The 72,089-nt window shown below is 37.8% G+C and overlaps 1 long non-coding RNA gene and 1 pseudogene across 3 annotated transcripts; one reads left to right on the top strand and one right to left on the bottom strand.

Annotated features, from left to right (window-relative positions):
• Positions 1-5,821: 5,821 nt before the first annotated feature.
• Positions 5,822-11,758, bottom strand: LOC145823750 (BTB/POZ domain-containing protein At2g24240 pseudogene; annotated as a pseudogene).
• Positions 11,759-39,370: 27,612 nt separating this feature from the next.
• LOC114259561 (uncharacterized) lies at positions 39,371-44,397 on the top strand. 3 transcript variants are annotated; one of them, XR_003628336.2, is made up of 6 exons: positions 39,371-39,591; positions 41,645-41,675; positions 41,969-42,169; positions 42,462-42,554; positions 43,522-43,593; positions 44,106-44,397. It is a non-coding gene; the product is annotated as an uncharacterized LOC114259561 (long non-coding RNA). The 3 variants fall into 3 exon arrangements; XR_003628337.2 differs by having other exon boundaries at positions 39,381-39,591; positions 41,645-41,878; XR_003628338.2 differs by having other exon boundaries at positions 39,382-39,591; positions 41,972-42,169.
• The last annotated feature ends 27,692 nt before the right edge of the window (positions 44,398-72,089 follow it).

A 72,089-nucleotide genomic window follows, 5' to 3' on the forward strand; every position in this document is an offset into this window, starting at 1 on the left:
TATTTTGGCACACTATATTTAACATTGATTGCAACTAGATAGTGGATTACAATGTGACAATATCAACGTCGTGCTCCCAATAAATAAGGAATCCTAATACACGCTAGGGTGGGTCATTCTTTGTCTTCCAACTACCTAATCGATGAGCTACAGAACTTTCATGGATATTTATAGAAATTCTATAATTTTATTTATTTATTTTAATTTACAGTTTGATTATAATTTTAGCATATTTAGTTTCTTACTTTAGGGATTCTAATTACCAAATAATTTTATGATTTAGTTTCCCACTGTGAATTAGTGTTTCCAGCCTATAAATATTAGGTCTTTGCATTGCAATCGTTAACTTTGAATTATTGATATTGAGTATTGGATTGTGTCAATTTTTGTTTGGAAAAGTCTGGGAACCCAGATATATCCACCCAGAATTTTTTGATGGAGATTAAATTTGCATAGTGTAGTGTCTATGTGTAAAATAAATTTGAACCACAAAATAATAATTATAGATAATTTTTTATTAGTTAAGTTTGGGTTTGTAATATGGTTTTGTTAAGGATGTAGCCTTGTTCTTCTTTTTCCTTTGCTTCTCTCTCTTCTCTTTTCTTAAGGTGTTCTACATGATACGATAGGCCAACATTGTCTCATTCGTTAGGTTTCCATAATGTCATTGGTTAGGAGTGCCACGTGGACAATGCCACATGATACTCTAGGTTTATTGAATAATTACACCTATTATTTTGGCACTATATTTAAGTTTTGTTTAAAATGCAACAGTTTGCTCTCTTTAGTGTGATTCAATGAATTCTTCAATCTTTCGTTTGTTTTAATCATGTTCAAAATTTTGGTTCCGTTGTGTTTCTGTAGCTATTATCAGTTTTTCTTAACCTACTTATTTAGCAGTCCAACATCATTCATTTGATTTTAATATCTTGCAAAATATTTAACTAGAAATCTTACCCATCATGCCATTTTTATTTTAAAATTGTCCAACTCATTTGCAATTTTTCCAAAAAAAGAAAAGAAAAGAGGACACTACCTGTTAATTTTTCTTGAATAAAAGCTTACTAAACTGTCCATTTTTACCTATCATGCCATTTTTGTCCAAAACCTTGTCCACCAAGTACCCTATCTCCCTTATCATCCTTTAACTGAAATTGAAAATACATCTAGAGTTGTCTCAATCAATAAGCTTATGAGTTTCCTCATTAGAGAGTTTGCCAATTAATTTCAATACATCACAGGCCTCTGCAATAAGCTGCAACATGTCAACCCACATCCAATCCCATTGTGAACTATCTCCATAAAATTGCAGATCCACCTTTCCCAGTGTAACACAAAATGTCACTATAGTACAACCGATTTGAAACAACTGATACCATAACATAACTACTTTCTTTTCTTCAAATTTAAATATTTTACGTAAAACAATCTGATACACGCTAACTAATTGAATACAAAAGCAACTTGAGTAATTTGTTTACAAAAACAGTTCAAATTTCTCCTACTTGCATATAGGTCTTATTCCACACAAGGATGGCTATTTTCCCTCACCCCCACATCTCTTGCATGCGTTGCCCATTCAATTAATGAATATTACAGTGAGAATAGTTATATTTATACAAATCCAATATTGAACCTAACCATAACTACCTAACCTGACTCTAACTACTTAACCAAACTATAGTTAACCTCTAACAAACTAACAACTCAATTACAACTGGCTTTAGATTACACACGTGCCTGATACGGCTATGGCCTTGGCTGCAACTGCTGTAGCTTTGGCTGTTGTGACTTTAGCTTTAGCTTGTGACTATGGTAGCTCTATGAGCTGTGGCTGTGGTTGGGACTTATCATGCCAAGAAGAGGAAGAAGCTACTTTCTTATAATGTTGTGGCTCAAAATAATCAGTAAAAGAAAGAAGACAAACGGTGAGGAAAGAAAAAGGAAAATGAGATTTAGATCTAATAATCATTGGATGAGCATTTGATGGAATACAAGAAAGATCAATAGAAATATTAGAAATAGGAATATGAGAAGAAGGATCTGTGGACAGAAGAGGAACAAAAATAGGAGAAGAAATTTGAGGAGAGATAGAAATAGGAGAAGGAGCTGGAACATCAACAAGAGAAGGAGTTGGAGAAGAGTGTATTATAGGAGGAGCTGACTTATCAGTCCTTGAAGGAACTAGCTGAGCAGCAGAGTTAGTAGCAGTAGAAGAATGAGATGTAGAAGGAGTAAACCAGAAAAACTACCGTAAAGAAGCAGATGTTGCAGAAGAAGAAATCTGAGAAGAAGACTGAAAGGGGAAAGAAGACTCATCAAAAATCACATGTCTGGAAATGTAGACTTCTCCTGTGTGAGGATCCAGACACCTATAGCCTTTGATTGAAGGTTGATAACCAATGAAAACACATGAAATAAATCTTGGCTAGAGCTTATGAGTAGTGTATGGTTTGACCCAAGGATAGCACTTACACCCAAAGGATCTCAAGATCATATAATCTGGTTTGTTTTTTAACAACACCTCATAAGGAGTAAGATTATTGAGCTTGAGAGTAGGATGCCTATTGATCAAGTAGACAACAGTGGCAAGAGCATCAAACAAATAAATCAAAGGAAGAGAAGAATGATGCATGAGAGTAATAGTAGTTTCAATGAGATGCCTATGTTTCCTTTCTGCTACACCATTTTGAGAAGGTGTATGTGGCCAAGTTGACTGATGAGCAATGCCTTTGTGTTTGAGAAAAACTTGAATTTGTGTACTGAGATATTCACCCCCATTATCAATTCTGAGAATCTAGAGTGTAGTAGAGAATTGTGTCTAAACAAATGCTTTAAATTCAAGGAATTTAGTAAAAACTTCACTCTTATAATGAAGAGGAAAAAGCCAAGTAAACTTGCTAAAATCATCAATAAATAGCACATAGTACTTAAAGCCTGAAACAGAAAGAGCAAAGGGGCCCCAAACATCAGTATGGATGAGAGCTAAAGGTTTATTAACAGTAGAGTTAGACAAACTAACAACTCAATTACAACTGGCTTTAGATTACACACGTGCCTAATACGGCTGTGGCCTTGGCTACAACCACTGTAGCTTTGGCTGTTGTGACTTTAGGTTTAGCTTGTGACTCTGGTAGCTCTGTGAGCTGTGGCTGTGGCTGGGACTTATCATGCCCTCTCAAACTCAAGGGACTGGAAAGGACATTGAGTTGGCTTTAAAGATATTCAACTCAGCCACAGTCTGATGCCAACTGGTTTCTTGACTCTGGATCCACCGGTCATATGACACATGATCTAAGTAGTCTATCATTTTATCAGCCATACTATGGCCAGGATCAAGTTGCAGTTGGTGATGGCTCTACTCATTCCATTGCTCACATTGGTAAAGGCCTTCTTCCAACTCCTTCATTTCCTTTCCAACTTACAAGACTGCTTCATGTGCCCACACTATCTTCCAATTTACTCTTTGTTCACCCGTTGGCCATGGATAATCATTGCATTATTACTTTTGATGAGAGCTCTTTTTTTATTCAAGATAAGAGCACTAAGAAAATCCTATATAAAGGTTGATATTCAAATGGACTTTATCCATTCAGCTCATCCCCTTCTACTACAACTTCTCAAGATTCTTAAGCTTGTTTTTCCTGTTCCACAACTTTAGCTACACCAAATTGGCATTTTAGACTTGGTCACCCTTCCTCTAAGAAGTTTCATCACATTCTATCTCATCACCATTTAGGTTCTAAGTCTTTACTTTTGTCTAATAAAGGCTCCAGCTTGTGTGAACATTGCTGTTAAAGAAGTAGGGCAAGGGACAAGTTTTGCTTCCCTACCTTGTTCTAACCCATCCTTGCCTTGTTTGTATTTACTAAATAAATATATTTATATGTATATAATATATCTATGTGTGCAAATTATTATAAAAAATAAAAAATAAAAAAAAATGCAAAATTTTGAGTATTTTTCAATTTAAACCCCACTGATATTACTTCCGTGTTACAAGTTAGCCCTTCCGTCCATCTCCGTTTGATTGAACTAATGGAAATCTGGGAAAAATTTTCAGATTCAAACCCACATGTTCAAGCCCTTGTATCTCCCTCGTCGTAACTTCATTTCGCCTTATTTTTGTGTCGTTGGATTCACCTCATGGCCTAGATTTTATTTCACTTGTTCCACCTTTTTTTTGCATGTCGTTGGAGCTTCGAAAATTGGCCAAAAATAAGATTTTTCTGTTTTTTTTCCCCAGATTCAAACTCACATTGTATCTCCCTTATCGTAACTCCGTTTCGCCTCATTTTTGTGTCGTTAGATTCATCTTATGGCCTAGTTTTTATTCCACCCCTCATACGCCTTCTTCCATCTCTTTTTGCATGTTGTTGAAGCTCCAAAAATTAGCCAAAAATAAGTTTTTTTTTTCTTTTTTGTTCCCCAGATTTAAACCCACATGTTCAAACCTTTGTATTTCCCTTATCGTAACTTCGTTTTGTCTCATTTTCAAGTAATTGGATTCACCTCATGGCCTAGTTTTCATTCCACCTATCATACACCTTGTTCCACCTTTTTTACGTGCCGTGTAAGGCCAAAAAATTGGCCAAAATAAGATTTTTCTCTTCTTCTTCTTCTTTTTTTTTTTTGGGCCAAATTTCGAAACTCCGATGGCATGCAAAAAGAGATGGAACAAGGCGTATGAAGGATGTAATGAAAACTTGACTATGAGATGAATCCAACAATTGAAAAATGAGGCGAAACGAAGTTACAATGAGGGAGATACAAGGGATTGAACATGTGGGCTTGAATCGAAAAAAAAAGGGGAGAGAAAAATCTTATTTTTGGCCAACTTTCGGAGCTCCGACGATATGCAAAAAGAGGTGGAACAAGGCGTATGAGGGGTCCAGTGATGCGAAAATGAGGTGGAACAAAGTTATGATGAGGGAGATAGCTTGAACATGTGGGTTTGAATCTAAAAATTTTGTCCAGATTTTCATTAGTTCAATCAAACGGAGATGGATGGAGGAGGGGCTAAATTGCGACACAGAAGTAACATTAGGGTTTTAATTGTTACAATTGAAACCCTCGGGTTTAAAGTGGAAAACGCGTGAAATCCTAAGATTTGTTTTGTAAATTTCCCTATATATATTACTTAATTTTTTATAATATGATAAAATTAAAACTTGAAATATTTTACCTAGTATTCAATTGTACTCATTTATTTTTCATCTTACATATTAAGTTCTATTATTTATAAATCACTATCCATAACATATTACATTATCTATCATTTTTATTAATATTTTAGTTTTTAAATTATAAAATTAACTTGCCTCCACCCTACCGCCGCCATCAACCTGATTTCCATTTCAACATGTTGAGCCTGATCCATGTTTGTTGGGCTTCTTTTTTTAGAATTTCTTTGTATTAATTATGCGTTGTATTTAATATTCAAACACATAAATGTGTCAAAAAAAAAAAAAAAGCCATACAAATAATTCTACACAAAAACACATTTTAACTTGTTGTAAGCTTCATATGCAACTTCTTCTTCTACAAATTAAAAAAAAAACAAACTGAAAACCAGTTAGATCAAAATGAAAGACACCCAATTGCAAACTAGAACACCACTAAGGTATGTTTGAGAACCTACTTAAATTAGTCAAAATAAGTTACTAAAAATAGTCAGAAAAAAAAAACACATAAAGGTTCCTTCCCATTCTCTTTTGGTAAAAAATCAAAAATCATTCCTAAACATTTCAATTTTTTTTCACCTCGTATTATAGCAAGAAAACTAAAAGCATCACTTCCCAGACAACGCCTAAGAAAACAACTAGCAGATTGGCTTCTGTGGCGTCTCCCATATATCAAACACATTCTGCTCATAGTGAAGAGCAAAAAGCCTATCACCACCAACCGAAAAATCACAAATTCAACCTCCATTGCTTCTGCCAAGCCTGGATGTCAATACCCAATGTGGACCACAATACGCCCAAATACTATGATTCATAGACAAGAAGAGCTGCCCATTATGAAATGCCAATTTTGGGTAACATGGTTCCTTCATCTTGAACTCCACTGTGGAGTTGTTTAAGCACCACCTCACACTCATGTCAGTACTCCTCAAATCCAAGAACCCAAAATCCCCACATTCATTCACTAGGCATATAGAATTAGTCTCCTCCATAGCTATGGCATCTTTAAACTGCCACTGGGTTGTCGGATAATCATCTTCATCGTCTTCATTGTTTGGCCAATGAGACCAGACCTGGATCATGTTTTTAACTCTAAAATCTAACAAATTAATGAAAGAGGAGCTCTACTTCCTAGGTGACATAGTAGCAACCATAAAACAATTGGTACCATGTAACCATTGCAGCCTGTTTGCTTCACCAAGTGACCACTCATATTGGTCATCGTAGACTCAATCTACTTGCCAGTTAATTGATCCCAAACACCAATCCCATACTCATTGTTGTTCTCACCTTTACAACTAGAAAAAAATCTTGTAGTCTGAGTTAAAACTTAAAGCACCAGTAGTGTAGCTCTTCACTTGATGATCCTCATTAGTGACCTGAAACTTGTGCCTGAGCGCCCCTGTTGTTCTCACCTTTACAACGATGGTCTCTGAATCAACCCAACCAACGTTGTAAACTCTTTGGTAATCGAGATTGATTGGTGGGTGTCCTTCAAGCATCCAATCATTGACGTGTACTATACTATCATGCAGTACACATCAGCCACCGTCAGGACTGCTGCGGATGGCGGTGCCATCACCGGGTGCTTGGCCCGTCACGAAGTGTGAACATCAGAGTCTGTTGCCATCGAATTGGTCGCATTTGGCAGAGCGGACGTTGTCACGGAGGCTGTAGAACAAGGCTTCTTTGTCACACCCCAAACTTGCCCCTAAAATTTTGGGCATGACCAACCTGATAACGGTTTCAAAACTTGATAAATGTACATTATGGGGCTTGAACGGAAGCGATTATTGTCATGACCCGAACCCGCCCCCGTGGGTTAAGGACATAACCGGCCAGTAATCATGAGATTACCTACGGCCTCAAACCAAACCAAACGTATTTTAACAGAGTTAATAGGGGCCAAACGGAAGCAATTCAAAACTTTGTCCATAGAGCTGTGCTTACATGGCATCAAAACAAACCATACATATATATATTAATAACTCACAACTGAAATACAGTGCTGTAAAATTCTGTTCAGACAGGATCATTCAAAACTAAGTCAACCCATGGAACTATATACAGACACATACAAAACTTCGCCAACATGACAAAATATAAATACATAACAAAAGGGCGAAGATGGGTCTCGTGCATGAGACACGAGGGCTGACTTTCCAAAACCTATGTTGATCCACTTAGGCTTTACTGGGGCTCGGTCTGGACCTCTCTTGGCTCACCTACAAACACATGAATGAGCATGAGCGAAAGCCCAGTGAATAATACCAAGTAAGAGAAATGCATTGATACATTAAACAACAGACGACCTTGGGCCCCATTTCATTCATGTCAATTGGCCTTTGGCCTTTTCAAACTTTCATATCAAACTGGCTCTTAGGCCTGTATATCATACTGGCTCTTAGGCCTTTATATCAGACTGGCTCCTAGGCCCTTCAAACTTTCTGATCAAACTGGCTCATAGGCCTTTCAAACTTTCATATCAAACTGTCACATAGGCCTTTCAGACGTTCAGATCAAACTGGCTCATAGGACTTTCAAACTTTCATATCAAACTGGCGCATAGGCCTTTCAGACTTTCAGATCAAACTATGTCCACCATTCAAATTAATGAACCTTACAAAACTTACATAGAAGTAGCAATTGGACAATAACATATGTCAGATATTACTCACAGTGATCGGTTGATTGGTTCGTCCTGGAACTCGACCCTACACATGCCATGAACATAGAATGGTCACTAACAATTCAATCCGTTCAAAATTCACATTTTCCTCTTTAGGCTTCATTCTTATCTCTTTAATTGAATTACAATTCTCAACGTATGCCTAAGAGTGTTTAGAAGTGAAAGGGAACGGAAAACAGAACACAGAATGTATTTTCAAAATTTCAGAAAACAGGGTCCCCGCTCGAGCGGACCCTTAAGGCCTGCAAAAGTACTGGATGCATCAAAATTACGCTCGATCGCGAACTCTGGCACTCGAGCGGAAGGCCTCTCTACATTGCTCCACGCTCGAGCGTGAACTCCACCGCTCGAGCGGACACCATGTCTGCAAAAAGTGCTGGGAGCACGAAATTCACGCTCGAGCGGCGATTTCCCCGCTCGAGTGGTAATCAAACTTTCTGGAAATTCCAGAACTGTTCTTGGAGTTCAAATTCGATGTTCAAGGGTCTCAATTCATGATTTTTGGCTCAAACTTCATATATTTATGTACTAACATGGTACCAACACCAAATTACATCACAATGGAGATCAATTTCACAATTTAATCACATGCATGACTCAAACTAACTCAAACTCAACACCAACATGCTCAAATTCAAACAGTCAAGCCTTACACCCCCATTATTTGTACATGCATGTGGGAGATGCTCATCATTCACAACTTAATTGGTGAAGAGGTGATCAAAACATGAGTTTCATTTAAAATTGCACATGGATTATACATTTTTATGCTCAAACATGCAATTTCAAAGTACTTCCTCACATGCATGTGCATATAGACTACCAAATCAACAAAACCAACTTGATTTCATCATGAACAATTTATTTTATGTTCCTTATCAACATTCAACTTGAATTCACAAAGATTACAAGCTAAGATGCACAAATTCACTCACCTAGGAGCCTTAGTCCTCCCAAATTAAGGTTAATTCTTGAGTTAGAATTCAAAGCTCCCAAGCCTCAAGAGCAAACTTTGATTCTCCTACACTTTCCCTCTCTCTAGTTCGGTTCTCTCTATCTCTTGGAGTCAAAACCAGCCACAATGAGAATGAAAGAGGGATTAGAGTGTGTAGTGCCTTTTCCCATAAATTCCCACTAGCCATAATTTAATAATAAGAATAATTGGGCACTAATTCACCAATTTAATCGACTTAATCTGGTCCGAATAAACTTTTCAATTAAATTTCACCGTAGGCTCTAAAAATTATGCCAATCACAATGGCGCAATCAATTTCGGGTTCAGTGGCCGATGAGGCCTTCAATTTAATTTCCAAAGCAGATAGTCAAACAGATATTCCTACGGTGAACAGATAGAAATTCAAAACCACATATTTTCACACAATGTCACATAAAATTATATTAAACACATAATCATACTCAAACTATGGACCAATTAGCATACTACGGGACAGGCTTATCACAATTATTAACTTAAAATAATATCCATTGAGCTTAAGCCTATATGCTAGGATCATAAAACATTCGTCATATACTTCAACGCAAAAAGAGCATAACATAGGAAGTAGTTATACACATACAAATATACAACCCCATCCCCGCGACTGGGATACAACAAAAGCATTGATAGAGAAGGATGTATGCAACTAATAACATTTGACAAAAGGATGGTGGCCAAAGCTGTGGGTTGTGGAAAGAACTCCACAAAAATGCATAGGCTTCATCAAACTGCTTGGACCCGGTGGAATTGACAAACTGCAAGCGGCTAACACTGGACTACGACTGACCTTCGGGTTGATTACCTACAAAGACAGACATAATACGGAGTGAGCAAGGCTCAGTAAATAATAGTACGTAGCAAAATCTAATGAGTAAATTTGAATTACAACGTATAAGTGTAGGGGTCACATGTTTGATATTGTTCTATACATATTTCTAAAACGGCCTTGGGCCCAATGTTTACACAGAATGGCCTCAGGCTCAATATCATGCAGAACGACCTCAGGCCCAACATATCATACAGAACGGCCTTGGGCCCACATATCAACGGCTGTCTGAACATTGGAGGGTAAGTGGTACATCGACATGTAGATCACCTCCCTCGGCCATATGCCATGAATCATATTTAATTCAAATCACATTACAGTCGGTGAGACATTGGCATGCCTTTACCTTCCTCTTTTTTAGATTTGTCGACACTCGGTGGCTTATGACTGAACGGCCTCGGGCCCATCTTTAGCAAAGTAGAATAATCCCAGGTCCATAAGGATATCAATGTTCAATAATGTACATAAGTTTTCCAATTGTTCTTCACAAGCCAACATAGTTAACGTACGAATAGCAGAACGTTAATAATAACCATTAACGGTAATGAAACATGTTACTACACAGTGCTGTGGCGGAGCGTTAGTCCCCTCCTGTATGTGACCTACACACACACATAGCTTATAAATTAGTCATTTCCTCTTTTTAATCAATAGTCGGTTCGTTCACATCCATCAAATTACAAGCATTTTAAATACTTCAAATATACATTTTAGCAATCTTAGAGGGTTAAACAAAGAAAACGGAGCACGCAAAATTTTTCCACATGGGCCGCACGTGCAGGAAGACGGGCCGCACGTGCGCCCCGCACGTGCTTTTATTTCAGTAACCAAACTTCGAATTCCCCTGTTTTTCGCATCTGTGGCAATGAACCCCGCACATGTGGTCGGAACCCCTGTTTTGCACACTTCGAATCAAAGCAAGTTTTCTACTAGGTAAACACATTTTAAGGCACAAAATAGGGGAAAATAATTCCATATTATGGCTCAACATCACAATAACATAAATCATGAGTCCAATTAAGTTGACATCAACTTCAAATTCGCATACACAACTCAAGTCCTTTCAATTTGTATTTATATTTGCTATATCAACAATATGTTTGTATATCTATATGAATCCAACATGAAAAATCAAAGAATAGGATGTAATTCTTCTATACAACCCCAATTAATTCCAAGATAACCAAATGATAAGAGTTTCTGTCCAATTAAGCACTTATCACACACGTCTTCAATTACAAACCCTAGCTTGCATGAATAAGAAACAAATCCTTCCTGATGTCCAAGTGAGGGTTATTTTAGATGGATTGAACCTACCTTGAGCTTAAATCTCCACAACTCTTCTCAATTTGTCAATCTTTCCTTGTTGAACTTCTTCTCCCCTAGTTCTTCTTCTCTACACTTTCTCCTCCTCTCAAGAGATATTTTCTTATGTTAGACCAAGTGGCTAAGTGGGAACTTATGAGGGTTTTATAAAACTTGACCCAAATTAATCAATTTAATCATTCCGAATCAAATTTTCACAAAAACTCATATTATAATTTAAAAAACGTGTTGATCACAACTATAAGGTCAATTCCAGATTATTAAGCTTCTAAGGCTGTCAATTACTGATCCAAACATCGCAATTATAACATATATTTTTCATGATTGATAGATATAAATCCATAACCGTGTAATTCACACAATTAAGCTTAATTTCTCATGAAATTTCACATTAACCAGATAAATGCACATAATAAGAGACCGAAAGCATACCAGAAAACATATAGGAGAGTCGGGATATTACATTCTCAGTGAATGAGTTTTTCAAGGATGTTGGAGGAGATACAGAGCTCCCCTGTTCTGAAGAGGTCAAGGAGAACTGCAAAAGAATTTGGGTTCCGATCGATGAAATAATTGCCATCATCATTAGCATAATTATAGGTTTAGAGGTTCCAATTATTGTCGAACATTTTTCCGAAGAAGGAAGTGTGGCCGGCATTGGCGAGGGTGGAGGTGGTGGTTTCGAATATTTTGCCACCAATGTTGAATTTTACAAGTATGTTATTGTGAATTGCCATTGTTGAAACAACAAAAAAAATTGGGTAGACCCCGATGGGAATTCACATACTTCATTAAATTTATTTTTTGGTTTGTCCTATCGAATTCTTGTATCAAGCTTCAACACTTAGCTTCCCATATGGGATTCTAAATTATACTGACTTTTTGAATTCCTATTTCAAACACTTCATCTGTGTTTCCTTATACTCTTTCCCACCAAAAGCCTTGACAATTATTGGGGGATCATTACCCCATACTATACATTGACAAGTTATGGCATAAATTGAATTTCTTCTTGATTTCGGTAAAATAAAATAAAAATAAAAGGGTAAATTAGAAAATACAATTAGCAATGTGGAGGAAAAACAGAGGTTGATTTTGGTTTAGTTTTGGAATTGTGATTCTCTTTTTGGAGTTATGATTCGAGTGTGGAATTGTGAGTTAAGTTTTGAGTAATTGAAAATTTGTTTGGTTATGAGTTTTGAAAAAAAAAATTGAAAAGTGTTTTGAATTTTTTTTTTTAATTTTGAATTTTAAAAAGAGCTGATTGGGTTTACCCGATCGTCTGCCCTGACATCCTGTCGATCGTCTGACTAGTTGACCGGAATAGTACAAATTTTATTTTATTTTTATTTTTTTGGCAATTGCAACATGTTATTTGAAATATATATATATATATATGTATTTGTTTTAGATAGTTTTTAAATATAGAAATCGATTTTTTTAGGTTTTTTATAACAAGAATTTAACAATCTCATCACCAACCATCTTCAACACTATATCATCAAAAGAGTTTTGAGTTTTGAGTTATGTGTTTGGTTATGAGTTTTGAAATTAATTTTTGAATTGAATTTTGAGTAATTTTAAGTTATATATTTGGTTATGAATTTTGAAAAGTGATTTGAAAAGTTTGCCTTTGGAATCATGATTCCAAAGGCAAACCAAACGCAGCCAAAGTGTTTTTCCAAAATGGCTCAGAAATCAAGTTGCTCGAAATTGAGTTTTAGGCATACCAAGAGGAAGGTCTTGACTAGAGGAGTCCAAAAAAGAAAAATGAGCCCAAATGAGGACTGGGGTGGAGCTTACGCGCCCTTTGAAATTAGTGAGTGAGGACCACTCTCGGACACGTAGCACACACTCGTCTAGAGATTGAAGATGAACAATTTTCACCAAAGCCGAGATGTTTAAATATTATTTCAGGGATAATAAATACAAGGTGTACCTTTGGCTGAGTGGATGAGGTGTTATATTTGGTCAAGGGTTCAAAATCCCCCCCGTTGTGCCCTAAAAATTAATATTTTTTAGTGGAATATTACGTAGTGGTGCCGTTAAAATTAATATTTTTTAGTGGAATATTACGTAGTGGTGCCATTAAAATTAATATTTTTGAGTGGAGGATGACGCAGTGGTGGCGTCAGTGTTAACCCAGGTAGATGGTGGCTGACGGATGTATGGAATATTCCTTTGGTATAATCAAAATATTCCCTGAGATTTTGGAAATTGCAGAGACTCCCAAATTTTTAGAAAATTGTGGTGTGACCCAACTTTCGAGAAGTTTTTCAGTGAGGGCCCCAGAAGTCCAGCGAAGGTTGGTCCTAGCTAAACGAACCATTCCAGACGCAACCACGAGGTCAAAATTGAGAGATTTTGAAGGGTTTTTTTGAAGATTTTCAAAACATGGGAGTTTGTCATCTTGAATAGCCGGAGGAAAGTTATCGAATGTTATGGAACGCTGCAAATTCATTAAAGAGGTTAGAATAGGTAGATTCTGATCGGATTGGACAACTAGATGTAGATCAAGAGATAGATCATTGAAGATTAGGCTTGATCAAGTGACGGGTCGAGGGAGATCATGATTGGTCATGGGTGATTAGAGGATTGTAGATGATTATCTCAAGAGTCGTTCGGAAGATTTAGTTCAATTAGAGAGGAAGTCTACTTCATCGACAAACAGATGATTTGGCAACCAGTATAGGCTCAAGGAAATGTTGTGACAGTTGGAGATATTGTCAAACAGAATATGAGTAGTACTGGTAGTATGTAGATGTGTAGAACAATAGTTGCAGAGGAGCATACTAAATGCAGGAGCATAAATGCAGATGTGCAGCAGTGTAATAGTACGCTAGAGTGTCGTACATAGCCGCGAGAAGAGTATGCAACAACGAGTTGTTGAAAGTTCACTGGTAAAAACTCTGAGCAAAGAAGACAGAGGAAGTTGACCAAGCAAAGCGCATTGCTTGGAACACGAAGGGTGTTTTATTTTGTTCCAGTGTTGGCTGTGCAAGGTGATACATGGCAATGGGCATCCTAGGCAAGGGGTGCAGGGCATCCAATTAGGGAGTGCCAGATATCTTGGTTACGCAAGTTCAAGCATAATAGGTGAAACCATCCAAGAAAATGAAGCGTGCAAGAGATTTGTAGGAGATATGAGCAAAGGCTCTCTCTAAAAGAGAATTAGTGAGTGGTGTGAGTTGAATTGAGGATGTAAGATTTCCTCCTCCTCTTGTATCTATGTATTTTCTCTAGTGTATTATCTCTACCTGTAGGGGATGCAGGTGTCTTAGTAAGGAGATGCAAACTATACTGGATTTTGGGCGTGATAGGATTGGCAATAGTTTTTGATGCGGCTCACCTTACATGGGTTGAGGGAGTGATTTGTTGGATATCACCCAATGTGAGGGGTGATCTTCTTTCTCTTCTACTCTTGTAAAACCTAGTTGGAGATTGGATGAAGAAGTTAGTAATGACAGCACCAAATTCGGTAAAGTACGAAGCACACGAGTAGTTGTTAGAGGCATTAGATTTGGTATAACAAATTTGGAGTGATTTGCGAGATAGTGTCGGCTTGCATTCTTCTTCTTTGGTGTATAAATAGAGAAGTTGATTTCAATTGTTGCATTGCATTGAATCTCATCTTCATTATTTCTGGGCAGTATGCTCGTTTGTATTCTCAACTGTTGCATCGTATCATTTCTCATGTCGTATTTAGCCCCTGAACTACGCTAGTTTGATTCATTGCAAAGGGATACATAGGCAACTTTCGAGTTCAACCAATTTAATTTTATGTCTTGATTGTTTACCCAAGTCTTACGGCCTTGTCAAAATGGGTCGTCTTTGGGCTTTAACATTCACTCATGTCATTTCATGACTTCGAGCTTTGTCAAAGAGAGGCAACTGTAGACACCCAATTTTTGACTGCCCACAAGACTTGGGCACCTCAAGTTGATCACTCGATGATGAAAATTACGCTGTATAAATGTTCGATTTCCTTAGTAGGAAGCCTCGGTTTTGAGTCTCAGAAGCCTAAAACCTTGCACCGCCTTTGAGCCAAAACTCAATTTTTCTAAGCTTGACCACCCAAAAGCCTTTTGGCTAAAAGGTGGCCGACTAGCCAGAAATTAGTGGCCGACCGTCCCCCATCTGGCCGGTCGGCTAGGTTTCTCGGCTGGCAGATATTTTGCTGCTAACTGTCCCCCCATGTGCATGCACTGCACCAGCTGGCTCAATACAAATATTTCTGAGATAGCAACCAGTTCTTTTATATATAATTGACCTTCCCTTATGTTTTTAGGTTAGAAAAAATTCCAAAAGCTCAAATTTTTGAAAATATCTCTCTCTCTCTCTCTATATATATATATATATATATATCTTGCAACCGATATACACCTTACCTATACTCCCTAAATCAATTTTCTGAGGGCTCCTTGCTGAGGTTCTTGAGCTTAAATTTTAGCACTTGAGGGTGAGAATTTGTTGGTTTGTGAATCAAAGAGATGCCACTCTTTAAGAGAGCAGAAGCTGAGGCAACAACAGAAGTATTTTCTGCAGACCGAACAGTTCAGGTAGTAAAACAAAGGCGTTTCCGGGAGGACGTTCTCATTTTCACATGTGGTTCCTTAACCCCCGCTCGAGTTTAATTAATTTACATTAGCTCTTAGATTAATTGGTATATTGTAATTAATTAGTTTTCAAATTGTGATAACTAGTTATTTAGCTAAGTAATTTTGCATTGTAGCTAATTAGTTAGTTTAATCCTAATTTGTAATAATTAGTCAGTTTGATTAGGACATTCAATCAGACCCTCTTGCATGAGGGCAAAAATTGTAATATTGTATATGTCTTCCAACTCCCATTATTGCTTCATTTTATTTACTCGCTTATAATGGTAGCATCATATCTTTAATTTCATATCATTACCATGTGTAGATATCCATTTTTGCATGCATAATGTTTGGTTCATCATTCTAACAAACATTGTCATTTATTACTTCATTGAATACGTGCGCTACCGCATACTATCAAATTGATTCACATGACATGGTAAAAACCGAATCTATTAGTTGCATGTTGTATGTGTTGCATTAGTCATGTTTGTATTGATTAGGATCTTGCTTTTTTTCTAACCATTCCCTCTTTTGGCTTGCCTCGGTTAAGTACTAGGTAAGCATTTTCGCTTTAGCATATTGCATGCATGTGATTGTTGCCATATCAAACATGATTACCATGAGACTAAGTGCTTAATTGATATACCTATTTGAATGCCTGTGGATGAAGGCTAATTGTTTAAATTTAGATGATTTGATTAATTTAAATATGAGATCACTTTTTTAAGTGACACATATTCAAAACACTTTTTCAAACAAACATGAAATCAAAGCGTTCCAAATTTTGCAAATTAGTCTATACTTGTGTGCATCACCTAGTAAGATCATAATAATTGGAACAAGAACATATAATATAAATAAAAATCACATCATGATTAGTAGAGGCCGATCTTTGATTGAGTGAGTGGGGTGCTTAATTTCATGACCTTTCCCTCTCATACCTAAGTTCTCGAGTCAAGACACTTCGATGATGACGGATAAGTGGCCTTTCACATGAGTCATGGGTTTCCTAAGTTTCCCAAAAATATTTAGGTGGCGACTCTGTAATCTGGCAAAGAGGTCCATTTTTGGCATTTTTTGATTCAAAATCGATTTTCCAAAAGATTTCCTGAATTTGGACTCATTTGTGTTTATCTATTTCACATTGTACTTGTGAAATCAAATTCAGAACCATAGGAGTTTGAACCGTAGGGCTATCGTATCCGAGGAGACTAAAACCCTTCGAGGAGCACGAAAAGCAAGCTACAGTTTGATATGAATTTGAATTATGAGTCATTTTCACTTTGAAAATCTAAATCATGTTTCGAATTATATTGGACTTCATTCATAACCTCTTTATTTTGGTATTACTTATTGGGCTTTAGCTCACCCCTTTCCTTTATATATATGTAGGTGAGCGCATAGATGGCCAAGCTTAGAGTTGCTTTTAGGAGTCCACCTTTTTGAGAAGCCATTTGTGAAGTGCCTCCGTCATGGGGCGTTGTTTGAACTCGAGTGGAGTCAAGCTTTGTTGAACCCTTTTTGTCTAAGTCTTTGTTTTGTAAGATAATGGTTGTATGAATGTATGTATGTAAATTGAAGTTTAAGTTTTTGTTAATATTATGGGTTTTTGAATGTAATAGCGATATATATTCTAAAGTTTTTCATGTAAGCATAGCTCAATGGACTTGTCTTTTATTTGTCATTTGCTTCTGGTAAGCCCCGTTAATTATTAATTAATTTGTATTTGTCTTTCAGGCCATAGGTAATCTACGATTACTGGCTGATCATGACCTACACCTCTAGGAGCGAGTTCGAGTCGTGACACTAGCCTACCAGTAAATGTTGGTTTCTCAAATAGATATTTAATGGGATCTAGTCTTGAAACCAGAATTACCGAGTGAGCTAGCAGGTAGTGCCTCAACTTCTTGGTGGCCCATGCTAAAGGCTAGACAAGCCTTTTCTAAGGAAGTGTATCGGGTCTCGTACTCCAACATCTTATTACTCAAGTAATAAATGGCCTTTTTCACGTTTGCTTCTGACTCTTGTGCTATCATACATCCCATAGTTGTTTTTATTACTGACAAGTATAAGATCAATGGTTTCCCTAGCTCTAGTGGTGAAAGAACAGGTGGATTTTGAAGGTATTGCTTGATCCACTCCAAAGTGAACTGGCATCGATTATCCCAATAGAAATTCTTTTCTTTCTTCAAGAGACCGAATACAGGTTCACAAGTCAATGTTAAATTCGAGATAAATTGACTTATGAATTGCACTTTTCCTAGGAAGTCGTGCACATCATTTTCAGTCTTTGGTGGTTTCATCTCCAAAATGGCCTTGATTTTTGACAGATCCACCTCAATACCTCGCTGCATGATAAAAACCCCAACATTTTGCCTGTAGTTACCCTAAAGGTGCACTTCAATGGGTTCAATCTTAGCTTGTATTTCCTGATCCTCTCAAAGAACTTTTTTAATGCTATGTAATGTCCTTTCCGCTCCTTAGACTTGACAATCATGTTGTCCACGTATACCTCGACTTCCTTGTAGATCATGTGATGTAGTAGTGTGGTCGCCGCTCTCTGATATGTAGCCCCAACATTCTTTAGCCTAAACGACATAACTCTATAGCAGTATGTCTCCTATTGTGTGGTGAATGCAGTCTTCTCTTTGCCTTCCAGCACCATTAGAATCTAGCTGCAGCCTAAAAAATTATCCATGAACGATAACAATGTATGACCGTGAAATCCACCAACTCATCAATATGTGGCAATGGAAAATCATCCTTCAGACTATCTTTATTTAAATCTCTGAAATCAGCACAAACCTTGATTCTGCCATTCTTCTTCGGAACTGAAACAATGTTGGCCAACCATGTCGGGTACACTATGACGATAAAAAACCCGAGATTAATCTATTTAGTGACCTCTTCTTTGATTTTCAAAGCCCAATCTGGGCATATCTTTCTCAGTTTCTGTTAGGTCGAACCTCGGGATTGAGAGGGATCCTATGTTATATGATCTCAGGATCGATTCCAAGCATGTCTTCATAGGATCATGCAAAAACATCTTTGAAATCTTTTAACAAAGTGACTAAGCGCTCGCGTTCCTCTGAAGACAATGTGGAACCGATTTGGACCAACCAAGGATCTTCTCAACACCCACGTTAATTGGGATAATCTCATCCAACAGGGGTATAGCATGCCTCTCTTCCTCCTAGTTGATCAATTTTTGCAAAGCCCGAGAAATTTCTTCCTTTTTGTTTTCATCAAAATTTTCAAAATCATGATCAATGCAATAAACTACAAGTACACAAGAGTGAGTAAAATCTACTACATTCTCATTGACAATCTTCAACTCAATGGTTACAAAGGACTCAAAATAAAAAGAAAAAGAAAAAGAAAAAGAAGACCTCGACAAGACAGTGGTGCCCGGGTCATTATTCCTAGAAGCACCAGACTTCGACCTACTGAACTAACTCGAGTTTGACTCCGACCCTGCAGACTTAGTGGAATTAAACTCGGACTCACTATTTGACTCTGAACTAACAACAAAACTCTTTGCAAACTGCTAGTCAATGTGTTGGCCCTCATCCACATCAAGGATAAGGCTGGTACATTCAACAGGTAGTCCTCCCTCGATTACGAAAATCACTACACTATCCCTCAAGTTCATTTTCTCAGCTATGGTCCCATAGTCTATCAGAAAGTTAGCCAGTGTTATCTCAAGAGCTTCCTTTATGCTGCCGCTCAAATCACTATCTTGGTCTTGACCAATATCCATACCAGGGTCCACCCACTCCTCCTCACTGTTAGAAAGCTGGTGACTAAAGAAAATATTAAATATGGGATAAACGCCTCTTTGTCACATGATCAACCCAAGGTTCGGGGAAACCACAAAAAGGGATGTCATCTCCTTGGATAACAAAGTGCCCATTTAGTGTTCCTTGGATTGGCTTATAAACTAGCTCATACTATTTTCCCATCTCTCTTCGCCTTGACCCTGTCTCTTACTTCATCACTTTCTTCTTCCAATTTTTTACCGTAGGTTGATATCCTACCCCAAATGCATATGGATTATGGGTTACTTTCACTGCTTCATGAATGCCTTGCCTACCACTTCTTCCTAACCTCATTCCAGGAATGTGCCACAATTTGCTCATCAGATAGATAGATTGAATGCTGACATACCTCTTTTCTTCTTCAGCAATGATAGACTAGACTAGTTGTGCCTCTGCTAAAGTGAATCGTGAAAGAAAAACATCATCCTCTCCATGCCAAATCTCTAGTAAGGGTGTCATGACTTCCAGTTGAGAATTAATGGATAAACACCCAAAAACAATTGCAATTCCCATTTTGTCCAGATACTTCACTGATTGATGCATGGTAGACAACACTGTATTCATCTGATGTAACCAAGGTCTTCTCAATAACATATTGAAAGTTGCGGGAACGTCCATGACATGGAATTCAGCCTTAGGTTCAGATGAAGCCACCATTATCTTCATACTGATAGTACCCATAACCTCTCTGCTGGTGTTATCATATGCTCAGATTAATTGACTTGTAGGTGTAAAGTCTAACAGTTTCAACCCTATCGTGTAAATAGTACATGAGGGACACACGTTGATAACTGACCCAATATCTACAAGAACCACGGGAATCCATTTCTTCGTGCACTCAAGTGACACATACAAGGGCTTATTATGACTCGTCCCCTCTGGCGGCAATTCTTTATTTGAAAAAGTTAATACTGGAATTGTTTTCCCTGACATAATCATGGATATGAGTTGATTTGGCATACTGTCAACTAATAATTTTACCTTGTTCAAACTTGTCAACATTACTTGATGATGTTCATGAGAAGCCATGAGGAGTCCTTAGATCGAAATATCCGGTTGAATCTTCTTCAGCTACTTTAACATGAAGTCTTCTTCTACTTCTTTCTCTTTTCATCTTTTCTTGAAGGTTCTCTCTGATCTAGGTGTGGAGGATTAACGAAACACCCACTCCTAGTTAAGTGATTTATCTCCTCCGTATACAATGTATCATCAGGAGCATTCTTCCTTCTTCCTTCATCTATTTAAGCAAATTGCTGGTATATCTCCTCCACTCTCTTTTATCTACTAACAAGCAATTATTCTGCTCTGCTTGAATCATCCCCACATTATGATCCTCATTATTTGGCTAAAAGGGTGATTTTGATTAGATTTCTGTAAAAATTTCCCTTCTTCTTCTTCTGTGTCCCCATGCTCTGCTAGCTCTCTGTTTTTCCTCTTCCATTGGTGACCTAGTTCTTTTCTATTAGTGATGTTCTAGTATTTCTTTATTTTCTTCTTCAAAATCCTCTTCTTCATTACTCGTTTTGAAATCTTATTCATTACTCCTCAACTTTCCTTTTTCCCTTAGCATCTACTTCTAATTTATCTTCCCTTGTTTTCATCTCAATCTCCATATCCTCCTCTGTTACAGAATCTTCCTTGCTCCTTGTCCAACCATGGTTAGTCTTTGAGTTACTTAGATTCCACCCTCTTATTTTCACGTTCCCTATGTCTTGCTCCTCAAAGAATTGGAGATTGTCCAATTCTTCTTCTAAATTTGCTAAATCATCCAAATTTTGTTCTAGCCCTTCTTCTCTAATGGCATTAATACTGAATGAATCGGGTGATATGACTTTCGGCCTTGGTTGTCCAACAAGCACAACGTACTTGCTTGGGTCATATTCTTTTTTGGACAACTTTCCTTTCTCCATGACTGGTACTTCGAAGGCTTCTTTCTCTGGCTTTACTTATTTTTTCATTAAGGTTGGACTCTTCCCTTCTTTTACCACTGCTTCTCCTTTTTCCAGGCCTACTACTATAGGGTTTGGGTTTGGGTTGGGTTTAGGTGTGTCCATCATGCACAAATCAGTGCCATCTGGGATGAACACCTCAGGTTTAGGTAGGTAAGATTGAGTGATGCATATGTTGGGGTTGAAGATGGGTGGTAGTGTATGGATGAGGTTGAGATTTAAAAGGGGTGGCACTTGGTCATGGATGGACAATAGGTTGGTGGTGACATTGGGCTTTTCTGGTGGACCTATGGTTTTGTTGTTGATGAGATCTTGAATCTCATAACAAAGGCAAAAGCAACGATCAATGTCGTGACCGTATTGCTAGTAAAAGGTGAAATATTTGGCAGGTCATGTTTGGTTGGGTGAGGTTTGGGAAGAGGTCAAGGGTCAAGGGGCTTAAGATATCACTTTTCCATTTAGATTTTCATAGTTCGGGTTAGGTTCATATGGAAATGGTAGAAAGTTCTGTTCTGGGCTCAGGTGGAGTTGGTTGATTGTGGGTGGGCATTGGTGAAATGATGGTATTGGTAACAATGGTATTGACTTCTACAAGTCTAGCAGCTATGCTACTGGTAGCATTGGAGCTGCTAGTGAATGTTTTCTTTGTAGGCTCATTTCCTTCCATTATAATTCCCTGGTTCATTGCATCTTTGATTTAGACTCCAATCTCATGTGGATGTTTGAAATTGAAAAGGGGGAAAACTATTTCTTACCATGTAGTTTCCTTGCAACAGGTCAGAGTTAATCTTTTTCTGAAGGCTTGTATATTATCCTGGTTGCTTTTGTGCTCCATCTATTAACAAAGGCTACAAAATTTTCCTTACACTCTTTATGAGTTGCCTCCAATTCTTGGGTGATAATCTCTATTTATGTGTTGTATGAGTACTGAGCAATGAATGCTTCAACTATTTCCTCTCAATTTCATTTCACCTTATCTTCTAAGTTGGCGTACCAAGTAGCAGCAACTCCAGACATGGTTCTTGCAAACAAGGAAAGCTTCTGAGCTCGGATTAGTTCTATGGGTTTGAGAATGTCCAATAAGAGATGGATATGGATAATTAGATCTCCGGTTCCATCAAATCTATCTGTGTACAACATCTTGAACCTGTCCGGGAGTCTTACTATAGCCTTAATGTATCCATCTTCAATATCAGGGATATAATTAATTCCTTGTGATTTCTTGAACATTTTCTTGAGCTTGGCAATTTTTGACAGGGTTAGGTTAAGTTCATTCAGATCAAGGGGAAAAGGCCCTCCAATGGGGCGATGCTGGAGCCGTTGGAGGTTAGACATGGACTAGTTTTTTCTGTTGCTCAAACTTTTGAAAATCTTCGGCCGGCGGAGGTAGATCAGGAATCGGATGAGTGGATGGAATGGATCGGGCAATAGATGCCTCAAATGGATGATGTAATCCGATAATAGTTTTAGCTAGAGTAGCAACAATGTGGTTAAGAGCATCTACAGTCCATTGAAGAGCGGTCAATATCTTTACCAAGTCAACAAGGGTTTGTGCCATCACTGACTCTAAGAAAGTGGGTTGATTTAAACTGAGGGATAGGGAATGAGGATTCTGTACTGGTTATAATTGCTCGACTATTCTCTTTTTGACCATTGGTTCAAGTGACACTAACATTGGCTATCCAAATCATTAATCTTATAAAGCCTACCGATGCTAGTTCAAAGAACTTGGGGGATTTTTTCTTGGAAGCTATGATGACAATACTGCCTGGAAAAAAATAGAACGAAGAGCAAAAGGAAAAGAAAAACCTCAATCAGGCGGTACCTCCACTACTAAAAAAGGTACGTTTTGCTACAAACAATAATCAAGCGTCAATGTTCAAGAAGAGTGTCTCGGGGGCCTTATTAATCCATTAAACTTCAAATAAAACCAAATAACTATCTTCAAACAAAGCACAAAATATTATCTGAAAAACTCCATGCCAAGTGAAGATGTTCGATTAAAGAGGCCCAGCGAAAATCCCATTCTCCGCTGCACATTCCACTTCTTAATCTGTAGTAATTAATGCAACGAGAAAAAAAAAAAATTAGAACCTATAATGAGGTGCCTTTAATTTTAATTAGTTATACAATAATCAAAAAACAATCGTATACACCAAAATGGTTACAAAGCATAGATTTGTCATTATGATTTTTCATAACAAAAACCCTGACAAAAAAAAAAAAAAAAAAAAAAAAAAACAGAGGATGTTACGAAAATATTTGAGGCCAAAACATCTTAATACAAATACTCTGGATTGGGTGGTTAGAAACGCTTTTGGAAGTTCAAATTCACATTGAATTAATTGGATTTCACATGGTTACACCATGTTGAATGGGGTTAACGAGCCAGTCAGGTATGGTTTTTTGCATAACGATACTGAATCAGTTTCCAGAAAACACCCAAAATTTGTCATAACATGAGTTTATATATATGTTATGCTACAACATTAATTCAAGTCCTCTAAAGCTTAGAATTGGGTTCTCAGCTTCAGTTTAATGGAATGTTGTTTAGGTCAGATTTAAAAGATCTAGTGAAGTTTCAAAAAACCAAGCATTGACTAGCTTTCAAGTTTCTTTGGTCACCAAGTTTCCTAGTGTTCAAGCTAGATTCTAACATAATTGGCATTGTGTAAGAGTCATCTTGAATAAATTTAATGTTGAATGTATCAGAGCCTCAAGTATGATTTCCAAGGCATTTCCCTCTCATTGTTCTAGAGCCAAAAGTTTAAATTCCTAGGAACACTATACCAAGCCTAAGTATGAAATGAACTAAAAAAGTCTAGAATATGACATTCCTACATCATCAATGTAATGATTATTTGAATATAAAATTCAAATATCTGACTTTGATCCACATCCATGATAGACATTATCTTTTAACAGTTTAATTAGTAGTCTGCAGTCTTTGATGATACTAAAGCCTCTTTGCATAAAAATCGATACATAAGATTAAAATTTATTGCCTATATATAGCTTTGACATACAGATTTTAATCTGATGAAATCTAAGTTGATTAAGTTGGCAAGCAACATCATGCAAGAGAAGAGTTGGTGAATATGTCAATCCAAACCCTAGAAGTAGATTCAGATCATAAAATAAGAAAAAACAAAGAAAGAGGAGATTTGAGAGAGAAATGAGGAGAACGAAGAGATTACTAGATAAAGAAGTTAGGGGAGTTCATACCGTTGCAGGTCTCTTCTTCAGACGACCATGGCGATTTATAAAGCGAGAAACAGAGCCAAATCGAGAGAGGAATATCGAGAGCAAAATCGAGATAGATTTAGGAAATAAGAGTGAGAGGGGATAGGGCAAATTTTATACCATTTGGGTGTTTTTTTTTTGTTTTTTCTTTTTTAAGTTAAGAACACAACTGGGGGGTTATGTTAAATGAGATTTTGATATAAAAAGTGATTTTTTTGTGATGGCCAATCAATTAGTTGCAAAAAAATAGATGCAAAAAGTCATATTTCTAGTAGTGCTCGACCAAATCTTACCGTTCACACAAGATTACTGAAGAAAAACCCCTCACTATGGCAGAATCACTATACCCCACTGAAAACACTGCACTCAAACTCCACAACTGGCATGCCTGAACCATTGTTTTGAAGTCAAAAACCCTTGCATTGATCCAAGTATATAGCACATAACAGGCAAAGAGAACAAACACCCCTATGGTGAGTTCGAGTTACCATGTCCTAGTTTGGAATAAATCTGAGGTTTCTCTATTGAAACAAAGTCATCATAATATCTTGAAAATGGGAGAGTATCCTGTCCTAGGTTGGAAAGCACTATAGCTCACTATATACAATGGGTAGGATTGGTCAAAATGTATACCTTAGCAAGATTCATCGATATACCTCTCACACCTTTCATCGAGCAATGAAAGGAGGCTCAAGTGATACGTTGGGAATCTAGATCCAAGGGTTGTGTTCCCACTATGACAGAGCCCTTGACCAGTAAGCCGTCTAGGATATCAGGTAGTAAACACAAGGATTTAAAGCACACCAATGCAAATAAAATGCAATAAATATATATGCATAAATAAATCTCGTATTTTGAATTCTCGAGTCAAGTTCTCTTTGTATCTCCAACAGAGTCGCCAGAAATTATGGGATCTCTCGGACCCGGGGGTCTGAGCACGCTCAATAGTTAAAGCCATTGGTCTAGTTCCACTAGTGGAATGCAGAACAGAATGAGAGTCCAAATATGGAAAATCTATAGAAAATTCATTAATTGCAAGAAATGCCAATAATGGACTACATCACTAGATTCAAAGTCACCATTTAATCTTTTGGAAAAATTAGAAAACCCATGACTCGTGCCAAAGGCCACTGTCCATCGTAACCAAAGTATCTTGACTTAGGAACTTAGGTATGAGGAGAAAAGTCATGAATTGAGTACCTCTGCTCACCCAATAAAAGATCGGCCTCTACTAATTCTAGATATGAGATTTATTACCAATATATGCTCATGTTTTGATTATTAATGCTAAAAATTACTACGTGAAGCAAACAAGTATAGACTAGATCACTTACTTTGGAATGTTTTGATCTTATGCATTTTTAGAGAAAAGCTTGAAAATGTGCGACTCAAAGAAAAGATGAGTCCACATGCATGGAAACCAATATCATTCCAACTTAAGCGAAATAACCTCCATTCACCAGCATCCAAGGAGATATATCAATTAAGCATGTAGCCACATGGTAAAAGATGCTAGACATGATAAATAAATAAAAAAAACATAAACAGTCAGGATGCAAAGAAAAAAAAAACACTCACACCAAGCCAAGCAAACAAGCGTTAGGAAAACATGTATGATCCTAGATGCAAGGAAACTAATGCAAAACACACAAAATGCCACTAAAGACTTGGCTACTAAACATGACATATGAATCATCTGAAGACATGGGATAGTGCAGATAATCACATAAGAAGTAATGAAATGAGAGACAAAATGAGCCAAGTCTTGTGCATGAAAAATGGATGCAAAACATGGAAAATGATAAAGAAAACATGATGCAAAGATAGGAAAAGCTCCAAATAAAAGGGATAGAGAAGATATAAATGAATACACAAGCATTGTCACGCCCCACTTTTTATTACTCGGATAACATTACCATAACCATCATTATAGTCCAATTCCATCATCCATACAAATCAATAAATAAATGAAGTTCTCTCATTCATATATACAATAGATACAAAAATGAATTACATTTAAATAAAATGCCCGTGACCTTACATCATTTCATAAAAAGAAGGGTTTAACCCTTTTACAACTATGGCATTCCGCCAACATCAATAAGGCCCCATGGCCAACAATTAAAGATGATCATCGACTTCGAACCTCTTGCCAATGTACACCTAAAAAATTATTAACAACGTGGGATGAACATAAAAATCTAGTAGGGATCCCAACATGATCCTAAACAATAACAACATATAGATAGCTATGATCATGAATGCACCATGAAATACAATATAAATAATGTGACCGGTTAATATCCAAAATGTACCATATAAGTATATTTCCTCCAAAAACATCCATTTTAAACACCACAAGGTGTAAAACCATTCATTTTCTTTCCAATTATCTAGTTTAGTTTAACTACACTTCATCATGACACAACCTTCTCTATTTAACTTTCCAAGTTAATATAACAGAATTTCATTTCAAATTCCATTTTGAAAATACGATTCACGTACACTAGTCATACCCCAATCCCATATTCCATTCCCTTACACACATTCATTTATACTCCGAATACATCTACTGCCATCCCTGGCCTAAGGGCAAGAAACTCCCAAAACAATAAACAAAGGACATATATATATATATATATATCCAAAACATAAACAACTGAAAGTAATACATACTTTCGTTTGCACCAGCCTATATCATGAATAACAAAGAAACAACCACATAATACACCTAATGCTTTACTGGTCTCACCCGGACAAGAACACCCCACAGGTCACACTTTACCAGGCACAAACTAGAAGGGAGAGGAACCTATCTCAAGGCGTCGCGCTTTATCAGCCTCACTTAGAGAGAAACATAACTCAATTCACACTTTATCGGGCACAAACCGGATGGGAGATGAACCATATGCAAGGCATCATGCTTTATCGGCTGAACTGGAGAGAAATAGACCTCCTAAACAATATCATAAAATGCTCGATGGCATAACCAAAACACAAGTGTAATACATACATATAATTTATTCAACAACAATAATGGCATCCTCCATGAATGACCAAGGACAAAACCTCTAAACAGATAAATAAACAACTATCACAAATTAAATTCCGCAACTAGTTCCACAATTCCAAGTCATTAATGTTTTCAATGAAACCCTTTCTAACAACCATTTTCTCATTTCATTTCACAAAAGAGTTAAACTCATCGTTTTATTTTCAAAACCAAACTGGTTATTCCACACCCTCAACATTTCCAAACCATAGCCAAAACCCCTTTTTCTTTAACAAAATCCCAGTTTGTTATACATAACTACAATCAACTCAACACAACATTAATCAAAACGATCACAAGACCTAATTAAGTCTCATTTTAATAATGAAGCCATTAATTCAATTCCTTATCACATAACTTGATTATTACACAACTTTACCCCTTTCGGATTATTTAAGCCCTTAATCATAAATTAGGATTTTTTTCCCCACTCTCAACATAAATATGCTTAACTTCCTCCTAATTAACCAAAACACGTACAAATCATTCAATTCTAACTCCCAAAACTCAAACCCTAAACCTCTTTTTCATGATTTCAAACATCCATACAAATTTGATTTTAATGCAATAAAACCTATCACATTTCTTTCTATAGATGAGGAGACAACCCAAAAATCAGCGGCGACGAAACGACGATCCGCTCAAATTAAATGGAAGCCTTCATCGAGCTCTATGTTTTGGCATATGAAATTAGGGGGTAGAAAAATGGGTAAAAGTAGATAAAACCAAGCTTGAAAGCTTAAAAAGGCCAAAAATGGTGGAAATGGTGAGAGGATAGAGAAGAGTGACTCAAAAATGAGATATTTTTAGCTTTTGGCACCTTATATAGAAAAATAGACCGCGAGCACAAAGGAAAAGACCGCGGCCACAACTCAGACATCAACACAGTCGTGGGCATGACCAGAACACTACCTTCACAATCATGAGCCACCATCGTGGGCCATGCACCTTCGTCCCAGACCAACATGAAACTCCATTTGGTCACAGCCTGGCCGCGGCCCATCACGAGTGCGACCTACCCCTACCACATCGCAAGTGCGACCAAGCTCACCGAACAAACTTGGGTTGCTGCTCCCCAGCCAACTCAAAGCACACAACAGACCCAAACCACCCAGACAAGGCTAAAATCACTCGGACAAACTCGTGTCTCAACTGAAAAATAAAATGGGTTGGGTTTTCTGACATGGGCCAATACAAGAATCTATACTAAGAAGAAGGGAAATGACAATAATAAGGGAAGCTAATTACTAATAATGCTACCAAATAAAAACACGTAAGAAGCTACCAAACAATACTATATCATGGAAGGAACCAAGTGATAAAGAAAATGAAAATAAGCTAAACCCACCATTCTCACCACAGGAGAGATGAAATTATGGTCTTCCTTAATAATCAATGGATATGGAAAATTACATGATGACCAAGGAAACAAAACAAGAAAAGACAACTACCATACTCATCATGGAAAAAGGGATGAGATGATAGACTTCTTTGATCATTAAGGATATGGAAGATCAATGATGATTATAGAAGAAACAAATATGTAGTGCAAACAAACAATGAGTAAATCAAAGAAATGGGTCAGAATCTACATTGTCTTTCATGAAAAGAGTCAAATAGATGCTTTAATTCATGTTAGAATTGGATGAGAGTGTAGATTGCAAAGTCATTTTAGGTGGAAACCATGCTTGGTTTCCAAGAAATAGAGAGAAAACAAGAGAAAGTAGGAGAAAATAAAAGGAAATGAGATTGAAATACACTCTAATCCGTAATTTAAACCCATGGATCACATAGTTAATCCCACAAGACAATCCTAAAAGCTCATTAGAATGTAAGTAAGGATTCAATTATGAAAATATGAGAAAATTGGGGAGAAAGTGATGGAAAATGAAAGAAGATGAAAGAAAATGAAAGTAATCAAAACAATTATCAAAACAAACTATAAGGTAGGACTAGAACCCTCTATACAAGTCCAAAATTAATCTAAATTACCAAAGAAAATCAGAAAGTGGAGTGGTTTGGGAGGTGAGCAAATGAGAGAGAAAATGAAAGAAAACGAAAATTCAAGTAATCCAAGCAATCCTATGGAGGGGTGGCCAATCCCCTCCACTATCCACTAGGCCCAATCACATGATAATCAATATATAATCTCATAATTATAATGTTTAGCAAGAGAGAAAAGAAAAGAAAATGGGAGAGAAAGTGATGGAAAGTTGGTGGACTTACTTCAATTGAGGAAGATAAGCCTCTTGATTAGCAATCCTTTCCTGCAAGCACCCTTAAATCTTCTAAGCCTGATCTTCATTCTCCAACAACTTGAGCTTGAAATTTGAAGAATTGCAAGTGTTAGAGAATTTTTGGGTGTCTCTAGGCTTAATAAAAGTTCTTCTCCCTTTTTTCTCTTGAAGGAGAGGTGTTTATATAGAACTTGAGGTTGCTTGGTCTGCAATTCGCATGAGAATTGCAGAGGTGGAACCTCCACATGCGTGGGGAGACCATCTCCCTAAAACTGCTTTGTTTCTTGACAAACTTGTCCAACCAACCAGAACATGGCCGGCCGGGTATAAAAGTTGTACGGCTGGACTTGTTTTTGTATGGCTAAGGCAATTTTACAGGGAAAACAAGGTTTTTCAAAACGATTCTCCTCATTTCCACTCATTCCTACTATGTCCTTTATCGGTTACCGAAAGTCACAGCATTTTGAATTTGAAAGATGAACTCGAACATTATAAAAATGATTGGATTTACGCATGGCTAAAGAAAACATTTTGGAAAATGCTTTTTGAAGGTCTGGAAACATTTGTCTAAAATGGGTGAAAAGGTTGGGATTGACTTTTGGATAAAGCTCTTTGTTGAAGGGATCGAAGAATTTGCGCGTTTCGGTCTTTCATCATCAAGTGCTTAAGGAAAAGGAGCCAAAGTCTTAGGGCTAATCAAAATAGTGTGTCTACAAATGTATGATTGTATAAAAAGGGATTTCCACTAAAATCTTGGAAATGTTTTGTATAGATCTTGAGTATGGGGTGTTAGATTGTTGATTTTGAAAGAGATGATGTTGAAAACTCCCAATTTTCTTTAAGACCCTAGGTTTGAGATTTGTTTAAAAAAGGGCTTGCAACTTAATCAAAGTTCCATAGCGAAATTGAAATGGATTCTATGTTGAAACACTTGGGAATGTTGGAAACACATAAAGTTTGGATTTAGATTAAACTGTTGAGTTATAGAAAATTTGATAATTTTACTTATGTACTATATTGTTATGAATGATGAATTTTAGTTAAATAAAATATGAAGGAAATGATGGAATATGGAGGATAGTGATAAAGTTGAGATGATGTTGATGCTAATGATGATAATGGTAATGAGGATAGTGTTGTTTCGGTATGATGGTTGTGTTGTTATTTAATTTACGATGGAGTCAATATTTGGATTATAGATGGAGAATTATATGTAATTGTTGTAGAATGAAAATTGAGTTTATGCAAATTATAACATAGTGCACTCATGCATCACATTTCATCCTTTTGATTCAGGAACAAGTGCTAGATTATTAAAAGTGTGTTTTTTTTTGTTTTTTTTTTGTTTTTTGAAAATGCGGTGTGTGTATTAAGGTGCCCAATTGTCCTTCCATGCTCTGTGGCCGGTAAATGTGGCAATGGTGTTGAACATGTTATCGAAGTGCCCAATTGCCCTTTCGTGCTTAATGCCAATAAATGTGGGAGTGTGATTAGAAATGTTAATCGGTGTTCAATTGCCCCTCCATGCTTGGTGGCTGAAAAATGTGGAAGGATTTTGAAGGATAATAGGTGTCCAATTGCCCCTCCGTACTTGATGCTAATAAATGTAGAAATGATTTTTGAAAGATATAATAGATGAATAATTACTCTTTCGCGCTCAATGGCTGGTCAATGTGAGAGAAATTTTGAGACACACATTGTGGATTTTCTTTTGCCGCACAAAGGATTTCTAAGTATAGTTCAAGTGTTTTAGTCAACCATTGGGTTTGAAATCATACATCATGCATTGGGTTACAAAAGAATTAGTGATTTTTGTGCATGGCATGGCATTACATTGCATGAACATAATCATAAGAAATATCTATATATATTGTTAAGATTATTCCTACTGGGCATCAAAATTCACTCCATTTTTATGGGCTAGATATCCAAAATTCCAAGTGTTGCTGACATGCCTTTTTTCTGCTGATGAGTTGTGGAGATCTTATTGGGACACGAGAGCTCTTTTTAATGATTGCATGCTAATAGCTACCGAGCTTACTTATTTGAGATAGGATCTTATTTTATTTGTAATCAAGATGTTAGTCTTGAAACGTGCATGCCCTTTGGGCATTTTTGATGTATTTTCATTCTCTCTTTTCATATCATATGTACTGTAACACTGGTGAACTTGTGAAAAGAAGATCTAATAGTTTTATAAGATTTGTTGAAGTTATTTTTTTGTTATTCACATTTATATTATGAAATTGGATAACAACAATGGTTTGATAATTATAAAATGGGTTATAATTTTTTGGGGCATTACAAAACACTCTTTAACAATTATTTTCGTAATTTTTTTTTTAAATGAAAAGGTTATGTGATAATGAATTTTTTCAAACTTATTATTATTTTTATTAATGAAAACATAAAAACTAAAATTAACAAAAGTAAAGGCAATATCATAAAATATTTGAATGACACCAATCACAAAATTTCCTAGAGCCGCTACTGTGGCTATATGAAAATCCTGAGTTCGTTTGTTATTTATTTATTTATTAGAGTTATGACTCCTATAATATTAGAGTTATGCTAGTTGTTATAATCAAATTTACAAATGGTATAACTTGCAGGGTGTGTGCCATAGCATTACCCCTGTTTGGTTTTTGAATTTTTAAAAATTATTTTTGAGTTTTTTTATTTTTCATCTTTTGTTATTGTTAGTAAATTTTTTTATATTTTAATCAATTTTTAATGAACTTTTTTCATCGGCCCAATAATAAAAATGAGTTGTACAAAAAAAAATATTATTATCAAATATCACTAGACACATGAATAAATTATATTTTATTTTATTTAAATAGACAACAACTTTAAACTTAAATTATCTATTTTATTAAACAAAATGCGACTAGTTCATTTATTCACCAATATCCAATGAAGTTAAATTTTTGCATAAATGGTTTTTACCACAAGATTTACGATATTAATGATTTATCATCATTGTAAGCTCAAAACATGGTCCACAAATGAAGAGTGGTGAATGGAAAAGTATGGAGGATAGTGGTATGAAGATGAGCAATTTCCGTCTTATATCTTAGTTAATCTCCTTTTTCTTTTAGACTTACTTGAGAGTCCCATGAGACTCACCAAGTGTTTCGTTTCAATAATCTAAACTGCTTATTTTGTAGGGTCCTGGTGCATATCATTTATAGGGAAAAAAAAAGGTTAATTCAATAACTGTAACCTATTCATTTTATCGTGTCTGTATATAAAATTAAAAAAAAAAAATGAATGATAATTAAGTTTTGAGTAAATTACAAATACAACCCTTAGGTTTGTTTAAAATGCAATTTGCCCTCTATATTTTGAAAAATTACATTTCGCCTCTTAAAGTTTTCAAAACAAATGACCCATTTTATTAATAAATCATCAAGTAAATTAACAGTTTTTAATGATATTAGAAATTTATTTCAATTAATAATTAAGATAATTTTATCATTATATAGAAGAGTAGTTAGAAATTTTATTTTTCTAATTAATTTTGTTAAATAAACAATTCTGACAATGGGGTATTTGTATTTTTTTCAAACTACAAGGAGTAATATGTATTTTAAGTAAACTTCAAAGGGTGTACTTGTAATTTACCCTTAAGTTTTTCTAGGATTTTGATCTTCTCCATTACATGTTTATAATGGAGGGTTTTCCTTACATATCTAATGGCTATGAGCTAAGAATGCAAATTTCTAATTATTTTAAATTAAGGAAAGACCATTACATTTACCGTTAAATGATGTAATTGCATCTCTCCATTATAAGTATGCAATGGTAATGATCACAATTCGTTTCTCTATAGATGATATACACTCATACCTTACAAAACAAATAGTTTGAATCATTGAAACAGAACCCGTGATAAGCCCTATGGGCTCCATATATAATTTCTTTCAAGCTCAGATTTGAGTTTTAGAGAAATCTAACCCTTTTGATATAGGATGAGGCTTGTCTCGAGTCCGGTTTTGGACTGGATCGTACTGTTGGGCCTTCATAGGCCCACCATGGATCCACATCGATGATCTGAATCATCCACTGTGTAGGGCTCATTGAGTACTTCATCCCAGGAAAAAATTATGTTGATCTGATATCGATTTCTACTTGATTAGATCACATTTTTGTTAATAATTATTTTTTTTTGAAATTATACTAAATGTTGATAGAAATGTTTTATGATCAAATGGATATCGATATCCACTCAACGTGATTGTTTGTAGTGATGAAGTACTGAACGAGGCCTACACATTAAACGGTTCAGATTATCGATGCAGGTTTCATGGTAGACCCACGGGGCTCAATAGTATGGTTTAGTCCGATTACGAACTTGACACAATGTAAGGCCCTTGATCTTTGCAATATTTTCTTTAACCCTTACTTTTAAATTGTTTCTTTGTAGTCCCTCAATTTCTTAAATTAATTTTAACCTTAGAATCGAAAACATACGCCAACTGAAAATTCGCAAATCCTAAATTGAACCTGGGAACTCGGGAACCATTTCTAAGACCCTAATAATAATTAAATTAATTTTCTAAGTATATTTTCCACACAAAAACCCTAGGTTTCCTGTAATGTGCTTAAATAAATACAATACACCTATCTCATAACAACCAATAAATGGCAACGTAGATGACTTGATAAACTTTCATTAATTAGAGTTTGATATACAAAAGATGACACATGTGATATACATTCATAAACAGCACATCCTGAATCTACAGTATGTGTTACAAGATGGTGAAAAGAAATGAAAGCTAACCAGATAATCATATGCCCTAAAGGCTTGCAACTTTCCAAGTCAATACTCGGGTATATCAACAGTGACTCTTAAGCTCAATACATATGAAGCCCTAGGCTGGTACAAATTCAATACAAAATACAACACTAAGCCTTCAGCTCCACATTCCTCTCAAGCTAAGTCCTTAGTGGAGGCATATCACCAACAGCTGAAAATGGTTTCCCACATAGGGTGAGCCAAAGCTCGGTAGAAATACTACAACACAATGTATAAATATTAACAAAGCCATAAGGTTTTATGCATATGCAATACCAGTGCCAAAACATTTTACATTTCTTTCCAAAACCATGCCATGCCAAGTTTATATCATAATTCTCGAATCATGTCCTTACAATAGAAAACAAGAGGCATTCTTAAACCGGTATAACCTTTCACAAATATTTCTTCAGTGGGAAACCGTCAAACGACACCCATGTAAACATAGCCTATACAAGCGCTACTATTTTCATTTTACGGATATTTCGTCCACAGGAACTAGCACCCACGTATACGTGCATTTTTCGCGACTTTGACCCTAGACACACAGGCCAACTTATTTTGGTGATACACACCTCTTTCCAACGTTCACCCATTTTTGTCAAAATCATATACATTTTCAATGCATTAAATGAGCAACAATATTCAATGTACATGGATGAGAAATTAGTTTTAGTTCATCTAATTCCCATGCAATTTCTACAACACTCGTAGCTATCCTCCAGCGATAGCCCAAAACAAATATTTCTAAACAAGTAAATAAATTTCATTCAAGATACACTTTTTCAAAATCTCAAAATGGGAGTGATAATACATATCTAACTCCGCCATCATCACCAGCATTATTTCAATTTCATAATTCTCAATATCAATTCCATTTTCTCTTTACAATCTCAAATATTCACATTTTTAGGGTAAAATTCCTTTCTATTTGAAAATCAATTTCAATGTAGAAAATACCTCATTTCAACATAATATCAACTCCACTTTCATACTCACAAGCTTTTCCAAGAGACCATTTGAAAAACTCTCTTTTTCATTTTTGATTTCAAACCCTAGGTTTTACCAAAAACCCCCCAAACCACTATAATATTTTGAAATAGAAAATAACTAAGGTAAAACTTATACAAGAGTGTGGAGAATCCTTACCTCAAGCTTAGAAGAGAAAGAAAGAAGAAAAGCCCAAAAGTTGACAGTGACGAAACAACAATTTGCTTTGATCAAAACAAAGCCCTCGACAATCTCTATACTTAATCTCAAAGGAGCAAGGTGAGGAGATGCTTCTAAGTGAGTAAATCTAAAGATCTTTGAGCTAAAAAAGTGAGTTTAGAGAGAGAGAAGAGCGACTCATGGTTTAGAGAGGGGAACTAAAAGATAAAGTGAAGAAAAGGGTAAGTAAGGGCCCTATTTATAGTGCTAGGTTAAAGTGAAATAAAGTCCCAAAGTCATCCCAAAAGAACAAGTCAAAATCCCCAAGAAGTAAGGCCAAAACCGAACTAATATGGAAAAAAACTCACAGGGGTCGACCCTTGTGTCGGTGGTGTCGACACTAAATTTTAGTAACTAAACCTAGATTCTGCAGTAAACAAGGGTCGACCCTTCCTAGACCGGTGTCGACCCTTGAGGCCAGCAACAAAAGACAAGTGTCGATACCACCAAGGCTAGTGTTAACCCTAAATTTCAGTAGTTATTCCAAGAACATAGCAGTAAGATGGTGTCGACACCTCCAAGGCTGGTATCGACCCTTGGAGTAGAAGAAGGCAAGGAAAAAAAGGTAGTATTGACACCAACAAGGATGGTGTCGACCCTTGAAGCCAAAACGAAACATGAAGAAAAGGAAACGACCATCATGACTATGGTTTCCCAGATTTAGAAGTAATAAATGGGTCGGGTCTAAATCAGGATCGCTATATTTTCAGTTCTCAGTACAATTTGCCATTTAATTCAAAACAAAGAAACTTTAACCAAGTTTTCAGATTTTAAATAAATTAAACACTACACTTAATTAAATGTTCAAATTCATAAATTAAGGCTTTAGCCCTCGTACCTTTCTTGAATCACAAATTGACCCCAAATTAGTACCATTATGTATATACACATGTACTAATTCTCTTAAATATATAATTTGTACATGAGATCTTCGTAGAATATTCAATTGTACACTAAATGGATCATCTTTGTCCCTTCAAAATCTAGGATGACCGGCCACTCCTTTACCCCTAGGATACTATAGGATCTTATAGGATATATCTAGTACCAAAAATCCCCTAAATCATTGATGTAATAATAACCAAGGTACAATATAAGATTTGCTATATGTATATATATGTACTTGTAACTAGAAGTGTTTAATTAGCCCTAAACCTAACTAAATTTTAATTAAGTATATAATTAAGGTACTAATCATCTCTCATTCCATTACATTCAAACTAAATTGAGGTACTATTCAATTGAATTGGAACCAAAGGGCATTTTGGACCTTTCACACCAAATTCTCTATAAATGTACTATCCCTCCTCATTTGCTGAACACAAAAAATAAATAAATAAATAAACAATAAAGAGAGAGAGAGAGAGCTTGGTAGTGGCGAAAAGGAAAGAAGAATAGTGCAAACCTCTTATCTAAGCAACAAGTAAGCCACATCACCATCTCTCTTTCTATTTTTTTTTTTTTCAAATACATAATTTTAGAAGTCCTTAGTATCATTTCAGTTCTAAAAATTTTGATGTTCATGTGTTCAAAGTTGATGAGTTGAGCGTTGATCATTCTTCTACGTGTATTCTATCTTAATAGATGCAAAACTATCTTTTTCTTTCTATATCTCACATTATTTCCAAAGGCACACCATCACTTTAAAAATCTGAGTTATTGGTACATTATTTAATATCACAACAAGAAATTAAGGTTTTAAAGACAAAATTTTGGGGACAAAAATAATTTGTCTATAAAAATTATACTTTGGGTAAATTACATTGACACCCCCTGAGGTTTATGCTTATTACAATTTCCCCTCACCTTTTGGAAATTATATCCCCGTCCTTGAGATTTAAAGTTTTATTACAGATTGCTCCCTCTAGCAATTTAATTTTTTTAAATATTAATTTTTCCCTCACTGGGTAAATTACATTGACACCCCTCACGTTTTAAAAATTACAATCCCATTCTCAAGGTTTAAAGTAGCATTACCAATTGCCCCTTGGTTAATATTAGTTGAAAAAAAAAATTCATTGGAAAAATAATTTATTTGAAAAAAAAATTAATTTGTTAGTCAAATTTTTAAATTTCTGTTTAAAAAGCAACGTAAGATAAAAAATTATATTGACACCCCTTGAGGTTTATGTTTATTACACTCGAAAGATAAAAATTATATAAAAATGATAATTATTTTTTATTTTTTATTTCTTAACCAAATTAATTTTTAATTTAAAAAAAAATCTAAAAAATAAACCATACATAGCCTAAGAATCTTTTGATAAGTCATTTCTTACGTTGGTAACTTATTTAATTATTTGTTAATTTTATGATATTTTTACCATCCAAGGCCTATTTGGTAACCATTTCGTTTTCAGTTTTCAAGTTATATTTATAAAAATTTTAAAAACTATCATAAAAACTTATTTGATAATTTTTTTAGTTCATAAATGGTTGTCTCAGTTTGTAAATTTGAGCAAAAAATATAAATTCAAAAAATGAGTATACGTTGGTTTTTAAACAAAAATTTTAAAATTTGACTAACAATTTTTTTTTTAATTAATTTATTTTCAAATAATTTTTTTTCCAATTAATTTTTTTTTTCAATGAATTTTTTTTTTCAACTAATACTAATTGAGGGGGCAATTGGTAATGTTACTTTAAACCTTGGAGAGAGAATTGTAATTTCTAAAATATGAGGGGTGTCAATGTAATTTACTCTGTGAGGACAAAATTGGTTTTGAAAAAAATTAAATTGCTGGAGGGAGCAATCTGTAATGAAATTTTAAACCTCAAGGAAGGGGATATAATTTCCAAAAGGTAAGAAAAACTATAATAAACATAAATCTCAGGAGATGTCAATGCAATTTACCCTTATACTTTTAAGGACAAAATAAAGAAATTTAAAAAAAGAAATACGTAATCATATTATTACATTTTTAAGATAAATTTATTTAGTTGCAAAAGAGTTAGTGACTTTTTGTTGCCAATAAACTTAACTCATACATTATTTTATTATATTTTCACTCTTTGCACAATTAGGCCCCGTTTGTTTTGGGTGTAATGGATGGGAGGGGATTGGGATGGAGGCGGGGTTATATAGTGTTGTGTTTGTTTGTAGAGTTAGAAAAGGAATTAGGATGGAGGAGGAGTTATAGATAGAGGTTGGAAGGGGAATTGGGATGGAAGAGGTGGAGGTGGAGGTGATATTAGAAAAATAGTAAGGGAATTACAATTTTTTTATATTTTTTACATATTAGGAATTTTTTTTAAATATTAATGTTTAATTTTTTATATTTTTTTATTTATTTTATTATTTTATATAAAAATAATTTAACAATTACTATGCTAACAACTATCATCAAAACAAACGCAATTTCGTTAATCCTCTCACTATCAATCCCCTCACTAACAAACTACTCACTATTAATCCTCTCGCTATCAATTCCCTCCATTCTATTTCCGAAAACAAACATGGTGTTATAGTTAGGATTTCATTTCCTCTCCACACCACCCTCTCTCTCTCTCTCTCTCTCTCTCTCTCAGCCCTAATTTCATTGTTGATTTCAATCCTTACTCTCAGAGACTCCTGATCGATGGTTTGTTGATTTCGTCCCCGACAATTTCGATCCCTAATCTGATCTCTCTCAGCTATTTCAGTGATTTCAATCCCAGGTTTGATCGATTAATCGATTATTCATTTGAGCTAAAATTTATATGAAATCGATGATGTTTTTATGTCTTCGATTCATTCATTTTTAGTTCATTTCTTGTAAATTTACAGTTGTGAAATTTAGACGAACAATCGTCGTTTTTTGATGGTTTTTCCGCTTCTCACAATTCAGATTCCTTTTTGTTTGTTTCGGCATGACATTGATTCGAGAGATTGTGTTTCTTCAGTTTGTTTGCTCAGAACTTGTATTGTTTGGTTTCAATTTATACTTGAATTTGGTTTTCGAAACATTAGGATCTATTATTATAACATTGATCTGTGGTTTTTTTTTTTTTCCTCTAATTATTTTAGAGAACAAAATATTTTAGTTCTAAGTGACATGGTTCTATTTTTAGATCAACTTTTACTCAAATTTATCTAGAAATCAACTTTGACATAGTTCAGATTGTAGGAATAGGTGAAGATTGGGTTTCATCATTTGATCTTGAGCTGTTTCACTTGCACAGTTTTATTTATATATAAAATGAAATATTGATAGGTTTCTATAATTTGTTTCACCTAACTTCTGTACTACTCTACATGTCAAACAAAACATGAGTTGTTCCACTCCATTATAATTTAAATGGATTATGTAAAGTTGTTTTGGGAATTGACTATTTTAATTAGCTTTTTAGCGTTTTACGAAAAGACCTACAGAAAAGTAAAGAGAATAGTTGATCTTTTTGTAGTGACTTTTTGGCTATTTAGTATGTTGCAAAATTAAAGTACGAGGCCTACTACATAACAGGGGAACTCAAAGAAAATTGCAAACAAAAATTTAACATTAATAGGATAGAAAATTGATGTTATTAAAACTCAAACATACAATAAAATAGAAAGAAGAAACAGTTTTGAACGCACTAATATGAATTTTAAGCAGGCATGCTATTAAGTATTAAATAAGAAACAAGATGAGACTGACAACCATCTTAACACAAGCAACCACACAAAGAGCTTGTTTGGGAGTTGGCTTTTCTAGTGGTTTTGAAATAATTTTTTTAGTGGTATTGTTCTATTATTCATCAATATGAGCACAATAATACTAGCCTATGTGATGACTTTTTACTACTTACTTTTAGAAATTAGAAATGCAATTGGGTTTTTTCTGTTTTGAGGCAAATCATTGTTTGGTGAAGGCAATGCATCTTCTTTTATGGATTATTTTTTGGTTATGGTTAGAGCTAAAGATTATCGGATAACCTGTTGCTTCCTTAATTTTTGTTTTGCTCGTTAAAATGATTTGGTTCTTGAATTGAAGAGTATCCCACCTATTGAAGGCATTTGATTCCTTGATTCCAAGGCAATGCATGCATGCTGTTTTGGTTACCCACATAATAAAGTTTAGCCATTTATTAATTCTAATTGGAGTCAGATAAGTCATGCGGTCTTTAGTTTAATTTGTATTGGTTGTATTAATGGATTTAATTTGTATTGGTTATATTTAAGCTAGAGTTAGATTTAATTTGTATTGGCTTGCATTAAATAATATTTTACTTCGTTTGGGTTATGTTTAAATGTTAATGACTTATTTATTTTAATTATTTATTATTGATTGACATCCAGTTGTATCATCATATTTCCTATTTTTAGTATATCCTATTTTTTAAGCTTTTAAGCATGTTGTGTTCTTTATCCCCTCCTAGTTCAGTACTTTGTTACCTTTTCTCTCTCTCTCTCTCTCTCTCTCTCTCTCTCTCTCTCTCACACACACACACACACACACACTTTCTTCTTTAGTTCTTTTGCACCATGGATAGGAGTTGGATAGAATTTCTCAATGATATGACAGAGAAGTCAAACAGCCCCAATACTTAAATCATATGACGAATTTCTCAATGATGGACAAGGACTTGATCTTGTTGTCTCAGTTAGCATTTTAATTTTGGTGTCTTTACTTAAATCATATAGTTCTTCTTTAGTGGTGCAATTATTATTGCTATTATGACCAAACTGTTTGCTCTCTAGTACTAGCCTTGCAAAGATTTTCTGCTGAGTTTGAAATTTATATGTAAACAGGTATGTCTACAAGAGGTAGAGGACGAGCAAGGTATGTACCTAGACCCCATGCGCCCATACCCCATGCATCCACTAAATCAGTTTGCTCATCCACTCAATCAACACCTGTACCCCATGCATCTATTAAATCAATTTGATTATCTACGTTGCACCCATTTACATCATAATCGGTGCATGAAGTTACGTCACAAGTTTCACACTCAAATACTTCTAGCACACATTGCAGCACTGATGGTTTGTAAATATTTTAAGTTTGTGTTTTGTTTTGGTTGGTCTCTTTATTTCAATCAATATATTAACATAATACTTTTTCATTCTTTCTAGTAGGCACATCCAAGGTTAAGAGAGGATGTGGGAAGTCACGAAGCCTCAAATTGGCCAAGCTAAAAAATCAAGGGGTGCGACTGCCTATTTAGGTTTGCAAGGAATTAGGGATTAGAGATTGTCACTAGGCAATTTGCCCCACAAAATGTGCCATCATGGACCGATATTAGCGAAAAGGATATAGAAACATTGATTGAAGTGGTACATTCTGTTGGAAGTTTCAATTTTTGTTTGTTATGGTTTAACAGTGCATAATTTTGTAACCTTGGGCTCATTTTCTATCAATATGACGGTGACATGGACTATAACGTAACTTTGTAATCTTGGGCTCACTTTCTATCAAAATAAAACCCTTCTAAATGCCAAATTACAATTATCTGTGCTGACTCTCCTCTTATAAAACTCACTCAAAAAACCTTCCTTACCTTGTGATAATCTGAATAGGCTTGAGAATTCCTTTACCTTGTACTCTGACTTACGCATTTAATAATAGGTGAGATGTGGCAAGAATAAGTTGAATCGGGAGAAGTTGAAAGTCCTCCACGCTGCTGGCTCAAAGGCCTTCAGAAAAGTGCAATATGATGAGGTATTAATTACAAAATCTATAATTTATGTTTTGCAATTGTAATTGAACAACGTAATCTATATTGATGTTTAATATGTACTAGTGTACCGTTAAGCCTTAATTTTAAGGCTGATTTCTCATTTCTAGATTACTTCATTTACAATTTGTACTGTAAACTGTTTTCTTAAGTATTATATTCGACACTCATTGCTCAATGAATCCGTGTTTTTAAGTGTTTTGAAATTGTTTACTGTTTTATCATATTTGCTTCTATATTAAGGTCTGCATTGAATTTACTAGAATTATTGAACTTAACAATCTTCTGTATAACTCATTTGTCTCATTCTGCATCCTAGCCTTTAGGCTTAAAGGTTCCTTAACTCCATTTTGCAATGAAATTGTATAATCCTTAAAAGAAAACTTTGTCAAGAGTTCTGTTGGATTTTACTTGTTATGTTTGTTGAATACTTAGCATAAGATTTGAGCAACCAATTTGGGTCACAGAGGGAAAGTCCTGGTATGAATCTTTGCTGTTTCATTTTGTTTCGCATGTTTGTGCCTTGAAAATCATTCTACAAGAACATGAATGCTGGTTATATGAAAATAAAAAAATGAGGGAAGATGATGCTTCATGCATATAATAATAATCGTACAGTTGTGGATTGTGTCCAATTCTAAACCTTTGGTTATTTTATATTGTGATTGCAGTTTACATTGAAATTTGTTTTCTATTGTTAACTTGAAATGAAGTTCTCTGCCACTAGATCTTGTTTCTGATTTCATAGATGTTATGTGAATTAATGTCGTCCTTGATCACCATGTATTGGTTGTTACTATATTGTTTTTGGAACAGTGATTTAAATAAAAATATATAAAAAAAGTAGGCAAATTAACATGAAGTTATTGACAATAAGCATTACCAAAATCATTCCAGTGTCTGTTTCCCTACACTTGCGCTGATTTATCTATTTCTTGAATTTCTTTCCAGATGCGATTCTCTAACACTTTTCTTGAATTTGAGATATGTAAATGGGTTTCCAGCCTAACTCCAACTCTCCAGGTACCACCCCTCTCCTCCTCTGCCTTCCCCTCATTGTGGGTTCTTTGTCTTTTTGTTTCCAAAATCTGAAGAAATTTCCATTATTGGGTGAAAAATGTGAGAGCTTTGTCTGGATAACTTGTGAATATGAGTAACCCACTTTCACCATTCATTATTCTCTTGTATGTAATTGAAAAATCTAGTATTTTTTATATATGAATTATAGTTTGTTGTCTATGTGTTCTTATTTTGGTATTTAGAACCATTTAAATCAAATTTGGTTGTTGATATTTGATCAGATCATCTACAATTAGTTGTTTTTTTTGTTTGGTATATGGTTTTACATGCACAATTTTTCTATGCATCTAATTTAGAATATGAGGAAAATCAGTTTAATTTTTTCATTTCATATAACGATTTTGGGTTTCTGAGAATTTTTTTGTGCTCTTCAGATTGAGAACTAGAGTGTGTAGCTTCACCAAGTATTAGTCCTAAATAAGTAAATGCAACTTATTTTCTTCTTTGATTGGCAGGAATGGGAACACAAGTGCACTGTGAAAGCTACCTACCCGGATATTACTCCATGAGATGATTTGTAGAGATTCTGTTTCTTGGAATTCTCTGATGGTTATTCTGAGAATGGGATTTTTTGTGTGGCCATTGTAATGTTTTCACAGATGCGTGATTTCTTGATACAGCCTAATAAATATACTCTTGCTAGCATTCTTTGTTGATTTTTTGGTGTCGTTGAATTTTAATTTGAAGATGAACAGATGGTTTGTAGATATGTTTGATATTTTCTATTTGGTTGTTGAGCATGTCTAATGAGATGTTTGATATTTTCTGTTTGGCTATTGAGAAATCAAAAAAGGAATATAAGTTGATGTTCAAACTAATATTTTTAGAATAATTGTTACAAAATCAAAACGCCAAAAAAATAAATAAATATAAATAAAAATAAATTATCAAACTTTTAGCGATCAATTTTAGTTGTCTCAAAAAAATTGTAACCTTTAAAGATCACTTTCAATTGCCTGCAAAACTAAGGTTGCGTTTGGTAGAGTTTTGTAAATATGATTAGAGAGTATGAGTTGTATTTCGAGTTTGTGAGTTTTAGAATTATGATTTGAGTGTGAAAAATTTGTTTGGTGAAGAGTTTTGAATTGAGTGGGGAATTTGTGATGTTACATGTGATATTTGATACAAAAACTTACAACTCATAACCAAACATACAACTTAAAATTCTATTAAAACACAAAAAAAATTTCAAAATTTGGAAAATATTTTTTTTTCGAATATATAAAAATTAACATATGTCGATTTCCAAAATAAACCAAACAGAAAATAAACCCAAGATATCTAATACATCTAGCCACATTCATCAAATAGATATAACCATTCTCCAACCTTTACATCTTAATTTCCAAGGTTTATACAAAAGGTTCCACATGCAATTTATATATTCATAGGTAAGTTTACACATGAATCTATAGCATGTGAAGCATAAAGTTCTAAAATAAAAAAAATGCCCTTATGGGCTACAACTTCCAAGGCTTAAGCCTGGTTACACAAAAGTGGCCTCTCGGACCCATACAAGAATAGCCCTTGGCTTTACAAAAATTTCACAACAAAAATAGAGAGTGATCTACTCATATCAAGAACATATCCACGCCTTCAATTTGGCGGGATCACTACGTCTTTACCTGCACCAAAACCCATAGGGGTGAGCACAAAACCCAGTAGAGAATTCTCACAAAGTATCTACAGTTATGCATGTTTCCTCAACATTTTAAAAAAATGCATATGTAATCTCATGCAAATGCCAATGATAAAGAAAAATTTCTTTTCAATGTACTAGTTGAAAAATCACCACGTTCTCCATAATATTTTCAATCTCATCAATTTCAAACTTCGAGTATTCAAATCAATAGGGGCGGTAAATATGACACTAGCAATCCGTAGGTTGGGTGTCTGCAAGTAGACTGTATAAGTACTACCAAATTGTCATTTTTACCGGTATTAACTGAAAGGCTCAACACCTATCTGCGTGGTTTTTAGTCTTTCACCAAGGGCACTCAGGCCAACTTAACAAATTCATCTACACCTTCTATCTGGACTTACCAACGTATTTACCCCTTACACAATTTCATAATTCTCATTACAATAATACTTTTCTTCATGATGTAAATCTCTTTGATTTAAGTTCACAATGCACAATGATAAATAAAGTAACATGCAATGCAAAGCTCTTTCCCATATCTCATAACATTTCTCCATTTTGAATATCTCTACAACAATGTCAACATTCACATTCTCATATTTCCCTTTCAATATTCATTCACAAAATTAACATGTGCCATCAACATATTGCCACAATTCTCATTTTACATGTCATAACAAATTAGTCTCTCCATGGCTACAAGTGACATAATTCAAATATAAATCCCCAATGTTTATAACTTTCCCACCTATAGCGATCCTGGTTTTTTCTCTCTTTATTTATTGTATTCCGGCTTCGGTTCCGTGGATGTGTTGTTGTCTCATTCTTATTTCCATCCTTTACTCTTTGTATTTGAGTCTTGGGTTGTGTTGGGCAAGTTTGGAACAGGTTGGTTGTGCTTTGAAACCTAGAGTTGATGCCCAGAATTTGGCTTTCATGCTCGAGCGGGGCTTTTGACGCTCGAGCGAGCCCTTTGATTTTGCTTCTCCGCACGAACGGGAGTTTTGACGCTCAAGCGTGATTTTCCATCTCCCAGTATTTTCTCTGCAGGTCCTCAGATGCTCAAGCAGGAGTTTTGACGCTCAAGTGTGACCCTTTGATTTTGTTCCTCCGCTCGAGTGGGGAGTCTGACGCTCAAGCGGGGACCATGGTCTGCAAAACTTTTGGAAGTGTGCAATCGACGCTCGAGCGGTGCTTTTGACGCTCGAGCGTGAGTTTGTGTCTGACGCTCGAGCGGGGGTTTCCACGCTCGAGTGGGGAGACTTTTATATCAGTCCGAGTTTCACCTTTTTGGAACACTTTTTGATTCCCCTTCTCTCTCTTACTTTTCGAAAACCACCATTGGAGAGCACCTCACTCTAAAACTCTACCTTCTCTCTAGGGTTTGATCTAGCAGGAGTGACCTTATACCCTTTGGCCTTTGTAAAAAGTGTGGAGTTTGTCGAGGGCTACATTTTGATCCGAAAATATTGGGGTTTGGAGCACTTCGAATTTCTTCATCTTCTTGCTTTGAGCTCCAAATTTGAGGTAGGGATAACTACTCATTTTTATGATCTTTGACCTAAGTATTTAGTCATTTTGATTTAATGTTGAAGTTGGGTGATTTTGGGTGTTAGGGTTTCTAAATGTAATAAGAGGGGTTTTATTATTGTGGCCCATAAATGTGTATTTTGGGTCTTAAAATGATAGTATTGATGTTATTTAAGTTATTTTGGGCCTTTGGGTCAATATTGAGAAAAGTGGGAAAAAGCCCTAAATTGTTATGACAAATTAATCCATGTAATTAATTTGGGAAATTATGGAAACATGAAATTAAGTTGGAATTAGTGGAATTGGCATAATATGAGATGTAATAGTGGAGTTGGATTTATTAATTACTCACATTTGATAATTGTTGATAAATTATCTGTTGATGGAATTATTTTCTATTTAGAAATAATTGCTTTGGGCTATCGGTGGAGGATAGTCTTGATTGTTGTAGACAATGCATGATGATTAGGCAAACTAAAACTAATCAACTGAATATGTCCTCGAATATGACGGTTGGAATAATACATCAAATTTATATGTTGATTGATTATGTATATGATATGTGTTTATATACATTGTATTGTGTGGGAGGAGATAGGGGATGTACTCCACGGTTTAGGGGAAGATAAGGGATGGACACCTAAACCAGATGTTATTTGGGAAGCGATAGGGGATGGACTCCATGGATACAACAAACATGTGTATTTATTGAATTATTGATACAACAAATCTGTGTATCATTTGTGAAGTATGGAAGTGTTTTATGTGTTTTTGATACAGCAAATACGTGTATCTATTGAGGCTTATGGAAGTGTTTTCATATGAGTTGTTATCTTATTTGAATTGTTGAAATGGAAGAATTATTGATATGAGATGTAATCTCATTTAAAGTATATGGCCAGGTTCTGAGCCAGGGTTTTGAATTGAGAAATTGGATAAGAAATGGAAAAATAGAATGAAACATGGACACATTTGTCATGTAATTGAAATGGGTTATGAATTGATTCATGTGAGTTAAACATTTATCAAATGCTAATATTTTAGTTATTGCTCATATTATGTTTAGCATATCTCTACTAGGCGTTGGCTCACCCTATATGGGACATCATTTTCAGGTACAGGTATTATGCCACCTCCAAGGACGTAGCTTTGAAGGCTTGAGGCTGTTGGACCTTTTGTTGTTTTTGTTGTATTACATGTAAATCAAGCCAAGGGCTTATTTTGTGTAGAGTTAGTACTCTTTTTTTTGTAACCAACTGTTGACTTGCAAAGTTGTATTACTTTTGTTGTCAACATGTAACACTTTTGGACTAAATACTCTATGAATAGAAATATGTTTATTTCTCTTATGTTTATGGATGTCGCGAATGCATGATTTATGGGTTTATTTTGAGGGCGTTACAACTTGGTATCAGAGCGTACCAGGTTTGAATACTTTGGGTACGTGGGAAGTGATTAGTATCACAATGGGTTTGTCTCGCTTGTTAGAGACATATGTGTAATGTTATGTGCTTACGTGGAGTGAATTACAGTTGTCCACACATTAGGACGCGAGTGTTATAGCTTCGGCACATTTGTGAATATGCTAATGTTCTTCGTTACAATTATTAGGATGTCAGGACGAGGACGAGGACGTGGAGGTAGACGTAGTAGGCGTGGTAGGCAGGAGATGCCTTTACCGGATGATATTCCGGCGCAGCAGGAGGGTGTTGGTCAGGCCAATGTGGCCGAGCCAGCAGGTCAGCAGGCCATGGGTGCCTTAGCCCGTGAGATAGTAGGAGCCTTGAGGGAATCCATGCACATTCTCAAAGCTGAGAATCAAGTTCAGGCCCAAGTTGTTGATGCAGGGCCTTCCTTTCTGAAGAGGGAGTTTTTCTGGTCTAACCCGAACAAGTTTGTGGGGAATCCGAAAGAGCCACTAAAAGTTGATAAATGGCTCGAACAGATAACGAAGACGTTTGAGATGCTTGGCATCAAAGACGGGGCTTTGAAGGTGACCTTGGCATCTTTCCAGCTTAAGGAGGATACGGGTCAGTGGTGAAAGTACATGAGGGGTCGTATTGGTGGCACGTGGGAGGCTTTTGTTGATGCTTTCCAGAAGAAGTTTCTATCTCTAGCTGCCAGGGAGAAACTGAAAGACCAGTTTTGTCAGCTCAAGCAGCTGAGTTTATCAGTGGCCAAATTTGAGGCCGCATTTACCAGTCTATCTAGGTTCACACCTGAGCTTGTGGCGTCTGAGGAACGTTGTTGCCTTGAGTTCGAGAAGAAGCTAAGGCACGGGCTCAAGATGAGAGTTGGGGGTTCTATGACCCGGGATTATGGGCACCTTGTGGATACTGTGGCCCATATAGAGATTATGATGCAGGAGGAGGAGGAGAGACAGAGGGGCTCCAAGAGGAGTCAGGATGGTCAGGGGGACAGTAGGAGGCAAAGGGGTTCTAACCCTCAATAGTCCTAGGGAGCTTTTGTGAGCTCGACCTTTCCAGTACCGAGTTCGGGTTCTGGGAGAGGCAATCAGGGAGACATAACCTGTTACAAATGTGGTCAGCTGGGTCACAAGTCTCCAACTTGCCTGCAGAAGGGCGGAGGGCAAAGAGCAGCTTCATCTTCGGTTTGACCTCAAAGCCAAAGTCAGGACAGAGGTTAGCCACTGTCTTGTTATCAGTGTGGTCAGGCGGGGCACCTGAAGACGTTTTGGCCGCAGTTGAGTGGCACTTCTGGTGCATCTGGGCAGAGGCAGAGTTTTCAGCCAGCCCAGGAGTTGCTAGATAAGGGTTTTGTCCGCCCTAGTGTTTCGCCGTGGGGAGCACCGGACCTCTTTGCTAAAAAGAAAGATGGCGCCTTGAGACTTTGTATTGATTACCGGAAGTTGAATCGGGCTACGGTTAAGAATAAGTACCCTATGCCACGTATTGACGATTTGTTTGACCAGTTGAAGCGGTCCCGTTGTTTCTCTAAGATAGATTTGAGATCGGGTTACCATCAGTTAAGGGTCAAGGAGGAGGACATTCCGAAGACGGCATTCCGTACGCGGTATGGCCACTATGAGTTTCTGGTGATGCCTTTCAGGCTCACCAATGCACCGGCAGTGTTTATGGATTTGATGAACTGGATATTCCGGGAATTCGTAGATCGTTTTGTAGTCTTTTCGTGGACGACATTCTGATTTATTCACCGTCTTAGGAGGAGCACGAGGAACACTTGAGAGTGGTGCTTGAGTTGCTTAGAGCCCATAGGTTGTATGCCAAGTTTGGGAAGTGTGAGTTCTGGCTAGGAGAGGTCAAGTTCCTAGGCCATGTGGTTTTCGGGGAAGGGGTGTCTGTTGATACATCCAAGATTGAGGCAGTGCAAGATTGGGCACAGCCTAAGAGTGTTTTTGAGATCCGCAGTTTTCTGGGATTAGCTTGGTATTACCGCCGGTTTGTGAAAGATTTCTCCAGGCTAGCTTCACAGTTGACTAGATTGACGCAAAAAGGGGTCAAATTCGTGTGCAGTGAGACTTGTCAAAAGTCATTCCAAGAGTTGAAAGTTAGATTGACCACCGCTCCAGTTTTGATTATTCCAGAGAGAGGTTTGGGTTATGCGGTTTATTGTGATGCCTCACGAAAGGGTTTGGGTTGTGTGTTGATGCAAGAGGGGAAAGTGGTAGCTTATGGCTCACGTCAGTTGAAAATACACGAGAGGAATTACCCTACTCATGACCTAGAGTTAGCCGCCGTCATTTTTGCCTTGAAGATTTGGAGGCACTACCTTTATGGTGAGAGATTCAAGGTATTCTCAGATCATAAGAGTCTGAAGTTTCTGTTTACACAGAGGGACTTGAATTTGAGGCAGAGAAGGTGGATGAAATTCATTAAGGACTACGACTTCGAGTTGCACTATCACCCGAGAAAGGCCAATGTTGTGGTCGATGCCCTTAGTAGGAAATCCATTAGTGACGTAGCTTGTATAGCCATCCGGGAGTGGGAGATGTTGGGTGCACTTGGCGAGTTTGATTTGCTTCTGAGCGAATCCGTTGAGGCTGCGGCCTTGTTTTCTGTTGTTGCGCAGCCTACACTTGTGAATCGAGTGTTAGAGGCACAGAGAGGTGACCTTGAGGTAGAATCCCTTCGAGAGAAGATCTCCAATGGAAAGGCTGAGAAGGGTTTGTCTGTGTATCCCGACCTGAGTGTGAGATACCGAGACCGCTTGTTTGTACCGGAGTCTTGCCGAGAGGAGGTACTCTAAGAGTTTCACCATTCACGCCTTGCGGTGCATCCGGGAGGGACCAAGATGCATCGTGATTTGGGTTGCCAGTTTTAGTGGCGGGGTATGAAGAGAGATGTGGCAGTTTTCGTATCGAAGTGCCTTACTTGTCAGCAAGTGAAGGCCGAGCATCAGAGGCTAGCGGGTTTGTTGCAACCCTTGCCTATTGCCGAGTGGACGTGGGAGCACGTCACTATGGACTTCGTTGTAGGTCTTTCGAGGACTCAACGGGGTAGTGATGCTATTTGGGTGGTTGTAGACTGGTTGACTAAGTCAGTGCACTTCATCCCTATGCGCGTGAGAGATTCGGTAGATCATCTTGCCGACTTATATATCCGGGACATAGTGAGGTTGCACGGGGTCCCAGTGTCGATCGTCTCAGATAGAGATTCTCGTTTTACTGTTAGGTTGTGGCAGAGTTTGCAGAGTGCCTTGGGCACTAGATTGACCTTTAACACGGCTTATCATCCTCAGACTGACGGGCAGTCCAAATGTACTATTCAGATCCTTGAGGATATGCTTCGAGGTTATGTCCTTGACTTTAGTGGGTAATGGGAGAGGCACTTGCCCTTGGTGGAGTTTGCCTACAACAACAGTTTTCAGTTGAGTATTGGTATGGCACCGTTCGAGGCCTTGTATAGCAGACCTTGTAGGTCTCCGGTTTGTTGGGCCGAGGTGGGTGATGCACCTTTGTTGGGCCCGGAGTTGGTGAGAGAAACGACAGAGAAGGTTGAGCTTATCCGTAGGAGGCTTGTTACAGCCCAGAGTCGCCAAAAGAGTTATGCCGACCGTAGGAGGAGGCCTTTGGCATTTGAGATGGGTGATCATGTTTTTCTGAAAATATCACCTAGGCGGGGTTTGATGAGGTTTGGAAAGAGTGGGAAATTTTCCCCTCGTATATTGGTCCCTTTGAGATCCTTGAGAGGATTGGCGAGGTTGCCTATCGTTTAGCCTTGCTGCCACAGTTGTCCGGAGTGCATGACGTATTTCATGTTAGTATGCTTCGGAAGTACAAACCGAATCCATCGCGTGTATTGGATTGGACCGACTTAGAGGTTGACGAGGATGTCTCGTATAAGGAGAGGCCGGTTCGGGTCTTGGATAGGCGGGATCAAGTCCTGTGAGGCAAGATCATTCCCTTGGTAAAGGTTTTGTGGAAACATCACGGAGTGGAAGAAGCCACTTGGAAACGTGAGTTAGAGGTCCATCAGAAATACCCAGACATGTTTGTTAATGTGTAATCATGCATTGGAAATTTTGTAATATTAATGAACTTTAAGAGCATCAAATATGTCTTAAGTTGTAAAACATCATATATGTTTTGAATAATGGAAGTATTTTCAAACTTGCCTTGAAATGGATGTTTAATGTAACATTGCTTATGTTGAATGTATTGTAGAAATGGAATATATCATGAGCGTTGAATATGATATAGAATTGCGGAATATGTGTTGAAATTGGTAAATTTCAAGGGAAAGCATGTTGTTAATGCATATTGAGTTATATATTGTGATTTGCCTCTTGAAAAGAGATGGGATGACTGGTATTGGGTCAAGTTGATGAATGTTGAGTTGTAATACCGTTGAGAATTGAGAAAAACATGTTTTTGAAAACTTGTACTTAATTTCAGGGACGAAATTCCTTAAGGGGGGAGGTTATAGCGATCCTGGTTTTTTCTCTCTTTACTTATTGTATTCCAGACTCGGTTCCGCGGATGTGTTGTTGTCTCATTCTCATTTCCATCCTTTACTCTTTGTATTTGAGTCTTGGGTTGTGTTGGGCAGGTTTGGAACAGGTTGGTTATGCATTGAAACCTAGAGTTGATGCCCAGAATTTGGCCTTCACGCTCGAGCGGGCCCTTTGATTTTGCTTCTCCGCTCGAGCGGGAGTTTTGACGCTCGAGCGTGATTTTTCATCTCCCAGTATTTTCTCTGCAGGTCTTTAGACGCTCGAGCGGGAGTTTTGACACTCGAGTGTCACCCTTTGATTTTGTTCCTCCGCTCGAGCGGGGAGTCTGACGCTCGAGCGGGAACCATGGTCTGCAAAACTTTTGGAAGTGTGCAATCGACGCTCGAGCGGTGCTTTTGACGCTCGAGCGTGAGTCTGTGTCTGACGCTCGAGCGGGGATTTCCACGCTCGAGTGGGGAGACTTTTATATCAGTCCGAGTTTCACATTTTTGGATCACTTTTTGATTCCCCTTCTCTCTCTTACTTTTCGAAAACCACCATTGGAGAGCACCTCACTCTAAAACTCTACCTTCTCTCTAGGGTTTGATCTAGCAGGAGTGACCTTCTACCCTTTGGCCTTTGTAAAAAGTGTGGAGTTTGTCGAGGGCTACATTTTGATCCGAAAATATTGGGGTTTTGAGTACTTCGAATTTCTTCATCTTCTTGCTTTGAGCTCCAAATTTGAGATAGGGATAGCTGCTCATTTTTATGATCTTTGACCTAAGTATTTAGTCATTTTGATTTAATGTTGAAGTTGGGTGAATTTGGGTGTTAGGGTTTCGAAATGTAATAAGAGGGGTTTTATTATTGTGGCTCATAAATGTGTATTTTGGGTCTTAAAATGATAGTATTGATGTTATTGAAGTTATTTTGGGCCTTTGGGTCAATATTGAGAAAATGGGGGAAAAAGCCCTAAATTGTTATGACAAATTAATCCATGTAATTAATTTGGGAAATTATGGAAACATGAAATTAAGTTGGAATTAGTGGAATTGGCATAATATGAGATGGAATAGTGGAGTTGGATTTATTAATCACTCACATTTGATAATTGTTGATAAATTTTCTGTTGATGGAATTATTTTCTGTTTAGAAATAATTGCTTTGGGCTATCGGTGGAGGATAGTCTTGATTGTTGTAGACAATGTATGATGATTAGGCAAACTAAAACTAATCAATTGAATATGTCATCGAATATGACGGTTGGAATAATACATCAAATTTATGTATTGATTGATTACGTATACGATATGTGTTTATATACATTGTATTGTGTGGGAGGAGATAGGGGATGTACTCCACGGTTTAGGGGAAGATAGGGGATAGACTCCTAAACCGGATATTATTTGGGAAGCGATAGGGGATGGACTCCATGGATACAACAAACATGTGTATCTATTGAATTATTGATACAGCAAATCTGCGTATCATTTGTGAAGTATGGAAGTGTTTTATGTGTTTTTGATACAGCAAATACGTGTATCTATTGAGGCTTATGGAAGTGTTTTGATATGAGTTATTATCTCATTTGAATTGTTGAAATGGAAGAATTATTGATATAAGATGTAATCTTATTTAAAGTATATGGCCAGGTTCTGAGCCAGGGTTATGAATTGAGAAATTGGATAAGAAATGGAAAAATGAAATGAAACATGGACACATTTGTCATGTAATTGAAATGGGTTATGAATTGATTCATGTGAGTTAAACATTTATCAAATGCTAATGTTTTAGTTATTGCTCATATTATGTTTAGCATATCTCTACTGGGCGTTGGCTCACCCTATATGGGGACATCATTTTCAGGTACAGGTATTATGCCACCTCCAAAGACGTAGCTTGGAAGGCTTGAGGCTGTTAGACTTTTTGTTGTTTTTGTTGTATTACATGTAAATCAAGCCAAGGGCTTATTTTAGGTAGAGTTAGTACTCTTTTTTTTGTAACCAAGTGTTGACTTGGAAAGTTTTAAGCCCGTAGGGCATTCACTTTTGTTGTCAACATGTAACACTTTTGGACTAAATACTCTAATGAATAGAAATATGTTTATTTCTCTTATGTTTATGGATGTCGCGAATGCATGATTTATGGGTTTATTTTGAGGGCGTTACACCACCATTTATGACATCCAACAATTTATCACACACAAGCTTGCTTATTGAAGTATTAGCAATAATATTTAAATAACACCTCCTTCTCATACATCAAGTAAATTTTCCATCTTGTTAAACATTGATGAAACCCCTCTCCTTCATCTTTTTAACACATGAAAATAAGAAATTTCAAAGACATTTTCTATTTTACCACAAATCCTCAATTTCTATGGTTTTCATCAATAACAAGCTCTCATCAATTTCTAAGAGAAACTCCATCACACCATTTTTCAAGAGTTTAATAGACGAAAACCCTCAAAATAATAGTAAAAGGTTGAGATACAAACCCATATTCAAAGCCCTTTTCATTTTTAATCAAAATCAAAGAAATAAACACAAAACTTCAAGAACCCTTTTAAAACAATATCAATCTAGCAAAACTTGTATATATGACTCAAGAAAACCCTACCTCAAAGGCTTGAGAAGTTGGAGAGAAAGAAACCCTAGCTTTTAAATGGAGAATCCTTAAACCTCTTCCACACCAAGTGAAACCCTAGCTTGGACCTTCAAGATTTGTGAGAAATGGTGATAATCTTGACCCATGAATCACAAGAATCAAAGAGTTTTTGAATGTTCGAGGTGTTTTCTAGAAAGAAAGGAGAGAGAAATTAGTTTTAGAATGAGAGAAAAATGAGCAAAATGAGCTATACATTCGGACCAAAAAGTGTTAAAAAAACAGGGCTCGGACTGCCCAGTTGGCCGCTTGTGCTGCCCACTTCCTCCGCTCATGTGCTCTTAGACAGTATGCAAAATTCTGGGTGTCAAGCTCCATTGCTCGAGCGGCCCCTCCCACCGCTCGAGCGGCCCAATTCCGCACGTGCGGCCCTGGCCCAGCAGCTCAAAGTTTCAACTTCATCTTCGGGCACCCCGGACTCACCCGTGCACCCTCTGAAACAATCGAAATTTGACATCGTAAGAAATAAGAACTAGGAAACCATTTTCCAGACGTTTCAATCCAACAAAAATAAAAAGAGAACGAAGCGAAGAAAGAAAAAGGAAGGGAGGAAGAAGGCCGGTCGTCACAACCTCCCCACCATAGGAAATTTCGTCCCCAAAATTTGAATAGACTCACTAAACAAGAGTGTCCTAACAACTATAATCATTTCAACAACATTCTCAAGTTACAACACCTATGTTCAACCAACCTTTATCATCCTCATCATTATTATATCAAAACATAATCACCAAGCTAGAAATGAAATGAAACATTTATAACAAGACATCATCCTTCCATAACATCATGCTCCATTCAACAATACATACAACATGTGATCAATTTCTCAACACTTTTTCGTTCCCAAGTTGCTTCCTCAACCCCATGATGCCTCCACAACACCTTTATTAATGGTATGGTCTTACCCCGTAACACTTGCTCCCGGGTATCTAAGATTTGAACCGGTCGCTCCTCGTAAGAGGCGTCCTCATCTACCTCCAAATCAACCCAATTTAGCACATGAGAAGGGTCGGGCTCGTATTTCCAAAGCATAGACACGTGAAACACATTGTGAACCCCCAAAAGTTATGGCAGTAAGGCTAACTGGTATGTCACTTCCCTAATCCTCTCCAATATCTTGAAAGGCCCAATGAACTTCGGAGACAACTTTCCACACTTGCCGAACCTCATCAAACCTCGCCTAGGTGAGATCTTAAGGAACATGCGATCACCTACTTCAAAAGATAATGGTCGCCTCCTCTTATCGGCATAACTTTTCTATCGGCTTTGGGCTGTAGCTAACCTCTTCCGAATGAGAGCAACTTTCTCAGTTGTCTCCCTAACGATTTTCGGACCTAACAACGGTGTATCCCCTACCTCGACCCAACAAACAGGCGATCTACAGGGTCAGCCATACAAGGCCTCAAACGGTGCCATCTCAATGCTAGCTTGATAACTATTGTTGTAGGCGAGCTCAATCAACGGTAAATGCCTCGCCCAAGACCCCTTGAAATCTAGGACACAAGCTCTAAGCATATCCTCTAAAATCTGAATGGTACGCTCCGATTGCCCATCAGTTTGAGGGTGATAAGCGGTGCTAAAAGTCAACTTGGTTCCCAATGCCTCTTGAAGGCTTTGCCACAACCAGGCGGTAAAGTGAGGGTCCCTATCCGACACAATAGTTACTGGAACCCCATAAAGCCGAACTATCTCTCTAACATATAACTCTGCCAGGTGCTCAATTGAGTCGCTAGTACGCATCAGAATGAAATGTGCGGACTTAGTTAACCTATCAACAATCACCCTAATGGCATCATTTCTCCGCTGTGTTCTAGGAAGCCCAACTACGAAGTCCATGGTAACGTGGTCCCACTTCCACTCGACTATAGGTAAGGGTTGTAACAAACCCGCTGGCCTCTGGTGTTCGACCTTTACTTGTTGACAAGTAAGGCACTTGGACACAAAGGATGCAACATCCCGCTTCATACCTCTCCACCAAAACTGACGACTATGGTCTCGATACATTTTTATGCCTTCCAGATGTACCGTAAGGCGTGAATGGTGGAACTCCCGAAGCACTTCCTCTCTACAAGATGCAAGAACAAACAGACGATCTAGGTAACGTACACTCCGATCTGAGTGGACGTTCAAACCCTTATCTTCTTTCCCATTGGTGATTCTATCCCGGATTAACTTTACTTCACGGTCTCCTTGTTGTGCCTCTATGACTTTGCTAATCAAGACAGGTTGAGCACTCAAACTAAACAATGTTGCACCTACTTCGGATTCACCCAATTGAAACTTGCTGACTTCACCCAACATAACCCACTCTCGACTGGCCACGCTCGCCAAACTACTCACAGTTTTTCGGCTAAGGGCATCGGCCACTACATTGGCCTTCCCTGGGTGATAATGCAACTCGAAATCATAGTCTTCTAAAAACTGCATCCACCTTCGTTAACGTAAGTTCAAGTCCTTCTGAGAAAATAAATACTTCAAGCTCTTATGGTTGGAGAAAACCTCAAACTTCTCACCATACAAGTAATGCCGCTGTAGATGCGCTCTCGGGAGACTCTCCGATATTCGCACTGCACGAAGGTGGCGTGAATCTCATTTTGTTCTGAGCTACTACAGTTCGGACTCAATGTCACGGTTCTGAATCTAATCTCATAATGCGCGATGTAAGACCGATAAATCACCAAAAAGTCCAAATCTGGCAAATCGTTTTGGAAAATTGATTTTTATAAAGAAGTGCCAAACATTGACTGTTTTGCCAGATACAGAGTTGCTACCTAAATATTTTATTTTGGGGGAATTTAGGAAACCCTGACTCGTGCCTAAGGCCACGTGTCCATCATCACCAAAGTTGCCTCGGCTCGGGAACTTAGGTACGAGAGGGAAGGTCATGTAATGAGCACCCCTGCTCGCCCGATCAAAGATCGGCCTGTACTAAACATGATATTTTATTTTTTAAAACACATGTGCTCTTATTCTGATTAATTAGCTAATCTTACTACGTGATGCGCACGGAAAACAAGTATAGACTAGATTGCCCAATTTGGAACAAAACATTGCATGTTCGTTTGTGAAAATGATTTGGAGTTTGCTACTCGTAAGTAGGCTAAATTAGGGATTCAATGAATTGTTCCAATTCAAGTAATCCAACCTTCACCCACAGGCATTCAGGCAGTTATATCAAATAAGCAGTTAGCCTCATGGCAAGCATGCTTTCATGGCAGTCAATAACACACATGTAGTATGCTAAAGCGTAAACACTCACAGTGTACTTTGAGCCAAAAAAGTGAACTAGTTAGAAACCATGCATGATCCTAGTTCACGTCAAGATGGCTAATGTAACACATGCGAAAATGTAACTAAAATAGGCTCGGTTATTCCAAGATGTCATGTGACATGCAACTTGATAACATGGTGTTTAAACACGTATTTAAGTAAGTGTATTTTAAAATACAATGCAGTTAGTATGATGCGCCGAGCACGGTGTATGCAATACAGAAGAATGGATGAACACATGCAAGCATAAGGTATGCTGAACAAAATATGCCCTAAAACTAACCATCGTAAGCGGTTAAGTAAAAGGAAGAAAGAAATGGGGGTTGGAAAACATGCATTACACACACGCACGATTGTTACAACATTGCGCCCTCTCGACGGAGGGACCAAATAAGAAGCTAATTAGCCAATCTAAGCTAATTAAACTAATTATTACAACATAATTAATTAACTAATCATAGTTAACTAATTATTACAAAACAAATCGAAATAGCTAAACGCATTAACTATTGAGGTACAAAACAAAGGAAAAGCTAGCTATCTAAGCATGGTAGCTAAGGAAAGCAGTAAATTAGGAGCCTCAGAGGGAGAGGAATGCATGCAAGCCCGGTCGCCTTGTTTTGAAATCCAATGCGATTCCCCGATTTGCCTCTGCTTTCAATTGTCCTTAGAAACTTGCACTAAGCTCTAGAAAGCGGAAAATCCACCTTGGGAGACCTATGGGAGGGTGGCCGACCAGTTGTTGCTCTCTCCAGCCACTGGCTGACCACTTTTTGTTGTTGTAAACCAGAAAAAGTGGTTGGTCAGCTAGTTTTTCTGGCTGGCCGACCAGTTGTTGCTGCCAAACTCCAGTTTTCTACAACAGAGAGTAAGAAAGGGCATGGCAATGTATTTGCAAGGTATGTGTGCACAACCACCCTCCCTATCATTTCATAAGCTCAAGGGAGTTTGGTTCTCGACCCTCGGGCTACCAGTCGCGCACTTCAATGCATGATGGCTGAGAGGCGATGTTGCACAATTCGATGTAAAATGAATGCACAAGTAAACACATAAAGCCTAGAACTCTATCATGTATTATCAAGAGCGTCGGCGGCTGGGAATTACGGCACGTTTCATCATTTTTAGTATGAAACACCCCTCGTTTCCCGTGTTTGGATGAACACTTATTCCAAACACAATGCAACAACATGGCATACACAATGCAAACAACAACATGGCACACTCAATGCTATGAACTACATGGCATACACAATGCAATGAACTATATGGCGTACATAATGCTCAATGGACTTAAACCAAAATGGATAGACCTCAGTCATGCTCAAATTAGTGGCCATAACACCAAAACAATGGCACCAAAAGACAAGGCATGCATGCACAATGAATTGGCCAACCAACTAGGCCTAAGAGCACAACTCTCAAGAGGGCTCAAAGAGTGAAAAATGCAGAAGTGTAACAACACTAAGTGCACTGAAATAAGATAAGAAATGATGCCAAATCATTCAAACAAACACAAGTATAGCATGCAAAGGTCCTAAAGCATGAAACCTAGCAAAGAGGATTGCAAACGAGACATGTAATACATGGTACAAATGCGTGAACCAATCATGGACAGAGCTCAAGTAGGTCAAAACATTGACCAAAACATGCTAAGATGGAGACTCAAAGACCTAGGCACGTAAGCATACACACTAGGCCACAATGAGGCAACAATACACTCAAAGCATGAAAGAAGTGGGAACATGGCAGTCCTAAATGCTCTGAAATGTCATGTTATGTGATGCCAAATCATGTACATGATGCAAATGAAGCATGCTATAATGCTCAAAGCTTGAAGCTAGCAAGAGCAGTTGTACTACAACTATGCAAAACATGAAGCATCTGGCCAAGGAAACCCAAAACAGTCTTAGGACATGTTAAAATGAGTCTAAAACATGCATGGACGGAAGCCAAAACATGCTAGCATGAGGGGCACAAGGCATGATACATACAAGGCAAATAAAGTGGATTACACTATACCTATTAAGACCAAGCATGGGATGACTTAAGCAACAAAAATCAGAGTTATAACATGGCATAATAACCCCAAAAACACATTGAAATGATGGCTCGCAAGCTAAGGCATGAAGGCATACACAATGACTCATGTTAAGACATAAAGGGGCAAACCCTCCAACGCATTGAATGAGTGATAAGTGCAAGTGCATGAGCATGAAACATGGACTGAAATCACATATGAAATGATGCCAAATCATTCAAATAGGCCAAGTAAAGCATGCTAGTGGACTTGATACACAAAGCTAACAAGCTAGATTGAACTATGGTTATACAAAGCAAGTCATGCATGGCCAAAACAACCAAAATCAGAGCTAGAGCATGCTAAAACATGGACAAAAGCTTCTTGAAGTTAAGCCAAAAGCATGCTAGAATTACATGTTAAAGCATGATGCGTGTTAGGCTATTTCATGGAAATGCACTACAAGTGCATGGAGCATGCAAAGGCTAAGCAAACCAAACCAAAACAGAGTCATGGCATGGCAAAACATCACCAAAAACATGCTGAAATGGAAACAAAACTAGCTAGAACAACATGCTACTTCAGGAAGCATACAAGACTAGTTTATGAAATTTACACTACAAGTGTATAAGGCATGCAAGAGCCAATGAAACCAACCCAAAACAAATCTAAGGTATGTTAGAATAACACTAAAAACCTACTGAGATGGCCCCAAAACCAGCTAGAAAGATAAGCTCAAACATGAGGCACACAAAGCTAGTTTGCAAGATTTACACTACGAGTGTATAAGGTATGCATGGAATGACCAAACCAAGTCAAAATAGATTTGTGGCATGATGAAATAGCCCCAAATACATGCTAATAACAAGCTAACACAAGCTTAATAAACATGCTCAAACATGAGGCATATGAAGCAAGTATACAAAACACAAGGAGAGGTGATGACCCTCTCCTATTAGGGACTCCAAAACCACCTTTCCACTGTTGAAAATCCTCTGGATTTCAGTGGTAGAAAGGTCATGCAAAGGCTACAACAAGAGCCTAAAGGGATGGCTCAAAACAAGGCCTAAGAGGGGGTGGACCACCCCCAATGCAAAAATGACCTTGAACAAACTTCACAAGGACTGAAAAACTGAACTTTTTGTAGTTTAAAGTCAAGCCTAAAACAGCATGAAAATAAGGCTAAAAGCTTAAGCAAAATTGAGGGTTTAAAAGGTTAAAAGCTCACCCTTGAAGACCCTCTTTAAAGTTGCAACTCCAGCAACCTTTCTAAGTTCAAACTAGTCCAAGAACTCCAAAAACAACTTCAAGGGACCTCAGCTCCAAGAGTATGGTGTTTGAGTGTGTGTTTGTGTACAAAAGTGATACAAAATTACACTTTAAGGCACAAAACAAGAGCAAAATGAAGAAGTATAGATATAGATTATATGTATCACTCATGCACACTTTTTTTGAACCTGGAGGAGGGAGGAGGAGCCTCTCTCTTATAGAGAGCAAAAGCACAAGCTTCTTGGAGAAGCTAAGGCTCAAGGCCATCCCTCCATACACGTGTATGGAGGATGGTTCAAATGCTCTCCAGCTGTGCCAGCTGGCCAAAAATATCTCCAAAAAGGTGCTGGAAAGTGGCCAACCAGTTGAGTGGTCGGCCAGCTACTTTTACTGGTCGGCCATCTACTTTTTATGGTTTTCCAGGACAAAAAGTGGTCTCCCAGGAAGAAAAGTGGTCGGCAAGTGGCTGCCAAGGCCAAAAGTGGTCGGCCAGGTGTTCAAATTGATGCCCCAGAAGTTAGCTTTCCAATGGGGCCAGCCTTGCATCAAAATTCTAACTGTGCAAAAAGTTATGCCTGTTTTGGTGAAGCCGCGCAGTTTCGATCCAACCGGATTAATGCCGAACTTCTCCCAAACTCGTTTTCTTCTCTCCTTTCTCATTTTCTTCAACTCCAAACCCCTAAACAAGGTGTTTTGAAATTTTTTTTAGAGATTTCATCTCTCTTTCATTCATTTCCACTTGGTCCTTGCTCGGTTTACCGAATAGCGCAACATTTAACGAATTGCGAGCCTCGGAGCATCGTAGGAACTTTGTTTCAAAAAAATGTTTTGAAAGAGAGGGTTTTAAGGTCTAAAAAAACCATTCAAAATAGCTTTGGTCCAAAATGAGGTGTAAGGTTGGGATTTGACTCTCCTCTTGCCAAAGAAACTGAACTTTTGCACTACACAGTTTTCAACACCAAGTAAACCATCAGTAACGCCCAAGTCTTAAGGGCGGTCAAAAATGGGGTGTCTACAATTGCTCCTCTTTGACAGAGCTTAGAGTCATGAAGTGATGTGAGTGAATGTCAAAGCCTAGAGACGACCCGTTTTTGACAAGGCCGAAGACTTGGACAAAAAAACAAAATACAGATGAATAAATGGTTGCCCCCTCAGGCTACCTACGTATCCCTTTGCAAGGAATCAAACCAGCATAGTTCAAGGGCAGAATGCAAAATGATATGCAATATTACAAAACAATGTAATAATATACAATGTAATGAAACAATGCAAATGATATGCAATGTATTTTAGATGATCAAACCACAAGCAGTACAAAACCACATAAATATCATAAAGGGATGGAGATGCAACATTAGACTACTTTTAACACAGAAAAGGCAGTGGGCACGAGCCGAACGACGCCTAACACAGGCTAAGTGCCTACATCCTTAGTACTAGCTTCAGCCTAGCATGGATGCTTACACATAACAGAACTGTGTTTCAACGTGAAAGGGGTGCGAGCACATGCAAAACTATGTGTTTCGCAGAAAGACCACAAAGTACAAGTAATTGGGTGGTATGATACAAGTGAGGAATGATCTGCTGAGGAAAGATCGTGATCCTACATGCTGAATGCATCAAACTAAAATATGATGCAATGGATGCAATGGATGAAGTGAATAAGGTGCACGACCAAACCATATTTTGCCTAGAAAAGGCATAGACACAAAACAAACCACGTCTAACATAGAAATGGTGCCATCACCTTGAAACCACAATTCCCTTAGTGGTGTGGATGCCTACATATAATCACATAACCATGCTCTAACGCGAAAAGTATGGGTACATGCCAGACTAAGCTTAACATGGAAAGGATGCAGGCGATACAATGGATATGCAATGAATGCATACGATAAATGCTATGTATAATGCAATGTAATAGCTAAAATGCAATGGATGGAGTGGATAAGGCGCGCAGCGAAACCATATTTTGCCTAGAAAAGGCATAGACACAAAACAAACCACGTCTAACATAAAAATGGTGCCGTCACCCTCAAACCACAATTCCCTTAGTGGTGTGGGTGCGTACACATAATCACATAACCATGCTTTAACGCGAAAAGTATGGGCATATGCCAGACTAAGCTTAACATGGAAAGGATGCAAGCGATACAATGGATATGCAGTGAATGCATGGGATAAATGCAATGTACAATGCAATAGAGATACTAGATGATGTAGTAGTTAGGAAGTGAAGGTACCTTACAGGGGCAATTGGCAACGACCTACCTTAGCAATGTCCTACCTCATGCTGATGTGGGAATCTTCCCCTTCTTCTCGGTTGAACCACAAGTCCTACTTTTCTCCCTGGCTATGGTCGTAGCTTTCCCTATTCTCCAACAGGGTGACAGACTAGGTTGGTTCAGTATCCAGAATTAAGGCGCATACCCGCTACCTCAACCTATGGGGCTTCCATACAGATTTCAAGCTGGGGATACACCCCTGGGTATTTAAACCAGACTTTAGTCTCAAAAATCCCAAACCTTTGCGTTCTAGGTATGAGCCATTCGAACTCTAGTTTCCACCGTCTCAGTTGATCTCTTAGGAACTCACAACAAACACAGACAGGTGGCTATACCAGACCATCGAAAGTCGTTCGGGCACGACAAACACCAAAGAAATTGCACCTTTAGAGGATTTAAGGTCTCCTAGACCAGAGAGGGATGCGAATACATCCAAGCGCATCTCATGCAAGAGGAGAGAGGTATCCAAATGAGTTCGAGAGAACAGGAATGATCCCACCCGGAGTTCCTCTGACTGAAACACATACAACATCGCCTGGTTGTGCCAGCTTCAAATGAACCGTATATACAATATCGTGCCTTCAACTCACAGTACAAAGGGCCAGAAATGCTGACAAGGAGCAACATCTACTGGGGGAACCACGGATGCCGCTTTTCTTCCTGATCATATTCACAACTTTCCCTATTCTTTAATGGGGTGACAGACTAGGTTGGATCAGTATCCAGGACCGAGGCGCAAACCTGCTACCTTAACCTATGGGGCTTCCATACAGATTTCAAGTCGGGGATACACCCCTGGGTATTTCAACCAGACTTTAGTCTCAGAAATTCCAAACCTTTGTGTTCTAGGCAGCAGCCATTTGAACTCTAGTTTCCACCGTCGCAGTTGATCTCCTAGGAACTCATTGCAAACACACCCAAGATACCCTCTGGAAGGGACTGGTACTCAGTGAGAGCACTTCTGATCGCCGTTCTGGCATCGAAACAGTCAACACAGTATCCTGTTCACTTTGAACTTACAGCTCGTACGGCACACTGCTCATTCTGAACACACAACTCATAACACAATACTCAGTTTATTTGGCACACAGCTCATATAGTGCACTGCTCATTTTGAACAAACAGCTCATAACACAGTACTCGGTTTATTTGGCACACAGCTCATATAGCGCACTGCTCATTCTGAACACACAATTCATAACACAGTACTCGGTTTATTTGGCACACACCTCATATAGCGCACTGCTCATCCTGAACACATAGCTCATGACACAGTACTCGATTTATTTGGCACACAGCTCATATAGCGCACTGCTCATCCAGAAAACATAGCTCATAACATAGTACTCGGTTTATTTTGAACAAACAACTCATAACAAAGTATTCTGGTCATTTTGAACACACGGCTCATACAGGACACTGCTCATTCTAAAGATGCAGTTCATAGCATAGTACTCCGTTTACTTCAAACACACAGCCCATAACAGCACACTGCTCATTCTGAATGCATGGGATGCAATGACGGAACTTGCAGAAGTTGAAACACACTCAGATGCTCCAAATTTTCCTTCTTTTCTTTTGCTTTGTAGCCTAGAACCTATATAGCTTCAGATAGGCCCTGGTTCCACTATTCTGACATGACCTGGGTTAAACCCTGCGGTTTTTTGAAAGAACGAATCCTGTTTTGCACAAATGTGGAGAATGGCACAGCACTCTGAGCACAAAACAATTTGAAATTGAGAAATGAGTTTTTTTTTTTACCGGGTATGGAGCCTACGGCCGACAATAGTCAAAACAACTCAACAACGGCAAACAAAGGTAAAACAACCTAAACACATCTATTGACACCCGAAATGACTCAAAACAAGAATCGAGACAAACAAAAACACAACAAAACACAAGACTCAAATGTGCACAGGGAGCCAATTTCTCCGGGTATTGTTTTCCACCCTTTCTCATTTGTGATTCTCACATCACTCGGCCCTCAGGCTCTGTTTTTCTGAAAAAGCCCTTTTCTCACTTTTTCTCACAACGCACATCTCTCTATTCTTTAATCTCTCATTTTTTTATCCCTTCCCTGGGTGGTTGATGGATAAACAGGAAGTTACGGGCTCATGCCCAATACATTTAGCTCGCGGCTATTCCTTCCAGCGACGTCCAGTCGACACCCCAAATGAGGGAGTGGAGTATCTTGATCCATTCCAATTCGTGCTTCGCACTTGGCTTGATACCTCGTTATTTAGAGGAGGTGAGAGCTTTCAGCCCTTTTCTGTTAGCTTCAACTGTGCCTTTTTCTGGCAAGTAGAGTGCCCTTTCTGGCAAGTAGAGTGCCTTTTCCTGCAAGTATGTTGACAATGGGGAAAAGACAGAACACCTGACTCAACTGTGCCCCTAGTTCATAATTTTGACCATTTTTTGTTTTGGTTTTCTACTAAAACAATTTTAACCAATATGAGAGTTAGATTAACATACTTGTTCGATTTTCTGATTTAAAATCATGCAAGTTAGGTTATGAGCACTGAAAATTTTCCCTTTTTGGGTCCAAGAAATGGTCCAGTTTTGGAAAAATAGAATAATTTTCGAGAAAATTAGTCAACCTCGGTAAAAATTCTCAAAAATTATTTTTGCAAATGGCCACTACTCGACCGACACAGAATTTACTCTTGAGATGCACAATCTCAGATCCAAAACAATGGAAAATTGCCCCTTGTCTAAATGGCACTACACAGCAACGGAAAGTTGCCCCTTATTTTAATAGCACCGCAGCACAATGTAATCAGTCCTCAAAGTGACGATCACAACCGAACTCTCGGATACAGAGAAGACAAAGATGATCAAAACCATTATATGGACACAGTCGATTTGGAAGTGTTTATGGCTGAACCTCAGAATCAAGTTGCCTACGTATCCCAAACATGGGAATCAAGCCTGACGTAGTTCGGGGTTAAGGTACACTCGGGTATTTAAGCTCTCCTTTTGTGCTCTAACTTTTGCCAAGGCTACCCTTTCTGGGTTTTCAACCTTGCGAGCTATGTTCTTCTTTTCTTTTCAATTCTTTTCTTCTTTTCATTTCCTTTTTTTTTTTTATCTTTTCTTCATTCTTTGCATTTTTATTTTTTGTTCTTTTCTTTTCTTTTTTCATTTGCTATAACTTTTGCCTGGGTCGCCCTTCCGGGTTTTTAGCCCAGCGAGCCTCTCAAGGGTAAAAGTGTAGCTTTGTCCATGTCAAATGGTTTTAGGATCTCGAGGCCATCTGAATCCAGGAGAATGGCTGTTGTTCGTTGATGATGTAGAAGTCCATCCAATTAGGGGATGAAGTTGCCCCTAGTGCGGTAGATAGGAACTCGGTTGTCCTTCAGCAATACTTTCTTCTTTCCTCCCTTCTAGGATTTGGCATTCTTGCCGATCTTCGTTGGCTTGAGAAATGTCCCAAATTTTTGCACTTCGAGCACATTTGAAATTCTTTTGCTCCTAGTTCGAGGGGTGCTTCTGATCTGGCTTCATAAGCTTCTTTTGATGACATCTGATCTTCTTGATCTGACTTTGCTTGCCCCTAGTTCGAGGGGTGCTTCTGATCTGGTCACATAGGCCTCACATTGTGGTTGACCATTGAACATTCTGAATTAAGGTTCAAGGTTTGAAAACAAAAGGGGTCGAGTCTCGAGGCTGAGAGCGATCCTAGGCTGCACAATCTCAAGAGCAATTCCACACAGGTCTTCGCAGGACTACGCAAAACATTTTTTGAAATCTTTTAAGAAAGCGACTAATTGCTCGCGTGGAAGACAATGTAGAACCAATCTGGATCAAGCTAGGATCCTTCTCAGTACTCACGTTAACAAGCATGATTTCATTCATTAAGGGCTTAGCGCACCTCTTTTTCTCTCAGTTGATCAAATTTTTGCAAATCCCGAGGAATTCATTCCTCTTTGTTTTCATCACAATGTTCAAAAAGTTTTGAAAAACTTAGGTCAATGCAATAAATTCAAGGCACAGAAAAGCAGGTGAAATACACTTCCGTTTCATTCTAAACTTGCTAGCACAATAGGCTCAAAGCAGAACTAAGCACAAAAACATGAAAACCACTGCTGTTTCATTCAGATCTTCTAGTGTAATTGGCTCCACGGCAGAAACAGACTCAAAAGAGTGTAAAAGGAAAACACAAAACAAAATAGTGATATCCGAGGTAACACCCCTGGAATCACTCGACTCCTATACAACAGGACTGACACGACACAACAAGACAGGCCCAACCGACTTAGTAAGAAAAGACCAACTCAAAATAATGCTACAGACTCTAAACAACGCAACAGAACTGACTCAATACCCAAGCCAAAACGTACAAAAACTAGCACTCGCAAATGCTCAAAACAGTGCGTGCCATACGCCACATCTGGAGTAAACTGAGCACCGCCCGCAGGTGGTTCATCCCCCGATCACATATTCGTACTATCCCCCAAATTCACTGATCTAGCGACGATAGACTTTGCTGAGCTTAGTGGGATGATGACCTCGTTGTCAATCAAATATTGTACTTCGTGGCGAAGACGAAAGCAATTGTCGGTGCTATGGCCGGTCTGTTGATGGTATGCATAGTACTGGGTACCATCATGCTTAGCTGGAAGGGGATTCGGGAGAGGCCGAGGCTCAAGAGATTTGAGATGGCCTTTTTCAACGAGGATTTGAAGAGCCTTGGACAAAGGCATATAGAGGGCATGGAAGACCCTGCGACCCCAGGGTTGGTACTTCGAGGTTTCTGGATTTTTGCTGGGTGCACTAGAAAAAGGGTCAGCAGGTACTGGCTTGGTCTACTGATCTTTCCCGAGTGTAGAATTAGGGTTGAAAGGGGCGGTTCTGGTACGACGACCCTTCTCCTGATTTTTCCCTTGGTTGGAACTACCCTCATTCTGAGTGACAAAAGTGTCATCCACAGTTTTTGCAGCAACTGCAGCACTTGCTGTTTGTTCTGTCCCTCAACTTTCAAAGCCTCAACAGCCTGCAGAAATTGTTCATAGGGATTAGTCTCTGCCCCCATCTTGTTCTTACCACTTGCCTCAGCTTGGTCAAAGGTTTGGGTTGCTACGTCGGTGCGAAGCCCGGTTGTTGCCGACACGCCATTGCCCGAACTTGGGATGGCTTCAGGTTGGCTGAGTTCAATTACAATTCGCCCCAATAACGGGGGCACTTCTGGCATGAAATTACCGGTATGTGACATGGTCGGTGGCGAAGTCGACATTCCAAAGGCTAGATCAGCCACAGCTCTCTGAAGATCGGCGATCATTCCCATTAGCTCAAAAGTGGTGGGCTCGCGGGTTTGAAATGATTAGGGTTCCCAGATTGGATGTGCAGTAGGTGCCCTAGACGGGCGTTGCATTTCAACATCGGTCTCACCCTGCATGGTGATTCCCTGGTTTAATGCCGCTGCCATGACCATAATTTCTTCTGAATTCTACGTCATCATGAGTCTGCTGAACTGAACAGAGGTGATGTGACTGGTGATTAACGAATTAGATGATCTGGTAAGCCTTGACTGGCGTTTCTCTGCCTTGCCTCAGCGAAGGAAAACACTGACTGCTCTGAACTGAATCTCTGACTTGACAAAGTATATCAGCACAAGTCCGGTGTACCTGAGGGATATTTGGAACCTTCTAAAGCTATAGTTCCACGACTACCTTGCAAAAGAAGAAAACAGACAGCATCTCAGCCCGATTTCACCAGAACAGACGAGCAAAGTTGAATGATTGTGCTCTCTACTAAATTCTGCCCAAAATTCTGTCTGTAAACTGATACCCTCAGGTAAGACTGAATTCTCAAACATTGATGCCCTCAAGCCTGATACCCAGACTTGCAAACTGATACATGCATTCCTATAGAAACACACTCTAAAAGCACATAGCAAGTAAATGAGAGCCAAAACACCCCTATGTTGGGGTAGGGTTTCCTTGTCCTATTTTGTCATGAGTTAGGGTTTCACTACGCACACAGCGGTTTCAAACAACCTACAATCGGGTAAGCAACCTGTCCTAGTTTGGAATAGTCGCTACGGATTCTGAACATGCACTAGGTCGAATGGTCAGAAGGGTGCCCCGGTAACAACCGGGGTTTGTGTTCCCATCGTGGCGGAGCCCGTAACCGGTCAACCTTATGGCATACAGCCTCAGGTAGATCGTTCAGGAATAGCAGACGGTGAACACGGTGTCCTAGGCACACAAATGAAAATGAAATGCAAAGAAACACATAAGTGTAGTCAAAACAAGATATCATGAGTTCGAGTCAAGTTCTCTAACAAACTGTAGACGCGCCCTGCGAGAACTCTCTGATATCCGTGTTGCGCGAAGGCGGCGCGAATCTCGTTTTGTTCTGAGCTACTACAGTTCGGATTCAATGTCACGGTTCTGAATCTAATCTCACAATGTGCGATGTAAGATCGATAAATCACCAAAGAGTCCAAATCTGGCAAATCGTTTTGGAAAACTGATTTTTATAAAGAAGTGCCAACATGGACTGCTTTTCCAAATACAGAGTCGCCACCTAAATATTTTATTTTGGGAGAATTTAAGAAACCCTGACTCGTGCCTAAGGCCACGTGTCCGTCATCACCAAAGTTGCCTCGGCTCGGGAACTTATGTACGAGAGGGGAAGATCATGTAATGAGCACCCCCGCTCGCCCGATCAAAGATCGGCCAGTACTAAACATGATATTTTTTTTTGAGAACACATGTGCTCTTATTCCGATTAATTAGCTAATCTTACTACGTGATGCGCACGGCAAACAAGTACAGACTAGATCACCCAATTTGGAACAAAACATTGTATGTTCCTTTGTGAAAATGATTTGGAGTTTGCTACTCGTAAGTAGGCTAAATTAGGGATTCAATGAATTGTTCCAATTCAAGTAATCCAACCTTCACCCACAGGCATTCAGGCAGTTTTATCAAATAAGCAGTTAGCCTCATGGCAAGCATGCTTTCATGGCAGTCAATAACACACATGCAGTATGCTAAAGCGTAAACACTCACAGTGTACTTTGAGCCAAAAAAGTGAACTAGTTAGAAACCATGCATGATCCTAGTTCATGTCAAGATGGCTAATGTAACACATGCGAAAATGTAACTAAAATAGGCTCGGCTATTCCAAGATGTCATGTGAAATGCAACTTGATAACATGCTGTTTAAACACGTATTCAAGTAAGTGTATTTTGAAATACAATGCAGTTAGTATGATGCGCCGAGCCCGGTGCATGCAATACAGATGAATGGATGCACGCATGCAAGAATAAGGTATGCTAAACAAAATATGCCCTAAAACTAACCATCGTAAGCGGTAAAGTAAAAGGGAGAAAGAAATGGGGGTTGGAAAACATGCATCACACACACGCACGCACGCTTATTACAACATTGTGCCCTCTAGACGGAGGGACCGAATAAGAAGCTAACTAGCTAATCTAAGCTAATTAAACTAATTATTACAACATAATTAATTAACTAATCATAGTTAACTAATTATTACAAAACAAATCAAAATAGCTAAACGCATTAACTATTAAGGTACAAAACAAAGCAAAAGCTAGCTATCTAAGCATGGAAGCTAAGGAAAGCAGTAAATCAGGAGCCTCAGAAGGAGAGGAATGCATGCAAGCCCAGTCGCCTTGCTTGGAAATCCAATGCGATGCCCCGATTTGCCTCTATTTTCAATTGTCCTCAGAAACTTGCACCAAGCTCTAGAAAGCTGAAAATCCACCTTGGGAGACCTGTGGGAGGGTGGCCGACCAGTTGTTGCTCTCTCCAGCCACTGGCTGACCACTTTTTGTTGTTGTAAACCAGGAAAAGTGGTCGGTCAGCTAGTTTTTCT

Source organism: Camellia sinensis, chromosome 4, assembly GCF_055761805.1.
Source record: "Camellia sinensis isolate YWXY chromosome 4, ASM5576180v1, whole genome shotgun sequence".
Lineage (NCBI taxonomy): Eukaryota > Viridiplantae > Streptophyta > Magnoliopsida > Ericales > Theaceae > Camellia > Camellia sinensis.